The sequence below is a fragment of the Botryllus schlosseri genome, chromosome 12 (genome assembly GCF_051294905.1).
Source record: "Botryllus schlosseri isolate E-star chromosome 12, Bs_hap1, whole genome shotgun sequence".
Classification (NCBI taxonomy): Eukaryota; Metazoa; Chordata; class Ascidiacea; order Stolidobranchia; family Styelidae; genus Botryllus; species Botryllus schlosseri.
In genome coordinates, this window is record NC_137247.1 from 23007517 (window position 1) to 23068464 (window position 60948).

The 60948-nt window shown below is 40.5% G+C and overlaps 2 protein-coding genes and 1 long non-coding RNA gene across 6 annotated transcripts; 2 read left to right on the forward strand and 1 right to left on the reverse strand.

Moving 5' to 3' along the window:
* Nucleotides 1-11318: 11318 nt before the first annotated feature.
* LOC145452514 (uncharacterized) lies at nt 11319-15169 on the reverse strand. 2 transcript variants are annotated; one of them, XR_013919406.1, is made up of 3 exons: nt 15029-15169; nt 11708-11866; nt 11319-11355 (listed from the first exon to the last, which is right to left on the reverse strand). It is a non-coding gene; the product is annotated as an uncharacterized LOC145452514 (long non-coding RNA). The 2 variants fall into 2 exon arrangements; XR_013919407.1 differs by lacking the exon at nt 15029-15169 and adding an exon at nt 12079-12128.
* Nucleotides 15170-37867, forward strand: LOC145452513 (kelch-like protein 3). Of its 3 annotated transcripts, none has more exons than XR_013919404.1 (6): nt 15171-15503; nt 16016-16145; nt 17673-17872; nt 22608-22722; nt 23267-23505; nt 37728-37867. XR_013919404.1 is itself a non-coding variant. In XM_080330692.1 (4 exons), the coding sequence occupies exons 1-4, from the start codon at nt 15368-15370 to the stop codon at nt 22649-22651; spliced, it is 510 nt and encodes a 169-aa protein (XP_080186818.1). In that variant the 5' UTR covers nt 15170-15367; the 3' UTR covers nt 22652-22723. The 3 variants fall into 3 exon arrangements, 1 of the variants encoding a protein (XP_080186818.1); XR_013919403.1 differs by lacking the exon at nt 37728-37867 and adding an exon at nt 27240-27982; XM_080330692.1 differs by lacking the exons at nt 23267-23505; nt 37728-37867 and having other exon boundaries at nt 15170-15503; nt 22608-22723.
* Nucleotides 37868-53949: 16082 nt separating this feature from the next.
* Nucleotides 53950-58798, forward strand: LOC145452462 (uncharacterized). Its single transcript, XM_080330648.1, has 4 exons — nt 53950-54073; nt 54285-54444; nt 54794-54904; nt 58443-58798. The coding sequence occupies exons 1-4, from the start codon at nt 54015-54017 to the stop codon at nt 58590-58592; spliced, it is 480 nt and encodes a 159-aa protein (XP_080186774.1). The 5' UTR covers nt 53950-54014; the 3' UTR covers nt 58593-58798.
* Nucleotides 58799-60948: the final 2150 nt, after the last annotated feature.

Sequence of the window (60948 nt, forward strand, 5' to 3'; positions counted from 1 at the left end):
TGTAGGGAAATTCATGTGACCATCATAAAGTTACTTTTTTACGTTGGAAAACGCCATTGTGACGTCATCTTGATAAAAGTCGCTCGCAGCCCTTGCCCCACCACCCGATATTGTCACGAGCCGCCACTGCGTAGGCTACATAGCTACAAAGCTTTTCATCCGACCCTGATTAGACGTAGTGGCACGTATGAAGTCAGCATGTACAAATCGAAAACGTTAGGGAGAAACGGTGGCTTTTCCTACTGGCTATGACCACCTACGGCTAACAGCAACTAAAATAATTTCAAGCGTATAATAACTGGAAGATAATGCTGAAGTAACCAAGTATTCCGGCAGCGTAATATGCCGTATGCCGTTGAAAGGGGTATGCAATGAACTCGCAATAAAGTGAAATTGATGTGCAGATTTACTGTACTTCGGCAGGCCGTATTATTGTAAGCTAAAAATAGCCATAATTGCAAATATTAGCAACTTCTGGCGGAGGTATACTGCTCCACCTCGATGAATCTTAATGGATTGAGGATTTATCGGAGCGCATCAATCTTTGAAGTCGGTTTAAAGTGTCCGGCCTGGAAATCATTGTACATAATGAAAGAGCCACAGGAATGGATTGTATCATTGGATTGAATATTCTGACATCGCAACTTCAGTTGTTTTGGTACAAGACATACATAGTACATCATGCATATTGAAAAATCTTTCTTCACTTCTCTGTAATACCCCATCCACCAATGAATTGTTCGATGCTGGCCCAGAATGATTATAATATTCCCCACAATAGTATCACTGAAGTCCCAATCACACAGTGCAGGGATTTGATCATTGTGTTTCGCGACGCGAATGGAGCAGCGGACAAAAGAATATACTTACGAGTTTTAGCTTATGATCTACCAGGGCCGTAACTACCGCACTCACACTCCCAATTGGGGAACTCGAAGGGGCCCAAGATTATGTCGTTGGTCGTTTGTTAGAGGATATTTATTCAACTTTAATTTTTTTTCGCGCTTCGCGCGATTTCATATCCCGGGAGATCAAGATTTCAGTTAGAGAAAACGCACATATTTTAGAGAAATAGGCATATCGGCGCTGTCCATGACCGCACGCATTAAAGAGGATTATGACTCTAAGATATCAGGTGGGCCACAGCACATTTTTAAACCGGAAAATGGGCCACGGCCAAGAAAGGGCTGAGAACCCTTGGCCTAGGCTATGCATATGCATTATGCATGTATGCAATGTTAGGGTTGTTCAGAATTTACCGACTATCGAAAAGTCACGGTTTTCTGTCCGCTTCCCATGCATTATGCCTTAACAATATATTCTAGCTACTTTTGTTCTGTATTTCATTCCTTGCATCTGTTTGCATGTTGAGCTGGAAGGCTATCATCTGAAAGCGGGTGATTCCCCTATTTTGCTTGGCCTACTGAAATGGTATATATGTTAGGGTTTAAGCAGCTGTTGTGGCGTAGCGTGATGCAAAAGCTCACTGTAGAAGTTTTCCGAGTTCGGGACATCATTTTCGTATTGCATACTGCTTCGGAAATCCTCGAACTTACCTATAATTGAGCATTATTGGCGGTTGCCTGTACAAAATGTATTTATTGATATCAGTGAAAATTATATATAAATATAGAACAGTATCATTATGTTATTATTTCCAGAATTATCAGTCGCAGGAGAGAAGAGTTGTTCTGCTGATCATGGCGCATTTAAACTTCGCTGTTTTCGGCGCCGGATTAACATTGTCGGAGATGGATTACCAGAACTGCAGTCTGGTAATCGTCACTCAACTAATCTCTACTTTTCTGCGTTCACGGAATAAAAATGTGCGCCGCCTATGTCCACATTCACCGCATATTTTGGAAGCTCATTCCTAAAAATAGGTGCTGCACCTGAGGAATTTGTGCGGCACTTTCGTCCAGACTTACGGCATGATTAAAAGCTTACAAGCAAATCCGCTTTTCTCTGTCTAGATTACCTGAACGACGATATGATCCCCGAAGTGTCCACTCCTTGCTATCTGTTGCAGATATCCCTGTCTCTCTTGGACGAGTTGTGCGAACTAATTCTCGAAGGGATTCGAACCGATCGATTCGTTCTGCCGCAAATGTTCGACTCATTCCGACCGCACACTGATATGAGAGGTTGTGACATCACCAAGCTGTTTGGCAACTTGGCCCGAAAGAAACTGTCTCCGTCCACCTGCACTTCGCCTCGAAATAATTTAAAATTGTTCAGCCGAGAATCGAGATCCGATATCTCCAATTTTGGGATCGCGTGGCATGACATACTGCAATATATACGATATATTTTCGTCACTATATCGACCACTAACTAAGCATTTTCCACTGAGGTAATAGCTATTCTGCAAGCAGACCTTTCCAAGTTTATACAAATGGCCATTTAATCGACAATGACCTGATTGCAATCAAAGGATTATACTATCATAAAGGCGATTACCATAACCAGGGGAAGGATGTAGAACAGAACTATTGAAGGACTTGTAACGTAGGCCGTTTTCGGAGCTCTGGTACTCTTGGTCCCACAATGCCATGCAGTGACGACGTATTATGTGCCGGGTTTCTTGTTCGGAGAGCGCCGCTATATTTTTAAGTGATGTTTCGCTTGAGATATATTCGACCAATCAGACGTTCAGACTCGAACGTGGCCAATGTTGGTGCATACGGCCCAATAATAATGGGTACATTCTAAGTACTAAACCACATACACCAATTTGTAATTCAGTAGGGCAAGGTATTCCATAAAGCAGGGATCCTCAACCTGGGCAATAGGCCCGTGCAATAGGCCTTTGTGAAAAGTAGAATCGTCCGGAGTTCACCGGGAATGGATATGGACAGTTTACCATAGGTATTTTGCGTCCAGATCGTTCATTGCGGCTATGCCCTGTAATGCGGCCTTAGGCTACATAAGTAATCGAAATGCGGCCATGATTAGCAGGAAGGTTGCCCACCTCGATATTAGATGATGTGCTCTTTTTAACATGACGATAAATGTAAGGGGGGGTCAGGGGGCTCGATTTTTTTGACCATCGCCATGGGGGGCGCGTGTCAAAAAAGGTTGAGAACCGCTGCCATAAAGGAATTGTAACGTAGACCAGGGGTGGCCAACCTTTTCGGCGAACGGTCCACATGAGATTTACGTACCATTGCGAGGGCCATTTGAATGTTGGTGACCTTATTAGTCTTCCGATAGGAGCGAACCGGATTAGTTGTCGGTGAAAAGAAGACTAATATTAATACGCATAAAAAATGGATAGCAACTATGACATGAAGACGCAGTAAGTAGACACGACCTAGCCGCGCCCAGCACGAAAATTTTTCAAAGTTAAGGAATGAACTCGGTCGATAGTAATGTTACTTGCATATATTCCGGGTCGCAAATGTATACCGCTGGGTTCATTTTGCAAGGAAGGGATTATTTGATGCTTGGACACATAAATATCGAAGATTTCGGCGAGCATACGCCTATCAATTAATGCCAAGATTTCATTCCCGACCATCTTTCTGCGAGTTCACACGCGAAGTCGCATGTTGGACAACACGTTCACTAATAATTAATTGCGGTGCGAATATAGTTACACTCAATACTATAAATGGGGCGTATGTTTAATTTTTTGGGGTACCAATAATAAAAGCGAGAAATCGAGTGACAATAAATCTCGCTAAGTGCTAAGAAAAATGTCAAGTCATATAAATATGCCACGAAATATTCTACTTTATGGTCATATACGAAGATCTACGAGAAATGTCACTGGCCCCAGGCTAAACCAATGCGTCGGTACTGATATTTTAATCATCAACATTCTAAATTTCGCTGTCAGGCTAATCAGATTTTTGGTTGGCCTTGATGGTTCACAATAAATTACCAAGAGACACCCGTTCGGACTTCATGCTTCGCGTGAGGAATATTGATAAGGATTTTCGCGTCGTTATACTATGCTCTCGTATTCGGAATGGATATATATATGCATCGTTATAAAATGAATGCTATGTTTCGCCTTCAAATTTGTTCGGGGTTAAAACGACAGTCGCAGTTATACCGAATATAGCTTGTTTCGGGAGTCGTGTAGTTGGAGTTTTGAGTACAATCTAAGACGCAGCTCCTCTCACATTAAAGTCAAAAGAGTATGCACTATAATTTTGGCAGCGTTTAAAATAAAAACTGCTTTTAAACGAACATGCTTAAAAGATAAATATTGTTTACAACAGTGACATTGACAAGGAGCCAAGAATTTATTCGACACGTTATACACGAAGAATTCAGCTAGGACTGCGTGATTTACTGACATTGTAATATGGCTCCTTGGAAATAACAATAATTAAGTGTATAGAACAGGGAAGTCAAACTCAACTTGCGTCGCGGACCGGATTCCAACCATTTGATTGCTCGCGGGCCGGACCATTCAAATGATCCAAACTGGTATTTCATCCAAACCCGGGGCGGGCAACTTCTCCAGTCGACGGGCCGGATATACGAAAATGAAGTACTTGGCGGGCCAGATTCCTACATCGATACAGTATTGATGTATTATCCACATATCAGGGTTGCAATGGATCGAGTGATAACTCGATTAGAGTCACGATTTTTTGATGAATCGACTTGACTCGAGTCATTTTCTCAAAATACGGAAAGGACTCGATTCGACTGGAGTAAATCTATGTATTGACTCAACTTGGACTCGAATCATTGCGCATGACTCGAACCAAGTCATATGACTCGAGACTCAGACGGCCAAGACCGTCATTTCATTGTAATTTCGAAGAATAGTTAAGTAACCACCCTTTTGAGATTTTGTTTATTGGTACTGGTACTCGAAAATGCGACCAGAAACTGCTAAAAGTTAGGGAAATTAGTATATCATAAATGCGAACCATTGGATATCACCAAACAGAGCTATAAAAAGTGGGTTTAGCAAGACTTTTAACTCGGAACTGAACAGTCAGCATAATGACTTGGACTCGGACTCGAGTCATAGTACCATAACTCGGACTCGACATTCTTCTTGTTGACTTGGACTCGGACTTGACTCGATGGTGAATTGAAAATGACTTGAGTAATAACCATAAAAGTCAGATTGACATGAGACTCGGAGTCTTGTGACTTGGTTACAACCTTGTCACATATACAGGAAATAAATCGTATATAATGAGAATCTTGAGTTGAAAGCATAGCGGTCAAAACAGTATTTAAGGAACTTATTGCTTGTAGTATCCCAAATACATGTTCATTTCTAGATATAAAAATGCAGATAGGGTTTTAAAGAGAAACCCCAATAGTATCATGTTTAGCATTGTTCGAAATATATGACGGCAAAAAATATTATTTTTCTGGTAGTTTAACCGTCACTTATTTCTCATTCAACATAAACACCGAGCAGCATAAATTAACATTGCAATTTACTGCTTTCAATTTAGAAATAGAATTATTACGCTGTAGAAGACAGCTAAATTTTTTGATTCGGCCCCACGTCGTATTTTCTGCTTATCATTCGGCCAACGGAGAAAAATAACCGCCCACCCCTGAGTTTGATTGTTAATTTTCATGGTCGAACATGTTTGCTCGCAAATGTCTGTAGACCGTAACATAGCAAGTAGTTTCATGGCCACCTTTCTCTGGCCGCGGGCCGCATTATCATAAAAGACCGGAAACTCTCTGTGGGCCGCTCAATATCCCGAGCCGTATGTTGCCCGCCCCTGATCTAAACCTATGCCCTTGTTTTTCACTTGAATACTTTATTATCAAGCCTATATATAGGGCTGGGCAAAATCGAGTACCCGGGTGATTCGATTCTGAATCACGTATTCTGCTTCGAGTCGAGTCGAGTAATCGAGTATTACTTACTATGACGTCATAACCGAATATAGTATTTCAAAGTACAAATATGTACCTTTTATGCCACCACCAAGAATATAATGTCCGTTATCCATCATATTAAAGATAGCTAGGTTTTTTTTTGGACCACACTGATTTCATTTCACTGGGTGTTAATGTTGTGGAATGATCATAACTTCAGAAATGCGATATTTCCAGTAACGTTTGTAGCTTTGTACTATATGTATTGTTGCTACGGTACGACCAGGCAAGGTATCATGGCTTCGTCTGTGAAAATTAGTATCGAAACTATAATTCTTGTTGATAAATTAACTTTCAGCGACGAGGAGCGTATAATTTCAGTACTCGAAAAATCGTATTTTACTACTCGACTCGAATCATTAAAATTACTACTCGATTCAGATTCGAGTACTCGAATCATTATGCCCGGCCCTACCTATATACAAAATCTATATTAAGTGGATCATATAACAGGCGCTATTTTGGGAACGCATTTACTAGAAATCAATGGAATTTGCAAAAATATGATGATTGAATAATTCAAAACACGTACAACCCGCTAAACCAGTAATTCCAATGACGATAGAAGTTGTCATATTTCTATTCTCCTTTCTTTTAAACGTCATTTTCGCTGACGCTAGCCCTGCGTATCCGTTTTTTGAGAGACGTACACAGGACCGTAACCGCCGCACCCCAAACCCCCAAGCTCGAAAGGTGTCCATAATTATTTCGAGAATTAACATGAATTATAGAGATTTTTGTGAAAAGGTACCCAATTTTTTTTCGCCACGCGCGATTTCATGCCGCCAAATATCTTGAATATTAGGTACCCTTACCTCAGGAATAAATACGCATGATTTGTGGAAATGGGCATTTCGGCGTCGGCCATTACCACGCCGCGACGCACCAAGACATATGAAGTCTTAGGCCGTGTAACATGCGACTCCAAGAAGTGTGCCAGTACGATCGGCAGCGAGAAAACCGTGGCCGAAAAGTCTGCTCTTTGACCGAAGAGTTCGATGTTTAATCGTCCATAGGCGCCTAAATGGCTGACGCTCAAGGTTCCTGAACCAGCCATCTGAACGTCACAGGACAAACGCCATCCCGCAGGGAACAATTTGAAATCGTTTGCGTATTTTGATTTAGTACGTTCGGGCGATTTCAATATCTTTTGACGTAGCAGAAAGGAGGTCACGAAATAACATCATGTAACGAAGTCCTCATGCCAACGGGTGCGCCCGAACATGTATAATTATTATTTACGGGCCCTACATTTTTCAAGACACCTACTCAGCGCTACTGGTATATCTGATAACGTGAGCAGAGAGAGGATTGAAAATTGATCGCAATATATATGCAATTACCGATCATATTAACCGGTTTAATCATGCAGTATAGGCTACATAAGCTGACTTACTGAGCAGTACAACGAATCTCATACCGCAGTGCGAGCACGGAATTATCATATTCTCCTTGTAACTCGAATATATTGTTTTCGCATTGGCGTTTTTACTCCTGTGATTAACTACTATTTGGTCCGTATTGCCACAGAACCCTACATTCGATGTGCATTTTGAGCCTTTTCAGATTATGGTGTCAATGTCCCCGACTTGTTCCTAACGGTGACTAATGTTGAGCCGCAACAAGGATTTTTAATCTATATACCCAGAATGGCTTCGCGGGCCATACGTTTGACACCCTTGATATAGAGCCAATATAGTCCTTTCGGAGACGAACTTCCCGAACCCTATCTTGAAAAGACCGAAGAATATCATTGACCATGAACTTATTCATTTATACCACAAAATTTTCAAAACGGTGGTAACATTCTGAAAGTTAGGTATACAGTTGTTTGATAACTCGAGTGAAATTTCACGTAGCCTACGCTGTGAATACCATTTTACACATTTATCGCATTTGCCTCGATATCATTCTGGATCAGAATTCTTAGAAAATGGTAGGAAGAGGATCAATACTTTTAAATATCATATGAGAGATACCGCTTCACTTCGATTCCACTTGTCATAATACACAATTGTTACGACCAACACCCATATTCCCATTGTTTGATGATTCCAGAAAACCCCACATATATATAGACGGTGTTTCCGTTGACATGAATGTATTTTTATATCGGCAGCTGCAAATGAATATATAATAATAACAATAATTGAAATATGGACATAAAAGCGTATGGAAACAATGGTGTTGATGACGAAAAAACATAGAAATATCACTGGGATGGATTGGCAAGAGGTCCAATTGCGCCCGAACGTGCGGTCAGATTGCTTTGTTTTCGATACGAGTTAGAATCATCATGGGTTTGTTTCACATAGCGTAGCGAAGTTGCTGTTCGTATTGCACATCTTCGCGATCGAACTTCATGGAAAAGGCAATCGTATTTTTACGATTTGAGCACGGTACGATATCGAGATCTGTAAGAGGCATAGAGATCCGCGATTGTACGTTCAAAAGTTGGGATCATAAATAGGAACCGGAGCAGTTGGTTGTCTTCATCAAAGAGATCGTGTTAAAATTTAACCGTTAAATGGATGTGAAATATCAATTCGTCACACAGAACGTGAATGCGATAATCGTGCTGAGACTGTTTTGCGAATTCAAAATAATGATCACCGTTCGTGGATCCTGGCAATGAACCGAGACATAACTATTACAAAATTTTCACGATCGAAATGCAGTTCGCATTCTGCTTAAATCGATGGGAGTCAGGATCGCTAGTACAAATGAACGATCCAGTAGGTAACTCGGTAATTATCTGCATTAAATGTTACGAAAGGCTTCATATAAGATCCCCTTCACCGTGTTTGCATATCGTAATTGGATTTCGATCCAGAACCGCAGTTTGTCGGTCTAGTACAGCGGTTCTCAACCTTTTTTGACACGCGCCCCCCTTGGCGATGATCAAAAAACCGCGCCCCCCTGACCCCCCTTATATTTATCGTCATGTCAAGAAGAGCACATCATCTAATATCGAGGTGGGCAACCTTCCTGCTAATCATGGCCGCATTTCGATTACTTATGTAGCCTAAGGCCGCATTCCAGGGCATAGCCGCAATGAACGATCTGGATGCAAATTACCTATGGTAAGCTGTCCATATCCATTCCCGGTGAACTCCAGACTATTCTACTTTTCACAAAGGCCTATTGCACGCACCGAAATCGCGAGTGGCAATGTTATAAATAGTTGTTGGGAGTGCATATTGTCGCGCCAAGCGCAAAAATTTTTCAGAGCCGAGAATGAATTGTTATTTCTTGAGGATTCCCATTCCTACTCCAATAAAAAAGGGCGCTACCGCATTAAAATCGAAAATGAAGACTTGTTGAATTGCGCAGAGCGCGAAGGAAATGTCAAGATTAAATAAAATCCCTCGAAAATTCGGGAGTGAATTCGTAATTGCAATTTGCATGTCTACGGCTGCCAACACATACCAATTGAATTAGGCGTCGACGGTCGCATAAATTACCTTCTACAGCCGTATGCGGCCGTACGGGCTGCCCACCCCTGATCTAATAGTATACATAAGGTATATCTTACGCCAGTTTTGAATCCGCATTCCAGTTGTTTAGTCATTTACATTGCTGACAAACCTCCCTAAAATTGTTTGAAAATGACAAAAAAAAACATTGAAAAGGACATCAATTAATTTCAAGGTAGGTTGCACTGAGAATAATCCTGATGCTGATAGTGACTACAAAGAGCACGGCGTCGTTCTGTCCTGCCATGCTAAATTTGATCAGTTTTGGAAATGAATTAAATTGTGTTGATTTATAGCCAAATTGAGGGCGAAACCGGGCAACCTATATTGCATCTAAGTCTGTCTTAGGCAGTGCAGTTCACCAGCTATCAACAACAGCTACCTAGCGCACAGAGATTTAGGCTACTGCTAAAGCTATAAAGTAATGAATGACTTGCACGTAGGAATTACAGTAAATCTTCAAAGAATATCAAAAATTTGCTCAAATGAAGTTGAAGTCAGCCTATACTCCGTTGAGCGCGACTGCTGGAGTTTGAGTTTGGCAAGCTTTCTAGAATATATATACGAATTAAGTTTAATCTTCAATAATCGTATCTTCAGAATGGTTGTGAAACACATGTTTAGTCACAATTTATACAGACATTGAAAAAATTGACAAAAATTTCTCGCGCCCCCCCTGAGAGCCTTCCGCGCCCCCCAGGTTGAGAACCCCTGGTCTAGTAGGTCTAATAATACATGTATTACTAAGTTATATGGGTAAAAGGAATGGTAAATCGTCATGTAACCCGAGGCCATAGATGTTTTCTCTGGTAACCTCAGGAAGTATAAGTATTTCTAAAACTGCTAATAGCCTACCTATATAGACTACCATTTTGAGTGTTGCGATATCTCTCTTCTCATACGGAACGTGTGTGATGTGCCGACTCTTGATGTGACGTCTGCATGTTGCAGTGTTGGGATGACTCGAGTCATGACTTGACTCGAGTCAGACTCGGGTCAACTTTTTCGTATGACTTGACTTGACTCGACTCACTTTGCAAAAATGACTTGACTTGACTTGACTCGACGCTTCAAAAATGTGGATTGACTCGTGACTCGGAGCAAAATTTTCGGGTCAATTTCAAGTCATCAATAAGCAAACTGTGTCGACTAAATCCTTGTATCATGTCTACGTTCAGATTATTCGCGATACGGCGCTGACACTTGTGAGAGCAACTAGGCCATGGAAAACTGACTGGGTTCAGTTTTCCATGAACTAGGCATTCACCTATTGTACATTTCACTGGTCCTCCATTGTTACATCGCAAATAAATTGACCGCAAACGAAATGATCACGGTTTACGTTGTCGTAGTAGTAGTAGAGTAATAGAAACGTATCTCTGTTTCTTAGTCGACTCAGCGCTTACATTGGGCAGTGCTCACCTTTACCAAACCTCCTCTATGATTTAAATCGAATGAATATAGTTTATGCGCTTATACTCTCACGGATGTGTGTAGATGGGTAGTGTATTGTACCATATCAATTTGTTTAAACTTCTCGAAGCTTCGTATTCGATACTCTATTTTGGCTGATAATCACAGACTGTAGCATGTAACTAGTTAATCACGTTTTTTATTAGCAGTTCTACGTGTGCGTGTGCGATACATCGCCTTTTTGCTTTTATATTTAACTTTATATTCTATTCGTTATTTGATTCAAGCTAAATGGCCAATTAATCGGTCTTTCACGCAGCTGGCAAAATGTCATGACTTTGAATCACGACTCATACGTCGAAAATTCAATTTGACTTGAATTGTGACTTGACTCGTGACTTGACTTGACTTGACTCGAGTCACCTCCAAAAATCGAGTGACTTGACTTGACTCGAGTCACCTTCGAAAATCGATTGACTTGACTTGACTCGAGTCAAAATCTGCAATGACTCGAGATGACTCGTGACTCGAATTAATGACTTGATCCCAACACTGGCATGTTGACCAGTGATCGTTTAAGGTCGAGAATTGCCTGTAAATAATATTATTCTATAAGTTACAGAGCATGAAGATAAACTCCGCTGGCAGAGGTCCAAAATAATGCGTCCCCTGCTTGCCACCGATCAGGCTACACAAGCAGTTACTCACTGACAAGCCGGACCATGCTTACGCCTCTGCATGTATCTACTTAATTCAGCATTGTTATGAATGAGCTGAAAAATATGAGTATTGAGCAAAGTCAAACAAAATACGACAGTATTCGTTACCATATGTAAAATAATGGAGTACTTGGGGCTAGGGAAATCTACATAAGACCATTCTGACACAGAACACGCATTAGGTATAGTCAATGACGGCTTTATTCACTCGCTCCTACGACGCACCTTGTGGCGATTTTTAATATATTTCAACTTTTCCTTGCAAACCTCTTCCTCGTTTTTGTGTTCTGCCCGTCTCTTTTTCAATTGTTCGTGCATAGCTTCGATCTCTGCTAATTTTCGCGTTTTTTTTCAGTCCGTTTGTCTCACAATACTTCGAGATACCTGTGAAAAATAATATTGATGTTGGCTATATAAATATACTATCTCCTACCTATCCTATATCCATTTAACATAGCCCGACCACTCCAAGTATATTTCTATGCATAAAACATGGCCTATATAGCAAGCGATACGATGTATTTCGATGCATCAAATTTCTTCGCAACGGTATTCAGTTGGATTGTTTACTATTGGGATAGAATAGGCGTACTTACTTGCATCGCTCTTCATAAACATTCTGCATGGCAAATATCAATAGACAATTGACAATAGACAGCTATGAAATCCTTCACGCACAACGAGATCCGCTCGCTGCAATAGTTAACAAACACTGTGCACCGTTTATAATGTCTTGTGGTTATATCGCTCTCTCTCTCTCTCTCTCTCTCTCTCTCTCTCTCTCTCTCTCTCTCTCTCTCTCTCTCTCTCTCTCTCTCTCTCTCTCTCTCTCTCTCTCTCTCTCTCTCTCTCTCTCTCTCTCTCTCTCTCTCTCTCCCTTTTATAATAACAAGAAAGGCGGACTTTCTTTTTTTTATCACAAGAGCTTATCATTAGTGTTTTTACTGACCCAGACTGTTCGATTCAACAGTTTCAACACGCGATAACAGATCATCATTAGCATGTGTCCGCGCGTGTTTTCCTGTATTGAGGTATTTAACAATGTAACGAGATAAGAAGATTGCAGGATAATCTTGCGTAAGATAAAGCTAAATGAATTAGCTATTGTTGATTGTAGCGATTTCGGAAATCAATCAAGCCGCTGACGCTTACAATGGATTATGTAAATTACATTACGGATCATATTTACGAAGACGTTCCCGTCATCCATATATTTAAAACCACGCCCTTGATTCTCCAGTCTGCATTAAAGATCATTCGGCCAATAACCGAAATGAGTCAATTTATTACCATGGGAGCTGGATGAATGAAAGGCATTATTAACAAAGATGAAAGAGATGAACAATATCGACTACAAGGCAGCGAGCGGCCTATATTTTGATATATAGCCGGTCATTTTATATACTACCTCATCATACGTATACACTGCAAATCGTGCACAGTATATTCCTGTTACCTTGTTGTTTATCCAAATCAGCCTGACTGATCATCATACCCGATTGCCGTTTTGGCAGTATTGTTGAAGTGTAGGAGAACGCGGATTAATATGTTTGTCAAATTCATCATCTCACCAATCGCCGACTTCTAACTCTACTCATCTAGTTACCCCTTAGCCTTTATTAAACGAAATTTCTAACATACGGCAATAAGGTAGATTCTCCCCATTCTCTGCCCTATACTTACTTGAATTGACTGGGAATCGACATATGGAAATATGTATTTATCCACGACCGGGAGTTTGGTCTCAAGATAATTTTCAAGTAATCAAATTTACCAGAATACATGAACATGTCAGCCGCGTTGCCACCAGTGTTGGGATCAAGTCACTACCTTCGAGTCACGAGTCATTTCGAGTCAATGCACATTTTGACTCGAGTCAAGTCAAGTCAATCGATTTTTGAAGGTGACTCGAGTCAAGTCAAGTCACTCGATTTTTTGAGGTGACTCGAGTCAAGTCGAGTCAAGTCAAGTCAAGTCACGAGTCAAGTCACAATTCAAGTCAAGTTGCCGTTTGAAAGTATGAGGCATGCTTACGTTATTGCATTTTGCTAGCTGTCTGAAATATAGACTGAGTGGTCATTGATTCTGAACCGATGAACGAAAATAGAGGTAAATATACGCAAGAAGGCGCTGTATCGCTCACATATACGTAGAAATGCTAATCTACGTAAGTGATTACATAGCAACAGTTTATAGTTACCAGCTGAAATAGAGAATAGAGAAACGAATTGATAAGATGCAATACATTACCCATTTACAAATTGATATGATACAATTCGAGCCTGCACTAATGGTTAATGACTATATAAGCTATATTCGAATTTAATTTCACAAAAACAAGAGGTTTGGTTGAGGTATGAACAGAGAACAGAAATAGAAATTTTGCTGTTAAATTACATTACTATACTAGTTTAAGACAGCGTAGGCTGTAAGCTTCGATCACTTCGTTTGCGGTCAATTTATTTGTGAGAGAACAACGGAGGCTCAGTAAAACGCACGATCATTGAATTATTGGTCGCTATCACGGTTTACACCAGCGTTTCGCGAACAATTCGACCATAAGCAAGATACAGCGATTTTTATCGACAGCGATTGCTTGATGACTTGAAATTGACTCGAAAAATTTTGCTCCGAGTCACGAGTCAATCCACATTTCTGATACGCCGAGTCAAGTCAAGTCAAGTCATTTTAGCAGAGTGACTCGAGTCAAGTCAAGTCATAAGTAAAAGGTGACTCGAGTCTGACTCGAGTCAAGTCATGACTCGAGTCATCCCAACACTGGTTGCCACTAGTATCATTTATTTGGTGCATTCTATATCGATAATTTACTTAAAATCGTAATGTTGCAATATTATGGCAAGTAAACCATTCTTCAGTAAGCTAAACTTCACGCCACCTCATAACCCAGAAAGCAATGCGATTTTTGAAGATCTTCATGGATGTACAGAACTTCAATATATAATTGCATAGTATATTCATATTGAAATGAACCGAACATTTTCAGCTGACTCTCGTCCGGTGTAATCTTCAACAATTAGTAGAGAATTGGCAAGAGCATTGCATATCAACAATCGTCACCGGCAAACAAATTTCGAATAATCTGGGCCATTGGTTCCAAACATTATTGGATGTCGAAGCCGCATTTCAAACTTCTGAGTGCGTATGGAGCCACAGGAAAACACCCGAGTAGGCTACTTACAACGAAAATGTAAAGGTAGCTAGCCTACCTTTGGAACTCACCATTCACGACATTCAACTAATTCAAAAGCAGGCACATAGACTTCTTTACATTCTATATCGTTTACTTGAAATTGAAATGAACGAAAATGCATATCATTACTACAGCATGCTGTTATGTCGTTACGTGATAGCTTTTCAGTCTTCTTACATTCCAGCACTTGACGCATGAGTTGGCGGGGAATTATACGCTGAGTAATTGGATTTATTGCAATTAATACTCGACCATGAACCGCTATTTCGATGTTAGTCAAATCATGTTCAAATTTACTCATTAAAGACAAAAGGTCCGTGACCTGCTGAACTCACCATATCCCTTTGTCTGTCGGGTATTCATCCATGCGTTTGACGCTAATCTGCAAGAATTCTGTTTCAGAAGCGGCCTTTGACGGCTTTAGTTGTCGACTTTGATTGGCAATATGTTCCAGCCCTGTTTTGAAAGGGAATGTGTTTACGTGCGCACTGCGCACCCAAAGACCAGCAACAGCGCAATCAAGTCTAATTGCGACTGGTTGATGATAGCAATTTATTTGCCGTCTACGGTTTCAGTCAGAAGAAAGTCAGGCGGACTCGGTGACGCAGCCCGATTACCGTTTTAATCAAATTCGAATTCGTATATGTTGTTTGTACGGGTGGTACCCGTGGTATATGTTATCTATATTATTTGAAAATATGGCGTCGAACTTCTATCAGTCGCCTGCTGAAGTGGCATTAGGTCAAGACAATGACTGGTTATGGCGAGAGTATCAACGATCGGGATTGCCTTTCGAAGTAGTTGCTCATGGTAAGTAGTCATCCGCTCTTCCCGAATCTCTTATCAAAATGAGTGTCAGCGTTACTCTTTAGTACATTTTATTGCTACCAAGTATCATATATACATCACCTAATACACAGCTGAATACTATCGAATATGAAAGCTTGACTGGAAGCAAGTTCGAGACACACACTTTCAACATTGACGTTGTGAAATTAGACTTATTAGATAGTTCATTTTGAGTAGGACATTGTAAGGTCTCCACTCATTCCTTGAGATACTGATATTAAAGTCCCAGGCAGTTTTGATACGAATTGTGTGGGTGGACTGGAATACAATTAATTACAACTTTGTCAAATCCGATAACAGTGGCCATCTGTATTTTGCCTACGTATAGCGAATTTTGTATTTCAATCTACCCATGGTAAGTATCCCTATTTCACACAACCATATTGTCCACAACAGTCTATGATAAGCCCACGATATGTCAATTCACTGTTTCTACTGTCTCTTTTCATTTTATGAGATACTTTCGCATACAGGGGAAAATTTTATTCATGCGCAGCCAAGACAAATAAGGTGCTTTCTGGAAAGGGATGATCTCATGGCACCATCCGAAGATAGGGTGTATTATGCCTTGCGACGTTGGTACGACGAGGACCCACGGTTTAGGTGAAAGTCGAATGTTTTGTTACTTTTCAACTAGCGGTCTCTGGAGCATGCCAGACAATAACATGGCGTGTTCGTGCATGAGACAGTGAGTTGAAGTTTGAGTTTGGTTGGATTCAGGGTAAGGTTCGGCTAGAATCGCGGTAACGGTTAATTTCGGGTTGATTGTTAGCTTTAAGGTTGAAGCCGTATGCCAATGTCTCGCCACATATCCAAATGAGTGCTGCACATTGGCACATCTGTATCTTTCTTCTGTGTAAAGTGTAGTGATGTGTCACTATATTTGCTCATTGTGAGCCTGCGCAAATTTGATCTTCTTTTGATGACACGCGTGCATATAGGCGTTTCTTACAACATAACTAATCACAGCTATTTTCACTTGCATAACAATACGATTGTCAAGCTGCCTATAAAACACTAATCACCAAATCAGGCTCAATTGCATTGATTAGAAGCCGTGCAATTTGAAATCGAAGTTTCTACCATTTCTTGAAATTATAGTATTTACCGGCAAAACGTTATTTCACCATGCCCAAACATTGTGTTCCGGGCATGCCCGGAAGGAGAGTGATGATATTGTAATGATTCTACAGTGATCGGTTTCATGAAATCAACATTTTTGCTGCAAGACGTGCTAACAGATATCGGCTAGTGCTGTATTTTACCTGCGTGTAAGTTTAATTTCTGTTCATGATCCACGATTAATGTTTCTAAACTATTTTATTTGAACTATTATATCGTTGTTTTAACGAATCTTCTCCGATGTTAGTTTACTAATTGCTAGCTAATCAGTGTCTTTATTAATTTTTATAAATCAGTAGCGTCGTCATCCTAATTCTATCACACGCCTTTCTCAAAATGCAGACGCGTCAAAACAACATCAGGCTACCTTGAGGCATGCCTGCAACTCGATGGTTGGATGTGTGGAAGTGACGAAATTTGACATCTTATATATCCTACGATAATTATAAAAATCGTTCAAGTTTCAGCTTCAGGTTGAACGGCCACTACTGGTACGAATGGAATTAGATTTGGCGTCGAGTGTGTTCAGGTCAACCTCGCAATGAAATCGTTACGCACGTTAAATCAGGAAATACAAGTTATTTTTGACAGACATCTTGTAGAGTCCCTTGCTAAGTAACGCCTAACCACAAGGTTACCACCTGTGCTCATTGAGGAGGATTTGTCCTTTTTTTGAAAAGGGAAAATGTCTTACGAGGACGCCTAAATGTCCACATCTTTAACAAATCGTCCTCATTTACAGCTTTTATAGCTAAGCTAGGTCCAACGATGCAACGATGAAAATATTATTTAACTGATACTGATACTGGTAAATCCAGTGTATCTCCGCAAGAAAGATGTGTTGGGTCAAACTTTGTCTTCCGCCGGGCATAACTATAATAGAGTCGCAATCGGTAACTGCACCCATCATACAATTTCAATTACAAGTTGTGGCATGGAGTGATTGCATACGGCGAAAGGCATACATATGTGTTGGATTTTCATTTATATTATGTCCCTTGTATTCAGGTTGCAGTATTTCATTCAAGCATTGCCGGCCGTTCGTTTACAGCTGGTACCGTACTATGAATTCGAAAGGGTTAATGAAGACATAAAGTCAGTTAGCAATGTACCCACCAGAGACTTCCGCAGAGAAGCACGAGAGTATCGCCAAGGATTCGCGAGACACAGAGGTTTGATGGCAAAACCCAGTCATCGGATATCGCAAGGTAATGTTCGTACTTGTGTTTTGCGGTGATGTTCCATAGTCATATTCATCAAAGATACTTTTGTTTACATGCGATTGCATGCGAGAAACTATGGAATCACCATCCCATATTAATTAGATTTGTAATGCGTTCGTTTCAGCGAAACAAGTTTACAGATAATATTTAAAGCTCTGGATCTACCGATCCATTGGTTTCTAACATTCTATCTGTTTTTCCTCCATGTCAGGGGTGGCCAAGGCCTACCTTTGGGCCAGAGGACCACAGGAGATTTCCGAACCATTGCGCGGGCCACTTATTTATATTATGACGCATCAAAATCGATAACAATTATGACATGAAAACTCGGTGAGCATGAGCATTCATCTCCCAGTCGCGCCAAGTGCTATTTTTTCTGAAGTTAATGAATTAATTCCGTCACAAACAGTGGCACTGGCATATTCTCGGGTCGCCTCTGTACACCGCTGTTCCCATTTGTCAAGAACAGGATCCTTCGGCGCTTGGACACACTGGTCAACGCATATTTTAAGGCAGACCAAGTAGGAGTTAATTTGGGGGTTCTAGATGGCACTGATTCCGAATATGACCTTACATTTTTCAAATTGGCTTTTGTTTTGGAGATAACCCATGAGTAATTTTGATAAAAATCTCCCATTTTCGCCTTAATGGCTAGATAAAAAACGGCTCATTCATACCACAAAGTTCGGAAATTATATAATATTACTCATTCATTTCAAGGCACAATTATTTTGTATACGATTTTCGCTTGTAAGCAGTGTAGTGCAGCTTCTCGAAAGATTCCAGCAATGGTCATCCATAATATGTTCATCTCATCTGCCCTAATATATTTCTGTTGTTATGTTGATGTCTTGGTGGAACCTCTCCCCTTGCTAATCAACAAGATCATGAGGAAATATATTAAGATGACTGAACAGGAACTGAACTTTTAGGATCATGTTTGTTCCAAGTTTTCCATATGCAGATACGAATTTTCGGAATAACTGTTTGTAGTTGGTGCTTTGTGATCATATAAATTGTTTTATTTACTACATCTTTCGATAAATTTCATGCAGTGAACTGTTTCCTAATATGAAATTGGAATCTTTCATCCGTGTTCGAATCTAAAATCGATCAAAGATACCAGATTTAAGCTTCTCGTTTGATAGGGATAGTATAGCTATACCCACTTTGTTGACTCGGCGGAAAATTATCTATTTACAAGTCAAAAGAAATGAGACGCATATGATTATTGTAGTTGAGTTTTTCAAGGACAAATTTTATAGCATTATACTCATTTTTAATCTTGGTAGGATGACCAATTGATACAGGAGAAAGTCGTGAAAAAGTATATTTTTAGGCTTGACAGACTGCTTTTTTGTCAAACAAATATTTCGCGCAGGGTCATGTTAATATTGAAAGATAGAATGACATGATGGTTCTTCATAGTCAATTATTTATTTATGCGCAGTCTAAAATTAGAAGAAACTACGATTTTCTTCCTATCAAGTGAATTATTCAAGGGTAAATATAGAGCCAATAAGGCAAAACTGATGTGATATTCGTAATTGGAAACTTCGAAAACCCCAGAAACGGTTCTCAGATGTTCTGCCAAAAACACTTTTTCATTTTGTTGACCAGTGCAATCTTTCTGCGAGTGAAGCCGCCAATTCGCATGTTGGATGACACGTTCTCTCATAATTGCGAATATAGTTGGACCTAATTCTATAAATTGGGTGTATTTTTATCTTCTTATTTTCAGGAGTAGGCACCAATACCAAAAGGAAGAAAATGAGTGACAATGAATCGCGCGAAGGGTTAGGAGAAATATCCAGTCAATTAAATTTGGCACGAAAATGTTACTTTATGGTCATATAAGGTTATCTGCAAAAATGTGCCTGGATACTGGCTACGTCAATGCGTTGGAATTGATATTTTAGTCATCAATGTCCACAATTTCTAGGTCAGGCTAAAAAACTTTTGGTTGGCCTTGCTGCAAGTTCACAATAAATTACCAGGGTGATTTACCGTATTTTTGATAGTATAAATGATTTCAAGAAATACGTCCCGGGCCATTCGAAGCCTTCTCGCGGGCCTCGGGCTAGCCTCCCCTGCTCCATGTAAACAACTGCCATTTTTGTACAACTACCGGAATTCAGTGGTTGCGATGTCATAATTAACACCATCATCGAACATATCATATTAGGGGTTTTCAAAGGGAGGGCCATCGCCCGCTGATGGGCTACAGGAGCATTTGAGGTGGACCACGAACCTATTTAGACAATTTCAGAATTAATGTAAGTTAAGGTATATTTGGTATGTTAATCGCTACAAAATATATTATCTAATGATATGTAGCCTAGGCATAAAACTTTTCATCCGACTCTTATTAGATGTAGTGGCACGTATGTAGCAGTGTTGGGATCAAGTCACTACCTTCGAGTCACGAGTCATTTCGAGTCACTGCACATTTTGACTCGAGTGAAGTCAAGTCAATCGATTTTCGAAGGTGACTCGAGTCAAGTCAAGTCACTCGATTTTTGGAGATGACTCGAGTCAAGTCGAGTCAAGTCAAGTCAAGTCACGAGTCAAGTCACAATTCAAGTCAAGTGGCCTTTTCAACGCATGAGGCATGATCACGTCATTGCATTTTGCTAGCTGTCTGAAATACAGATTGAGTGGTCATTGATTCTGAACCAATATACGAATATAGAGTTAAATATACACGCTGGAAGACGCTGTATCGCTCACATATACGTAGAACTGCTAAACTACGTAAGTAATTGCATAGCCTCAGTTTATAATTACCAGCCAAAATAGACAATAGAGAAACGAATTGATAAGATGCAATACATTACCCTTTTACAAATTAATATGATATGAATTCGAGCCTACGCCAATGGTTTATGACTATATAAACTATGTTCGAATTCAATTTCAATAAAACAAGGGGTTTTTGTTCAAGGTAAGAACAGAAATAGACACTTTGCTATTAAATTACTTTACTAGTTACGACAGCTTCGATCACTTCGTTTGCAGTCAATTTATTTGTGACAGACCAATGGAGGAGGCTCAGTCAAACGCACGATCATTGATAATTTGTCGCTCTCACGGGTTACTCCAGCTTTTCGCGAGCAATCCGACCATATGCAAGATACAGTGATTTCTATCGACACCGAATACCTGATGACTTGAAATTGACTCGTGAATTTTGCTCCGAGTCACGAGTCAATCCACATTTCTGATACGCCGAGTCAAGTCAAGTCAAGTCATTTTAGCAAACTGACTCGAGTCAGGTCAAGTCACACGAAAAAGATGACTCAAGTCTGACTCGAGTCATCCCAACACTGGTATGTAGTCAGCAAGTACAAGTCGAAAACGTTAAAGAGAAACGGTGACTTTTTCCACTGGTTATGGCAACCAACGGCTAACAGCAACTAAAATAAATTTGAGTATATATTAACTGGAAGGTAATGCTGAAGTAAACACGTATTAGGTCAGGTTCATACGTCGTATGCCGTTGAAAGCGGTAAGCAATGAACTCGCAATGAAGTGTAATTGGTGTATAGATTTACTGTACTTCGGCAGGTCGTATTATTGTAAGATAAAAATAGCCATAATTGCACAATTCTGGTCGAGGTATACTGCACCACCGCAACGAATCGTAATGGATTGAGGATTTAACGAAGCGCATTATTCTTCGGAGTCGGTTTAAAATGTCCTGCTTCCTACATAATAAAGAGTCAGATGAATTGATTGTATTATTGGATTGAATTTTGACGTCGCAACTTCAGTTGTTTTCGTACAAGACATATATTGTACATTGTACAGCATGCATATTGAAAAATGTTTTCTCCACTTCTCTGTAGGACCCATTCACTAATGAAATATTTGAAGCTGGCCCAGAATGATTATATTATTCCTACAATAGTGGAATTAAAATCCCAGACACACAGCGGATGCAGGGATTTGATCATTGTGTTTTGCGACACGAATGCTGCAGCGGACGATCATAATATGCTCGGGAGTTTTAGCCTATGATGTACCAGGCTGTAACTGCTGCTCCGATACACCCAATTAGGGGAGCTAGAAGGGGCCCCGTCGGTCGTTTGTTGACCATATTTATTCAACACGAAAAAAATTCGTCGCGCTTCGCGCGATATCGTGTCCTGGGATGTTTAGACTTTAGTATCATCAGTGAATTAAGTGAAATATGCACATGTTTTAGAGAAATGGGCATATCGCCGCTGTTGATTACCATGCATTGAGCAGGAATATGACTACAAGATAAGAGGTGGGCCACATAACATTTTCATATCGGAAAATGGGCCATGGCCAAGAAAGAGTTGAGAACCCCTTTACTAGTTAAACTTCGTATCTTGGTAAATGTGCGAGTTAGATGGGTTCGGGGGTTTGAGTGATAAATGAAGTAGAACACGTCATGCCTCGCCCAACCTGATATATCGCTTGCATCCAGCCAGTATATAAGCAATGAATTAACCACATTAAGTCAAGAGCCTTACTAATAAGAATCGGAATTAAAATTTATTTTCCATGTCTTACCTTAGTTGTGTTAAATAGCTATATAGCTCCACTTTTTCCCACATTCTAAAAATTGCGGTCGTTTTACGATATTTAACGCTGGACATTGTTTTCGGCATTTCTCAATTTTTACCGGAACAGAGATCTTGATGAGACGGATATTATCGTTCGTTCACAACCATTACGATTGCTTCCAAAGGTGTACGAAAATTTCTTTACGTGTTGGGCACGCCGAGTGGCTGAATGCAGTCGCTGCAGCGTTATAATTTCGCGAACGAGCAATGGAGGGCCGAGGAGGAACTAACTGATGCAAGGTTAGTTCTCATTCTGGATGGCATTGATTCTTCGATTGTGCAAATTTACCCAGAATGTATATAACATACCAAAGAAATTTCCATACCAACTATACGTGAGGTGGCCTCCGATAACTGGATACATTTACTAAAAAGAACTTGTTATTGCCTATAGTGTCATTTGTCACGACGGATCAGTCCCAGAAACAGACTCTGTAGTTTCGAAGGTAATCAACTCTGACAAAATGAAAGTGTGTGACTCTAATTAACATTTCAGATATTAATTTTTTACTTCCGTTCAAAGTAGTTTAGCAAGTCTTGAAAGTCGTTACTTCTTCGGATATTTTGGTATATATTTACCCAACACTAAATACATTAACCACCCTACAACCACTTTTCAGTGGATACATATTTAGTACAAAATATGTTCGTCAAATTAAATCATCGAAAGAAAGCATGATTCCCTCGCACTTAAGAGCGTCTTCTGGGACGCAATGCATCAAGCTTGCCGTTCATTATATCAGTCACTAGCCCGCCAAATACTGTTCTCAAATGATACTTTTAGGAAACAAGCCGCAGTGGCTGTATTCAATGGATGCATATGGGGAGCCGGTGGTCTGACAGCTGGCAACCAACCACTCTATTCGGTTTGTGCTTATGATCCGGTCAGTCAAGGGTGGTCAACGGAAATGAATATGAATGAGAAACGTTATGGCTTCGGTCTTGCTGCTCTTGATGGAAAACTTTATGCGGTGGGAGGAAGAAATGCCTACAAATATGAACCTGTAAACGGCATATATTCAGGTGATGCTTGAAATGAATGTAATAGCGGATTATAGCTTCAAATCGCTTAACAAGCCTATAGCAGGGGTCTCAAACTCAAATGAGCTCGCCGGCCAATTTCCCAGTTTTTGATCACCAAGCAGGAAATTTCCAATCGCCGACCAACCCATCAGTGTTACAGTGGTGGAGCGTACCACTCCGTGGCTCGCCGCCATTATGTGGCGGTACAAACATACCTAAAGGGGCTGAAGATGTAAATATATCGACATTAAGCGAGCTACAGAATGCCAATGCTTTTCATAAGCAAGTCGAAGCTGCGAATTTATGAACTTATATTCCCTATGTCACACGAATAGTTTGTTGCGTCCGTTGTTCGATACCAGGTCACTCGGAGTCATCTCGAATCATCTTCATTTTGTCACCAAGTCACTACGAGTTCGAGTAATACTACGAAAAGTCAAGTCCAAGTCCAAATCACAATGATCAGTCACGAGTCACCTGCTGGTCATGTTTTATCATCATAAATTGGCAATGTGACGTATCTGATTTTCCAGCACAATTGTAGAGTGAATTATAACTTTTCAAATCAGAAAAAAGCTACATCGCGGGGACTTAAATATTGACAAGTAATTGAAAATCCAAAATATCGACGCGGTCGTACAAAATGGTCTCGCGGGTCGCGCGTTCGAGACCACTGATCTAATGCTGTTGCTACAATCCGTCGTGCCAATCGCAAGCTCAAGGCTGCCACGTGTTATTTTTAACAGTACATTTCACTATTGTAATTACCAATGATCTGTTACCCACTTAATCGAGCGATTTCGGAAATTGTGATTGGTCAGGAATCAGCCCGTTACAACGTAATATGCGTTATAGGATTAGAGCCTCCAAAAACGTGTAGACCACTGGTTCTCGGCAGGTTAAGAATGAATCCTCTCACCATTCTGACGCACGGTCCTTTAAAAAATAATCACAAAACAATACGTAATTTTTGACGGTATCAATGTGCGTTTCTTGAAATACACTGTCGTGTCTTGAAAGTCCGCGCCATGGATTTGACATGAACGACCGCCGAAAACCCAGTGATTTCCACATGAGAGATGGTAGTGAATGTAATAATAACGCATAACGCTTCCAACAGCACATTTGTGTATGATCGCAACATGTATGGAATCAATATAAACGTCCAGTCTAGTCATTTCTATCTTGCAGCTAATCTTGAAGTTATTCCTGCAGGGTTGTAACCAAGTCACGAGGATCCGAGTCACAAGTCAATCTCACTTTTATAGTTTTGACTCGAGTCAAGTCGAGTCATTTTCAATTCACCAACGTGTGGAGTCCGAGTCCGATTCAGCGAACAGAGTCTTGAGTCCGAGTCCTGGTATTATGACTCGAGTCCGAGTCCAAGTCATTGTGTTGACTGCGCAGTTTCCAGTTGTCTTGTTAAGCCAACCTTTTATAACTCTACTTGGTGATATCGGATGGTTCGCATTTATCATATAATAATTTCCTTCACTTTTAGCAGTTTCTGGTCGCATTTTAGAGTACCAGTACCAATAGTCGAAGTCCCAACAGTATGGTTTACTATTCTTCGAAATTACAATGAAATGTTGGTCTTTGCCGTCTGACTATCGAGCCTTATGACTTGGTTCGAGTCATGCGCAATGACTCGTGTCCTAGTCGAGTCGATGCGCAATTTGACTCGAGTCGAGTCAAGTCATTTCCGTATTTTGACAAAATGACTAAAGTCAAGTCCAGTCGTCAAAATATCGTGACTCGAGTCGAACTCGAGTCGAGTCATGAGTGGAGTCACATTACAACCCTGTATTCCCAGAATAGTGTTTATGTATATCACAGGAGAAAATGATTTTTTTGGGCGAAAGAAGTCCTTTAAAAACCCGAACGAAACATCTGTTAACAGCAATGTTTGTATCGTTGGGATACTGGCAATTTGGCGATTAAAATGAGTGTGTACAGTAAAATATTTGATCTCAGACGGCCATTCTCCTTATGTGAGACTTGAAGTTTTAGCAGTTATGAAGGGAAACTGCTTGGGGATTTCTCTACATTAAAAAATACAAGTTAGGTTATCAAACATTTATCAAATTTGGAGGTTATGTCGGACCCCTGAAATTGCTTCACGGGTCCTAGGCCTTCGCGGATCCGCGGATCCACGCTTGATAACCACTGGCTTAAGCGATACTTCCATAATTGCGAATATAGATAGACTCTTTTATGTAGAATTAGTCGAGAGTGCCTATATGACCGAAATAAAATGAAGGAATGGAATGACCCTAAATCGCCTGAAGGTTGACCAATGTTTTCAAGTTGAATAACTCTGCCCCCCCCCAATACTTTACTCTATGGGGATGCACAAAATCATTTTGGACCGCATTAGACAATCGACTTGGTCTGGTGATAAGATGCCTAAACGTTTTCTGTATTCGATGTCGTCCATACTGCAAATCAGGAGTGTCAAACCCGACTTATTCAAGTTTCAAGTTCGACGGATTCAAGCTTTCAAATCGCTCGCGGGCCGGACCAGTCAAATGATTCCAAAATATTGTCTCGTGCTCTTGCTTTTCACTTGAATACTTTAGAAGCATATAGAGCTAATACACGGATCATAGCGTTCTTTAACAAGCAAGTCGCAACACATTTGTTCGCGAAAAATGGAATTGGCAAAAATACGATGATTGTCGCTGCAAACAGCTAAGAAACGATTAAATAGTATATTCATATTGAAATGAACCCGAATATTTTCGGCTGACACTCGTCAGGGGTAATCGTCAGCAACTAGTAGAGAATTGGAAAGAACATCGTATATCAACAATCGTATCACAAAATATGACGTCACCAGCATGAACTTTCGAATGAGAGAGCTAAAGAAACGCTAAGAAACGCTAAAACAGTGGCGCCAACGACGATAAGTGCATATTATATGCTCCCTTCGTTTAAGTCGTAATCAGGCGTTAGCCCTGCGTTGCGTTGTGAGGATTGAACGATCTTAACTGGAAACGCGAACGTTTGAGGTTGGTTCATTAATATTAAATCGCGAGCCGGGTTTTTCTTCCTATTGGTTCGGAAGTGACACAGCAGTGCGATCATGTGTAGGCTATTTCAATTATATATTTGCGCTACTAATATATTCTCCATGTAAACTGCATTTAATGGTTTCGCATTGGCGTTTTCGCTTCCGTGAATAGCTACTTTTTGGTACGTGTTTCCATAAAACTCATTGTCCACTTCGGCCTTCTCGAAATTGGGTGTCAAAGTCACCTATTTGTTCGGTAAGTAGAGTAAAACCACAACGACGTAGTCTGGTGGTTATAATGTGGCTTATGAACATGCTGGAAATTTGCGTATATTCAAATGAAGTATTTCCCGCGAAACTTTGCAACATTTGTTGCAAACGTGCTTGGAAATATAATAATTTTTCAGTCTACTCGGAATTGCTTCGCGGGTCGAATGAAATCATCTGGCGCAGCCGGACGCGGCCCGGGGGTTGTATGTTTGACACCCCTGCTGTAAATATGCTGTAAATACACGGGAGGAAAATAGGCATGCAGTAGGCGTGACAGTGAAATTTTCGATTATGATTACATGAAAGTGTTTTAACTGATTACGATTACAGTTTGTGGAGACCATGAGTCAGGTTTGGTATATCGGTGCATCCCGAGATTTTCTACATTCTGGTGGCTATAAGTGGTGCCAAGCAGTCCATAAAGTCAATACCTATATTGTTTCGGAATCAGGTCCAGAAAACCTGAATACGGTGGGAGTTTACGACGGTTCGGCGTGGACAACTGGCGTAGCAATGAATAAAGCGAGATATGCTTTAGAGATAGTAGTGGCGTGTGGTCGTGTTTATGCTGTGGGTGGCTGGGGGACGTCGGAAAATACAAGTCTGAAATCGTTGGAGCATTATCACCCAGAAACATCCTGCTGGACTCTTTATCACAACCGTCATGAGACATGTGCGGAAAAAATTCAGAATTGCAGCAATGGACGATATAATTTACGTCGTTGGAGGAGATCGAGACCATAGAATTGACGAGTTCAATGCTTTATATCAACGGTGGATTCCCCGTACTTTTTACTTGTTAGCCTTACCTTCAAGACGCGAGGGGTTTGCCGCGGCAGCATCGGGCGGGCTGGTATATGTGCTTGCAGGTTTACAACAAAATCGTGAGACGAAGACCTTTGAATATGTTAATCCAGCCACGGGAGCAAGCGGTAATCTGCGAGAGTCTCCGGTAGCACCTGGGAGCGCTGCAAGGGCTGTAATAGTCACTTTCCCTATGCATATATCCATTCCATCATGAGCTTAGGAAGAAGTCGGTACATTTCCATAAATAACGTCTGAAATGTGAACTAACGACTGGAAAGTGAATTAATGTGTTTTGTAATACCATATCTATTTGAATTAATGTGTTGCTTCTTCGTGTTGCTTCTTAATGTTGCATTGATTAAAGGAGGCAGTAGCAATATCACCATATATTATATGGCTTTTTCTCTTGAGATTTTTTTCGGTAGACCGTGACGGTTTTTATGGTGCTCCACACACTGCTAGTACTGCACTCGCTGCATGGTTAGCACGACGTCCAATCAGCCTTTCCTGAATGCTCATTGCTCATGTAGGCCTACGTATAATATGTCGTTACGCATGGTGATATCGACCATCAAAATCTACCCTACTTAATGGAAGTATTCGCAGGCGCATATATTCAACAACGAAACAGCAATTAGTCAGTAGGGTATTAAATGGAACTCCCATCACGTCGTTTGTTTGTGCCGCTACTTTTCAGCGAAAGTTGTCGTACTGTTTATTTAGTCAGCTTATTTCCCCTACAAGCGTAGACCGTGAACACTTCCAATATTTAATGATTGAATCGGTCAATATGATCGAGAATTGCATAGGTATTGCTATCGACTTTTTATCCTCTCTGTTCACTTAATCAGATTTACGGGTAGAGATGAGCGACGTGTCTCAAACTGTAGGGCCCTAAGATAATAGTGAAACTTCATCGTTCGGGGGATATGTAGGGTGTAGGCATATAACCTCGTTACATGATGATATTTATTGACCTCCAGTCTGCTATGTGAAAAGGTATTGAAATCGTACAAACGTACTAAACTAAAAGACGCACACGATTTCGAATTGGTATTTTTCCACTGGCAAATAAAGTTTTCCTGCGGGATGGCGCTTGTCATGTAGCGCTCAGATTGCCAGAGCAGGAACATTCGGCACCAGACATTCATAGGTCATTTACAGAGGTGGTCAGTAACGAAGTACTTCTACTTTTTGGGAGTACTCGAGTAGTTTTCCATTACTTCTGGTACTTACTCAAGTAGATCTGATTTTCTCTACTTCTACTTCGTAATATTTTGTGATCTACTTTCTTACTTTTCGCTATTTTCAGTTTGTAAAATAGAAGTAGTTTAACCCTTCAATACGAAAGATAGCCTGAGGAATTTTGGGGCTGTTTTCACGGATTACCAACATTTAATATTCATTAAAGTCAAGTAAAGCCGAGAAATTTTGTTGCGCTTTGCGCACAGTAGTTATGGAGTGACAAATATGTTTTCACGAAAGTATCAGTGAATATAATTTAGGTGTTGTCGCCCAGATCAAATATTACATCACAGTAAATATGGCCCACCATAATGTTTGAAACTACCGTTTCGCAATCTAGCAATTACCTATCATTTCGTAATCTAGTGCCCCATGACGTCTCCTGCTAATCTGGAAAATCCGGCTTTTTTAACGTTACACCTGTTTTAGCAGATCACCATTGAGGTTTTATGGACAAAAGATATGAAATATATATTCCGCTTTTTAGAAGTGGAATTTGCATTTCACTTTAAATTCCGAGTATCATACTTTGAGTTCTAATTACTTTCAGTTCTTTTGTCTGCAGAACATACACGTTGAAGCATAAAAACAAATGTAGTAATGCTTCTATTTTCCGAAAATAAAGCTACATTAGAAATAACTTTTCCGATCCACAATATTTGGTATTAACGTATACCAATCCCGCAAAGTGTTGAAACCGTATCCGATACAACTCCTCCATATTGCTCTTCGCCTTAACTTGGAGCCTTATAATGTGGTAGGGTGCCATGCCATGATATTATCTAAAACAGGGTATTCGAGTAAACAGAGGGTTAGTATTGCATTTTCATATCAATACTATAATTTGCATCCCATGATGCGAAAGAATGCTTATTCTGTCGAAAATTGGTGGTCAGTAACGAAGTACTTCTACTTTTTCGAAGTACTCAAGTACTTTTCCTCTACTTCTGGTACTTACTGAAGTAGATCTGATTTTCGTTACTTCTACTTCTACTTCGTAATATTTTGTGATCTACTTACTTACTTTTCGCTATTTTCAGTTTGTCAAGTAGAAGTAGTTCAATCGTCCAATCAGGAAGATTGCACGAGGAATTTCGGGGCTGTTTTCACGGAGTATCACCATTTAATTTTCCTAAAAGTTTAATAAAACCCAGAATATTCGTCGCGCTTCGCGCTTAGTGCTGGGTACGGAGTGGTCAGTATGATTTCACGAAAGTATCGGTGAATATAATTTAGGTAGGAGGTTGGCGTGGTTCCGTTCACACCCCATTGTCGCCCTTTGTCCATATCAAATAATTCATTACAGTATATATGGCTCATCATAACGTTTGAAATTGATGTTTCGCAATCTAGCATTTACTTGTCATATCGTAATACAGCATGTCCATGTCGTGTACAAATCTGGAAAAGTGGACTCTGATTTTTTTTAGTTTTGGAGTTGTTTTAGCATACCACCTTTAAAACTTTCTGGACTAAAATCATGAAATACATGTTCTGCTTTTAGAAGTAGTATTTATTTTTCACTTTCAATTCCCAGTATCATATACTTTGAGTTATGATTATTATCAGTTTTTTGTCTGGATAACATACATGTTGAAGTATAAAAGCAAGTGTAGTAATAATGCCTTCGATTTCTGGAAATGAAGCTACACAATACGGCATTTTTACGGTCCACCATATTTTTTATTAACGTTTACAAATCGCTCAAAGTGTTTACACCGTATCCTATAAAACTTCTCCGTATTGCTCTTCGACTAAACTACGGGCCTTATAATATGGGGAATGGCGCCATACCATGCTATTTTCTAAAACGTGCTGTTAGAGAAAACAGAGGATTAGCATCGCATTTCCATATCAATACTATCATTTTCATCCCATGATGTGGACGAATACTTATGCAATCGAAAATTGGATACCTGCTGGTATGCATCAATATGAATCAAGCTTGTCACCTATCGCATAACTCAATTTGCACCTTTTTACAATCCATGTGAACGAATTAGGATCGCTTTCATAACTACTTACTTACTTGAGTACTTTTAAAGTCAGTCAATTCTACTTCTACTTCAAGTAGTTTTGGGTTGCCTATGGAAGAAGTACTTCTACTCGTACTTGAGTAGATTTTTTCGTCGCAACTTCTACTTCTACTTGAGTAGATTTCTTGACTACTTTGACCACCTCTGCTCCTGGGATGCATAATACGAATCAAGCTCTCTGCACCTTTCGCATAGCTCAATTTGCAGCTTTTGACAGTCCTTGCGAACGAATTAGGACTGTTTTTAAAACTACTTACTTACTTGAGTAGATTTGAAGTCAGTCAATTCTACTTTTACTTCAAGTAGTTTTAGATGATTTGTGGAAGAAGTACTTCTACTCGTACATGAGTAGATTTTTTTCGTCGCTACTTCTACTTCTACTCGAGTAGCTTTCTTGACTACTTTGACCACCTCTGGTTATTTATTAGATGCCTATGGACAAATAAACATTGTATATATATATATCGAAGTTTTCGGTCAGCATAAGGGCAGTCCTTTTCGCCCAAGATTTTCCCACTGTCGTTAGTTCTGGCATATTTATTGGAGTCTCATGGCCTAAAACTTGATATGTGCTGGTGCTTCGTGGCACGGTTATGGCAAACGCCGAAATGCCAGATCTATATATCATGCGAATATCCCATATCAAGGTATTTGATGACATTGACACTAGAACTACCGGAACTTCGAAATACCTAGAACGACAAAGTGGCTTTTTGACGCATGTTGAATTTTTTCTGATTAAATGCAGTCATGGGAGCTGAAATCAGCACAAATATCAACAGACGTCATGAGAAACCATTGTTTATTGCGCTCACAGATATATTTACAATATTCTAGACGCACTTTAGTGCAACAATTATAATGAATCGCGTTTTTTTGGTGTAACATATCAGTGTTGTTCTGGTGCGCATTTGGTATTTGAGCACGTTCTTTAAAAGTTGAAGTATAGGTTCAAGATCCGCTCTAGCCACATCTCTATTCTTGGTTCTTGCTGACATATCACAAAGCTCATCAGCTAAGATTTGCAAAATGCAATCTCACGACTAATCCTCGATATGCATATCTTTATAGTGTCGGGCTTTTGGCAAGTAGTAGATCAGTCACATTCCAAGAAAACATGCATGGACCATCGTCGACTTGCTGGTACCCTTATAGAATACTGCCTTACAACCTGGTCAATAATATCCCCCTGGTTTTGTTGCGTTATAACATTTAACCTTCACTGGTTTCTTGTTGGTGTTGTTTCTGAAGGAAACAGTTGCGTGCGGTAGAAGTAGGCTCAATATGTATGTGTACAATTTCGATCTGTACACTGGCATCTCGCCGTTACTCTTATCGAAGAGATGATAGTTTTGAAAAGTATGGCTAAAGCTGCTTTTTTTCTCATGGGCCTGGATAGCTTCAAGCAACTTTTGAAAATAGTGTCAACTGGGACTTCTTTGTCTTCACCAACGCACACAGCAGGGGCGGGCAACATACGGCCCGCAGGCCGGATCCGGCCCGCGAAGGGATTTTGTCCGGCCCGCGGACAGTTTTCCGTCTTCTATGATAATGTGGCCCGCGGTCTAGTCTGCCGAGATTCCCCGCTACTTGCTTACTACGTCAAAATTCAGTGACTGCATGTTATTTTATGCATGTAAGCGCAGCGTGCGAGTAGAGCTTGCTCTTCTTTACTTTCATTCAGTGTGCATGCCTCCTCTTTACATCGCCTAGGCCAAGGGTCGGCAACCTACGGCCCGCGGGCCGGATCCGGCCCGCCAAGCGAAATCGTCCGGCCCACGACATAATAATCAGTTATCACAAGAATACGGCCCGCCGTTTCATAATGAGTTTCAATCTTCAGTGCAGCACTGCATGGAAATGATGCGGCATTGCCACGATATAATAGTAGCCTACATTGTATTAGTCTATTGTTACGCCTTAAAACGAAGGTGGTTGAAGTAGAAGATGGCGATAGACTAGACTGGATCAGTGCTTATCAATCGAGTGTATCTATCAACCGAAGGTGTTCCATACTTGTTTAAAGGGTTTACCACTCTAATGGGGTGTGACAATAAAGGTGTCCTTCCTTTGCTTCAAAAACGCTTGGAACATCTCAGACGCAATTACAGATTCTCGAACTGTTCAATTATAGATAACTAGCCTCCGTATGTTAGTTGGCCTGTCTATAGTTCAATTCTCCAGACGGCATTGTGTGCCAGGACAACAAACCTGAATAGTGTTTTGGCCACAATGGGGAAAACTGTTGATATGATTTTTGTCTCATTAACTGAATCAGTTACGCCAGATATTACTAAAAGGTGGAAGCAGAGAATCAATATGACGATGTCCTGTAGGCCTATATCTGTCATGTTCGCGCATTAAGTCAAGCAGCTATGATTACACGAGTGTATGAACTGAGAAATGAAGTAGCAACTTTCCTCGAAAACACAAATATCGCCGACTCATAATCTTGTAATCGAAAATCGGTATCTCATCTTGTATTCCTAGTACATTTAACGTCACATCTGAACAAATTGAATTCGCAACTTCAGGGGGAAAACAACTAAATACATGAGATGTTGAGGCGCATTCAAAACGAATCTGTGACTCTGGAAATGTCAACAGTAGCCTGCAAAGAAAATTAGCTCACTTTCCTATACTGGAGGGGAGAAAACCTAGTATCAACACTACATTTGCATGGACTTACCATACGTCCTCTTTTAAGAGGATTTGTCCTCTTTTTTGACTTTTTTGAAAGTGTCCTCGGAGGACGCCCTTTTGTCCTCTTTTTTGAGATTTTGTCCTCTTTTTTGAAAATTTAGGTCAGATTTAGAGGAAATCGCGAGTGATATGCCGTAAATTAGCGCAGAAGTGAAGCTCCGGCGGGTATTTCGGAGGGAAAAGTGGTGATTTAAGCTCTGAGCGAAAAGAAGATCTTTTTTTTTTTTTTAGGTAAGCGATCACGAAGTGGGAAAAATTTACCGGTTTTTGAGAATTCTTCTCCAGTTTTCCATGATACGAAATTTAACTACTGAATATTCACGCAATTTTTCGACATTCCTTCTCTACAAAATGAATTCTGACTATTCAGTACTCCGTTTAATATGGACGCCAATACCATTGCCTGAAAATTTCAAATGGGCCTTTCTGAAATGCGATGCAGTTGAATTGAATGACAAATTTCATACAAAGCTACATGACTTTGACATAGAGTACGTTCTTGAAATTTGTCTTTATCCCAGCTCGACCAACAATGCAAAAGAAATCGCATCGATTTTTGGAAGCACGTACGCATGTGAACAATAGCTTTGAACAATAAAATTCACGAAGAGCAAGCTAAGATCACGTATTTCGGACGTCCATTTTGAATAGGGTCTGATTCTTGTTTCATCCGACTTGTTACCAGAAGTTGAAAACCTTTCACAAAGCAAGCTGCGTCAATTGTCACATTTATTCTGTGTTGTTGAAGTGTAAATACATGTGTCTTCTGATTGGTATGATTGAGATGTAATGTAGGATACTATACCGAAGTGAGCGTAAAATATAGTACTAAGAAAAATTCCGGCCCGCCAAAAACTTGTACACCCGAAATTTGGCCCGCGACTAGCAAAAAGTTGCCGACCCCTGGCCTAGGCCAAGGTGAGAGTCCGATTCCATAGACAACTCCTAGTCGCTTCGACATCTTCCTTTCTTTTCATTGTATCGCATTTTTTGTGGTGTATTGAACTGATAAAATTGCTAATAAACCAAAGATGATGATGAAGTTCGTCGAAGCGAGAAGACTTGCATTATCGGCATTTACGATGTACTCAACCCTGATATCGTTTGTAGTAATCATGGTGTTTGTAGACTACAATGGTCACTTACACCAGACTGGTAATTTTAATTTTCGATTCCGTAACCGCCGACTTGTACCACGGCAAAGTTGTGCGCTTTTGTAAGACACCGCTTATGCCAGGAGTCGCCAACTCAAAACGGGTCGCGGGCCACTGTTCAAATTTCGTAGATGCCGCGGTCCGCATGAATTCATTATCGAGATAAAATAGGCCACACAGATGAACAACGACGCTATATCTCATCACCTATCAGCCCTAATGAATTGATATCTTGGTAAATTTGGGGTACCAGGCTTATCGAACGCATTGAAATATTAATTAGGGATTGCACTGTGTGTTGATTGATCAGAGCATAGTGTCCTATATGGTGTGTACACAAGCAAATCTCACGGCTTAGTGAAATTGGTCTACGTCACACTTTTATTTGGTCAAAGGGAATTTGACGGTAATTTTTGACCGGCTTACCGAGCATCAAATTTAATAAAACGGGTATCAATCGAAAGCTACCGCGGTACTGATTGCGAAAATATAAATTCTATTCTGCTCGTGGTCGTGGAACCCCCCCCAAAAAAACAGCTTCGAATGTTTCACTGTAATAGAGTTTGCTATTGTGACGCAACGATGCCGTCTGGGAGCAAGTGAAGAGCAGAGTAAACCGCAAGCGTATTGGACCTTGAATGAACATTGAGCATTCACGCTCTTACTCTCGTGCGCGCTTGCTCATGTGCTGCTCAGACGGCATGGCTGCGTCATCATTACAAACTCCGTTACGATGCAACATTCGAGGCTGATCTATTTTTTAGGGGAGGGAGGGTTCCGGGACCACGAGCAGAATAAAATTCATATTTTCGCAACCAGCACCGCGGTAGCTTTCGATTGATAACCGTTTTATCAAATGTAATGTTCGGCAAGACGGTCAAAAACTACCGTCAAATTGCCTTTGATCAAATGGAAAGTGTGACGTAGAGCAATTTCACTGAGCCGCGAGATTTGCTTGTGTCCACACCATATAGGTCGCTATGATCAGAGAGAAGCAGACATGGCGGTGCCTGTATGAAAATGCTGTTCTCAAATCCACATTATAGCTCGTAATTATCGGCGAGAAATGGCTTTGAAGTGACATTGCTGTCGTTAAAATACATTCATTAAATACGATTTATTCCTTGTATATGTGGATAAATGGGTGAATATTGTATCGATTTAGCGATCCGGCCCGCCAAGTACTTAGTTTTCCTATATCCGGCCCGCCGACTGGAGAAGTTGCCCGCCCCTGGTTTACAGCAACATTCCCGTAACATTGTTTCAAGATTGATTACATCAGACTCTTTACATCACTGCGATTGGCAAATGTATATATTACAGAAGAAGTGTGCTATCTTATCGCCGCCTAAAAATGATACGTCCTTGTCCAAATACTTGGTGGCAGCAGCATCCACCATCTGACATTTTACCCAATTATTGTCTGGCATTTCGACCATGTAATAAATGAAAACAAAATAATCTTTATCGAGTCTACACCTGTTTATTACTCATCATGTCAATAGAAAGTTCATGACTTCCATAAACCTAGAACAGGTCAGTCAGTCAGTCAGTCATTCAGTCCTCATATGCATTCAATTTACTAGCCCCTCGTCCCCCGAAGATCAATCTCGTAGACTAGAGCAAAGGACCTTCGCCCTTGTACAACCCTAGCATATTAGTATGACCAATACAGATGTCGGTTTGTCTAGTGGTACATTTCAATTGTCATGTCCTGTAACGCGCTGAGCTTCAGAAATATAATATTACAGAGACTTGATTATTCGGACAGAGGAAGATACACTGCCTTCTATAACAATGGGTGTTGTTCATATTGACATAGTTCTGTTGTTACAAACGACTTTTCTGCGTTTAGCAGATACATAACCGCCGTCAAGAATATGGAACTGCGTTGCCTTGCGGTAGAAAACTGTGATGCGTCAAAAAAGCCACTGGGTAGTACCATGTAGTACTGTGTATAACTTTTTTATTTGTACTAAACGAGTAATGAAAATTATAGGAAAGGTGGCCTACATAAAATAAATAAAAGTCAAGAAGTTTCAGCCTAACAGTGCAGAATATGACTGAATGCCAGCTCTTCAAAATGAAATTTTAGTGTTAAATCACGCACAGCTCGAGAGATTTTTGGAGAGTTGCATCAATTTTAAAAAAGTACTCTATTATGTATGTTGATTCACGAGATAATTTTGGCCCCCCTTCGAGCTCGCCCGCCCCCTAAAAAATGGGGGGTTGAGGTGCGCCAGTTATGGTCCTGCGTATATTGTACATACATCGGTAAGATTACGTCGGAACATATGTGAATGCAAAGTTAGAATACAAATGCCATGCTTCCCATTGTTGCCAAAGCAAATATGAACTGTAACAAATGATAGGTCAGTGGTTCCCTACCGTGGGGAATTTTGTGAAGGTTCCTGTTCACATCAACCAGAACCTTTCAGTGGATCGCGCCATCCCTGATATCAAGTCAACACAGAAATCTGGGTCGATTCGCTAGAGCTAAAGTATTGATGCAACCTCAAATAAATTAGTTGCCATGCTATTTATGCACTACTAAACAGGTGGAAATGATGCTAACACAGTGGCGGCCAATCCTTGGCTAGAAGGTTCTGAGTGCATCCCGAGGTAATTCCCAAAATTATTTATATTACCAAAAAAATTAACTGTCTATGTAATTTATTGTGAAATTGCAGGGCCAACCAAAAGTTTTATTGACCTAATACCCAAAATTATTTATATTACCCAAAAAATTAATTGTCTAGTAATTTATTGTGAAATTGCAGGGCCAACCGAAAGTTTTATTGGCCTGACCGTGAAATACGGGATATCGATAACTGAAATATGAGTTTTGACGCATTTGCGTTGCTAGGGGCCAGTCACATTTTTCGTAGATCTTCGTATACGACCATAAAGTATATTATTTCGTGGCAGATATTATCCTTGATATTTTCCTTAGGACTTCGCGCGATTAATTGTCATTCGATTTCTTGCTTTTAGCATCGGCACCCTCTCCTGAAAATCTGAAACTCGCCCAATCTACGCAACTGAGTCCAGCTATATTCCCAATTATGAGAGAACGTGTCGTCAAAAATGTGACTTCGCGTCTGTACTCGCAGAAAGAACGTCGGCGATGAAACCTTTGCACACAATGATTGACGCCGAAATCTTCGCCGAATAACCAGTCCTTGCTAAATGAGCCCATCCGTATACAAAGGCAACCCGCAATATATGCAAGTATTATCATTATTGACCGAATTTTCGCGCTTGACGCAGCTAAGGCGTGACTGCACAGTCCAGACTGAGTTTTAATGACATAATTGTTATCGTAGTAATAAAACGTCTTGCTTTGATCGCTAACTAATCCGGTTCGCTCCTATATGGGCTAACAACAAAAAGGTCATCAACATTCAAGTGATCTGCGAAAAGGTTCGTAAATCTCATGTGACCCTTTTGGTAACCCCTCTGGCTGAGGGGTCACCAACACACGACCCGCGATTGAATTTGAGATTTCAGAGGAAGGTCTAGAGAAGCATTTTTAAATTCTGAAATTTATTTCAGTTCCAAAATAACATTGTGGATGTGGATATCGTTGTTGTTGTAGTTCAAAGTTTGCTATGACCCTGTTCCCAACATAACTATATTACTCATTAGGAGGGCCATTTTTATATGACCTTAAAAATGAATTATATGACTTTATTTTTGGGAAAATATTACTTTATATGACTTTATGCGAAAATCGTGTATTTTTACATGTAACCAACGTCACTCGTGGAACTGACGAGTAAAACATGAACAACATAACAGTAATAGGCCTACACAACATCCATTTTTTATTTTAAACCACTTTTGTAGTACAGTCTCATGTAGAGTGTGGAATGTTGGAGTCTTTAAAGTTACTATTTCGACGCAAAAATGACTTTAGTAAGGAAAATGAGCGCTCCACAGACGCAGATGTTTGTTGACACTTCTGCAGTTTTGCATACAGCGCTGGTGAAATGTCTTGTCTTTGTAGCTCCATAATTTGTTTCACATCGCTTTTGTCCAATCGCTTCTTTATGTAATTTTTGAGCTCAAGCTTATCTTTTCCGAAATCAAGGGCATTTAGATCGGCATGAGCCTCTTTGATAGTGTACGTACAACTCCATTTTCAGTATCAAGTTTGAAATATTGTTGTAGTGGAGGCATATTTCTGCTAACTGACTCGTCCACTTTGGATCGTTCACTGAATCTTTGACGCTCTTTACAATAACTCCTTCAGCTTCATATGCGTTGACTATTTCTTTCACTTGTGGAAGTCTCCGAACTTCAAATTACGTCCCACTTAAGTGCACAGAAGTAAAACAGATTGTGTAGCAACACAATGCAATGTGTGACCTCATAGGTTTGCGACTGTAATGTTTTGTAGGCTAAGCTTACAGTTTGCCTTCGTTCAATCAGAAATTGCCTTACTTTCTTAGTGCGTAATTGCTTCAATTGACACATTTTATTTAAAGTATACAACAATATGACTTTATAACTCAAATATGACCTAACCAGAAAATATGACTTTATATGACTTTATAAATTTCTTAATATTCCCCATATGGATGCGATTTTTGCGTTAAAATTGATTTCACGACTTACTGATGCATAGAAAAAAATATGACTTTAAATGGCCCTACTCATTATATTACTCGGCGATAGAACCAGCATTCCGTCGAAGGAGAATAGACTGATGAATGGGCATGTTGTCATGACTGCGTAGTCCAGTTGTTCTCAACCTTTTTCGACTCTTCGCCACGTTATCAAGCTCGACACACATCAACAGAATGACCATCAGAGATGAAATATCCTGCTGTACAGACGCATTTTAATTGCTAAATTGTAGATAGCCTACTGATACCAATGTTTTGCTGTTTGGAGATGTTTCGTTGGGATTGTGGAAAAATAAAGCTGGATGAGTAAGGTCAATCACGGTGACTTCATAATGTTCACAAAAATCCACTTTCTCCTATGGTGTAAATAATTATTTTTTCAATAATAACTTCATTATGCTGCTAGATAGAAATGAGCAGGCTTAACGTTATGATGCTCATTAGATAAATTCGTTTGTCAATTTTAGCGCCGTATTTGTTGCGATCATACCCAAATGTGTCGTCGGAAGCGTTACGCGGTATTGTTACGTTCGCCACCACCTATATTTGTTGACATAAATTTTCAGCACTTGTTCATACCAAATCGAAGGAGCGGATTTTCAAGACACGGCCACTTATTTCCAGAAATGCAGTTGCAGAATTCGCTTTGAAATAACAGAAGTCAACCCAATTTATACATGAATAAGATGATCTTATCTTGAAGAAAGGACAAGTTGTTGCTGTTTATCACAGTACAGTTATTGCACGATAATTGAGCTAAATCTGAACTAAAACTTCGTGGGGGTCCGCGGGGGTACGAACGATGTCTCAGCATTTGTCTCAGTATTGCATTACTGCGGCCCGTTGCAGACCGAACAGTACGATACTCTTTCTAGGGCGAGGTGTCGTATTTCTGAACTGGTACCGGAGTAAAGATTTTAAAGATTCCTGTTGACTATAGTAAAAGCGGAGTGCGACAATTATACGAGAAGTATCGTTCCAAGTAACCTGTACACCCCGATACGAGGCAGCATATCATTCGAAACATCTATCACGTTCCTGGAACAACAGACCGGTGTAGGCTATAGTAGCCTGGTAATGAATTTGCGCGTTTTTTCAGAGCGATATGACATGCGTGTCAACAATTTTTAAATTTCGAACTGCTTCGCTGTGGAATGAAAGCTGCGTGTTTGAATACTTCGAGTCTGCCTTACTGTTATCACGTCGTATTAATGGTACTTGCAAACTCGGCCAGTCTCGAAGATTACTACACTACACATTCAACCACTTGTATTTTTTTGGATTCGGCAGCGCCTCTGACTCGTGAATGCTATTAAATGCGATAGGTTGATTTATCGGTACTATCAGGGAATGTCGTCATCATTGACTAGCGGGTATTCAATATGCCGATGTTTAAGTTCTACTTTCGTAAATACTGACTACACGAGTTCTATCATCAGTTTGATCATAAACTGGTAATATGGTTAACGTATAGGTTTAGGTAAGGCCTGGGAACACGTGACACATAGCATCCCTTCCAGAAAACATTTCTTTGGGGTCTAGCCTGGTACCCTGAACAATATAATAGCACCATACTGAACCTAACATCGCAATTAAAACGATGAAGTCGTTTCCAACACGTATATAGGCTATAGCTCATATGTACGCATAAATTCATATATATTATCGCTGTTAGTCCAATTGAGCGAGGCTCATCCGATAATTCCCCTGGATGTGCACATGCCGGATGTCGTGGAAACTCAATGCAGAACAAAATAGTGTTAGAAACTGACTATTGAAATCCGGCATTGGCTATAGGCCTACGTAACCCTGCTCAGTGCTCACCTTTACTTCATGACACGGTTGAATAATGCAGTCTCAAATGAAAATAGAGATGTTGCTACAAAAAGCCTGTGCTAACTCAACATACTGAAAATACATATTCAGAGTCCTTCGTAGTTCATATTGCGCTGCTCGGAAACGTATATGGCTACAGCATACGGACGTTATTTATTGGTTATTTTTGGGTAGGCCTACTCACAATGGAATAGATCGTGTAACCTAGCGAAATGTATATGAAAACAAACTTGAATATTACAACGTGTATTACAATTTATTTTAACGCGATCACAAAACTTGTTTTGTAATGTGAATTTTCAGGAATCGGATATTCATGTTTGATTTACAATACTGGCTCAAGCACGCAGAAACGGTATACCTCATGATCCGTGGCATATAGTCACCAGGCATTCTATATATTCTCGTCACCAAGGTTATCTATATATTGGAATATAATTTAATCAAAAATAAACTTACAGTACAATACGTTGAAATTTACTATTTTTTTAAATTTCCATATCACGTCTTTGTACACAATAATCCATGCAATCATGTAAAAGTTTTATGAATATTATTAGGACTTTCTATTAAAGGATATTCTTGATCATAAGTAGGCCTATTTGACTTTTTCCATCACTTAGGATGGAGCCCAATTCCTCTGCTGAGGAGCGATTATCTTCTTAGCAACGATTTCGTTACTCAACTAACGCCAAAAAGTATACTGACACTGAAATGCGTTGGAATCGGCACTCAAATTAAAGTCAGCGCCTCACAAGACTCAAGTGTCAATTTGTATGGTTTAGAAGCGAACTATACGCATTTTATGCAATACTCGCTGCTGGGTTTGCAAAATACGGGAGTACCGGCACGATGGTAGGTATTCGATAACGAAATACTGTTATTGCGTTTTGCTAAGCGAAGGATTTCAGTGGCGCCTTCGACTTCTCGTACGGTATCTCGGTTTGCCGGAATGGTAACTTCTGCTGTGTGAATGCGGTAGCGTCACGTTCGGTTGAGTGAATGAGTGAGATGTCACTCGGGTGGATTTTGCTCCGTATAATTTTATTATACAAAAGTCATGTCAACAACCATTTGAAATTCGTAGATACAGAAATGGCGGCAAAGGGCGATCGTCAAGCAAAACGGACAACTTTTGTGCCACTACTAGCTATTGACTTTATCGCTGCCGGTACCATACGAATGTTCCTCCCACAATTAAGTAGATGCAGCATCTTGAACCTGAGCTGACAGAGTTCTTGTTGATATCAGTGTTGGGATGGAGTCAATATACCTTCAGGTCTTTCAATATTCAGACGAGACTCTCGTCAGCATAGCAGCAATAAGCTTTTTGAAACAAGAAATGCTGAATATATCGGAGAGAAATAATAGGGTGGATACGGCAAAGTTGAATGGTAGAGAAGCTAAGTGAATCGTGCATAGAGAAGCTTCAATTGGAAAGAAATCCCGAACAAATGTCAACTTGCAATTTATCCACACCAGTGGTTCTTAACCTTGCCTCCAGCGCCCTCCAAGGGGCGCTGGCGATTTTGAAGGGGGCGGAAACGCTCAGGGGGCGCTGGGCTCAGGTGGGCGATACGGGGGGCGCTGGAGAAAAATGGCTTCGCAGTAGATGATGTGGTAGTAGGACATATCCTTAATGAGTATTCAGAGCGAATTACCGCCGAAAACTTCGTTATATATAGCCTACAAAAGACATATAGGTTTAATTGTCCATAGGCGCCTGAATGACTGGCACCGAATGTTCCTGTCTTGGCTATCTGAACCCTAGAAGACGAATGCCATCTGGCTGGGAAAAATTATACGTCAGTGAAGAAATACAGTGAAATCGTGTGCGTCTTGTGCGTCTTTTAGTTTAGTCCTATTGGGCGACAGGGATATATAGAACCCTGTTGGGCGATTCTATATAGATATATAGACCCCTGTTAGGCGATTCTATATTTTTTGATATAGCAGACAGGTGACGAAATAACATCATGCAACGGAGTCATACCAACGGGTCCGCCCGCCCGAATATGTTTAATTATTCGTTACGGGTCCTACAGTTTCCAAGACACCTCACAATGTTCCCCCTTACGTTTTGACGAGTCTGCGCACACTCACCAACTCACTGCGCAGACCCTTGGACAACAGTGCGTAACGACTAAAACAATGTCATAACTTCGGATTAGTTGCGCGCAACGTAGATTTTCTGTGCGCAGAGACCGTGTCAGCACTACGCACGTGCGCATCTTAGAGGGAACATTGCACCTCATTCAGCTCTACCGGTAAATCTGGTAACGTGAGCAGAGAGGACAAGAAATTGATAGCAATATATATGCAATTCCCGATCTTATTGACCGATATTATCATGAATTATCGAACATTTTCACGCTTCGCACTGGCTCGCTAAACAGTACAGCTGATTTCGTGGCAAAAGCGAACAACGTGATGGGGGCGGTCGGTTTATCACACTATAGGAGCCCAAGACCCAAGTTTTTTCGTGGAGCCTGAAGAAGTGTCGTTTCGTTCCTGCCAACGGGTATACTCCCGAATATGCATAATTATTATTGAGGGGTCCTACCTTTTCAAGCACACATCACTCTGCTATATCGGTAAATCTGTTTACGTGAGCAGAGAGAGGATAAAAATTGATATCACTATATATGCAATTTCCAATCATATTGACCAATTCAATCAATAATTAGTGAAATTTTTCGCGCTTCGAGCGCGTAGGCGAGAATAACTGACTTAGCCCAATGTAGATAACCAGTATCAGCAAGTAACGGATAGCCGAAGGGGGATCTAGGGGCGAAGCCACACAGTTTGGTTTATCACTCTGTGGGGGCCCACGACCAACGTTTTTTGGGGGGCTGACAGAGTGCTGTTACGGCCCTGGTAACGAATTATTTGTACCTACGGGCACGCCCGAATATGTTTAATTATCAATTACGTGCCTTCTATTTTCCAATACAACAGCTCACTCAGCGCCACTGGTAAATCGGATTACATGGGCTGAAAGGATAAAAAGTTTTTAGCGACATATATATGTAATTACCACCTATTCATTCATGCATTATAGAAAATTTGGGCACCTAGGGCGACCAGGCCACACAAACTTTGCTGGCCATAGAAATCACGCTACGGGGTTCTTGGGGGCGAAGCCCTCAGAAGTTTGGTTTATCACTCTATAGGTGCGCAAGGCAATCGTTTTTAGGGGGTTGACGACGTGCTGTTACGGCCCTCCCTCTTACTCATTGTCTTTATTACATTCCTTACAATATGAGGTTGGGGGGCGCTGGAGCACGATAATCTTTGAAAGGGGGCGCTGGAGGAAAAAAGGTTAAGAACCACTGATCTTCACGATATCGATGCATTCTTTTGTTCCTTGAGGTCTTCACTTACGTTGTCGTCTGCTGTAAAACTTATCTTTACAAATTTCGAATGACTTTGTAGCGCCTTCCAAATATACTTCTGTGCGGCAAACGCAAACTGTGGGATCTTCAAGGATTACTAATATTTCTATTGGTGCATCTTCAAAGGGTCTGAATGAGGTAAATCAGTGGAAGCGAGGTCTACGTAGTAGGTTTTGTGACGAAGTACCGGGGAAAGCTCCTCGTTGTCATGACAAAATCGTCCACGCGTGTCTGGTTCAAGGCTAAAAAAAATTCTGGCTACGAACTTCGAAAAATAACGCCTGGAAATAGATACTCACTTGGGCAGCGAGATACGCATTCGAGCATTACTTAGTTGAGGAGAAGAAGTGGGCTCCACCATTAGTACAATTTACTTCTTCGATGTATGGATGTATTCGCAACGACGATCGCCTGACTGTAACATGGATGGGTAACCTAAAGCACCGAAAATTATTTGCAGTTATTGGGCATAAAAACTTTACAACTAAAATCTGCAAATTTCGTAGGTTTTTGTTACTAACAAAATCATTGCGTTAGGGTTAGGGCCAATTTCCTAGTTTAGATTACGCCATGACAAGATATGGTAGTGGTTAAGCGTCCAGCTTCTTGATCGGTAGGTCGTGGGTTCGATCCCCGGCCCGGTCAGACCAAAGACCTGATTAGTAACACTGGAATCCATGACTTCCATGCTTGGCGCTCATGCATTATTGGGATAGCATGGAGGGGTGGTGCAAGACTTAGAAAGCCTTACAAGGCTATATCTGCACCTTCCTAGTCCAGCGGCACGTGCACATCATGCACTCATTGTATGCATATGCACAGATCGTGCGTATGTCTATAATGAGTCGGTGTATATGCCGCAAAATCATCAAGGACAAAAATAAACTACGTCCTTTCCTTTCCATGGGCCGCAGCATCAAATAAGAATATTATATTTATTTTTATGTAGCCTCTATATGGCGGGATTTTGTAGACTGACATTCCATACACATCGTGAAAATGTGATTTACCATTGAAATCTTAACGATTGCCACTAAAAATTCACATTTTTGAATATTTGAATAAAACTGTTGTTGTACTTGGCATACTTTGTCAAAATAATGAGTCATATAGACACCATAGGAGATGACAAAAGCATCATGACCCGGTGAGAGCTCTCGCGTTTTTTTTTTTGCAGCGAGCGGACATTTGACGTGCCGTAACTATGGGTAGAGAATTAAGAATGCAACAAAGATTGATGTGATTTCAGAGCATTTGACCGTTGTAACCTACTCCGGGTTTCGGGCATACTTGTTGTAAGTAGGCTATTAATCATGTCATTGCCAAAGTCAGATTAAATCAGCGTTAGTTTAATTGCAATCATCAACCGGTCGTAATCAGACTTGGTTGCGCTGTTGCTGGTCTATGGATGCGCAGTGCGCGCGCAAACACATTCCTTTTCAAAACAGGCCAAGAACATACCGCCAATCAAAGTCGACATCTGCACATTTCTCTATCACAAAATGGGATGCCGCCGTGTTCAGATAAAGAGTCTTTTGCTACGAGTTACGTAAGTATCGTTTTACTCTGCAGAAAAACTTGAAACATTGAAAGCCGAAGAAACCTTTCCTGTTTTACTCAATATCGAGATATAACTGGAAAAGCAGGACAGTTCATTAATTATGACAACTATGTTTATTCCGCCTTTGACCCTCCTCCCTGACGGCTCATACGTGCGTCCGAGTCAGCTTTTCACGAACGCGCATTCATCAATCAAATATATTTTGCGTTCTTGTGGTGATCGACGGATACAGTTATTTTGTACAAATAAATACGATCAATCTCCACAAATCGATATACATATATATGAATTAGAAAATATGGTTGGCGGCACTGAACTTGAGTATTGCTTTCACAACTACATTCATTGCAGTAAAGAATTTATTAACTCGAAGACTTTTTGTGTGCCCCTTATCGAGAGTTAACGGCACAATAACAAGCATACAGAAATAGATTCAAACGAAAACCATATTGGCAAAGTATGACGTATTAATACAATAATAAAAAATTACCGCTAGGCAAAGTCAGCTGTACGGTAGTCATAACAAGAGACGAGAGAAAATAAAATTATACAATAATACACGGAAGACGACACACATGCCTCGATTCCTACGAGATAGAATTGACAAATATGGTGCTCGACACAGTTCTAAAATTGAAAGAGCGTTTCTATTTGATGAAATTGAGAAACTGCGTCTTTCAATTGTACGACTGAAGAAGAAAAGCAGTGTTCTCGATCGAGAGGTTTGTAGAATTTTATGACTCATCGACCTCATTCGCTTTTGCCGTTATATGGCAATAATTGATGCTAAGAAAGATAAAGAAAACCAGGCGAAGTATGATTGCAATCAAAAGTTTTTATTTCGACATCGATTCGGCAAATCGGACGTACGGAAGAAAATTATTTTCAATCTATCCAACTATAAATTGTCTAGCACCGAGGAATTCGTCTTGTCTCATGGCTTGGATTTTTGTTTGCCACCTAAAAATATTAAAAGGGTAGATATTTTTGCGGAGTTTGAAGTCCTTATTGGCCAACTGCGCCATCATATTGCGCAGGATGCCGACAAGTACTCAGCGTTGCGAGCTAATAAATTGAGTGACCTAGCTCATGCATATTGTAAAACACCAGTGGAGACTTTTTCATGTCCAATGAATGTTGGCGTGCAATTAAATCTCTACGCTCTAACTCAGGGGTCACCAACACGCGGCCCGCGAGGTCATATTTTGCGGCCCGCGACCTGATTTGGAGAAATTTTGGAAGAACGCTCAGCAAACCATTTCGAAATGCCGAAATTGATTTCAGTTTGAACATATTGTTGTTGTTGTTCAAAGTAAGCCCTTATACTGTGCCCAATATCACTATTCCCTCGGTTCGGCATGGTAATATCATTCTACGGAGGAATAATTTGCTGATATGAATGGGCATATTGCCTTGGCGTGCAATGGCCCACCAGTGCCGAAACCGGGGGGCTTGATAAACGACTTTGGGCTCTACAAGAGACCATGCTTTAGGAGCAGATAGTTTTCCAGCAAATAGGCTACCTTGTCTATAATTAACCACAATATCGATTCTTTAATCATGGGGCGGCCAATATGCGGCAGTAGAAGAAAAAAAATTATGCGGCCGTCGACATTCAATTAGGATGTGTTGGCGGCTGTCAATATTATGCAAATTGAATTTACGAATTGACTCCCTAATTAATGACAGGTCAATGCGAGTTGATTTTTGATTTTAATACAGCAGTGTCCATTGTAATCTGAGTCCCAAAGTACAGATGCGAACAGCAGAGAAAAATGTTGCGCCCCATTAAGAAATACCAATTTTTAATCGTGTTCTCTTCATCCCGAATTAATTTTTTCTGGTAGGCCTGCGTTTGGGCGAATTCAATATATTTCCACTATAACGACAATTCTAATGGGAGGTCAAGAAATAACTGCATGCAACATAAGAGACTAATGAGAATTGGCCCACCCAAAGATGCACCACAGCATTATTAACTTATCTAAGTTTTTGAAGACACCCTCTGCATAAACTCTACCGGTGAATCTGATCACAGGAGCCGAGAAAGGATGAATTTTTGATAGTAATATGTGAAACAATACTAATAGTTAATGAATAAATCCGCTCATGAACATGAAAATATTTTCGCGCTTCGCGCGACTACAGTACGAGTCCGTGTCGCTCTTTACAACATGACTATATTCACAATCTCGGTGCCCATAGTAAGCCGATATCAGTAAATAGATTTGTCCGGACTGTTCCAGCAATGGACATGGTGAGTTTAACGTAGATATTTGGCACCGGCTTGTTTATTACCACTATGCACCGAAATGTGGCCTCGAGCTACATGAGTAATCTAAATGCGGCCGTGAATAGCAAAAAGGTTGGCCACCCCTGTTTTGGTTGCTACAGAGTGTTGTCTGGCATCGTGCGCAGCTCATAGTTCAAAATAGAATGAAATTGATGATCATGATATTTTTTGTTGTGTGTTCGTTCAATAAAATATTATTCATTTTGTAGTGACTATGCCCATCGGCCATGTAAGAGAGCACAGCATTCTACTTACGTAGAGTTATTACACGTGGTTGATAAGCTGCGTTGGCTATGTTAATCTCGATATTGAAGTCATGCGGCCCGCGGCCTCTAGGAATTTTGAAAAGTGGCCTGCGACCCATTTTGTGTTGGCGACCCCTGCTCTAACTCAAGTATCCTCATCACGAAACCTGACAAAGGATCGGGAGTCGTTATTTTGAATAAGTGTGACTACATTTTAAAAATGAACCACTTGCTACAAGATGAGGTCAAATTTAAATTTCTTGACTCCGCCGAATCACATGACAAAACCGGCAAATTGGAGAAAAAGTTACAGAGAGGATTATACTCGATTTAAAGAAAGAAGGTACGTTACCGAAAGAAGTGTACGAGATGGTGAGGCCATTTGCTCACAAAGACCTCGCATGTACGGACTGCCGAAAGTTCATAAGAGCAACGTACCGCTTCGCCCGATATTATCGATGGTTGGCTCTGCGTAACATTGTTCGGCAAAATGGCTTAATACGGTAATCGAACCTGTGCGTAAACTCTACTCTTCAAATTGCGTTATTAATTCATTCACTTTCGTTGATAACATCAGAAACTTTGATGTAAATACCTCGAACTCATTCATTAGCTCCTTTGACATCACCAGTCTATTTACCTATATCCCTTTGAATGAAACATTCAATATCTGTGCCGATGCGCTATATAATAATAGCTCAGTGCATCCACCTCCTTTTCGGCGTAATGTCTTCATTGAGCTACTTGAACCTGCCACCCGTTCCGTTGAATTTAGCTTCAACAACAACATGTATCGCCAAATAGATGGTTTGACCTTGGGGTCAGCCCTTGAGCATAACTTGGCAAATATATTCGTTGGTTTCCAAGAGTATGTAAGTCGCACATCTTTGCGGTTGGCTGAACGAGTGAACCAACATGTCCCTAAATCGATTAGGTCAGTAAACAAACCTATCGATCGTTTTGCACTTGTTCGTCGGTGTAAGGAAGCGGTTGACTCTACTTCCTATAACCAGGTCTCAGCTTTTAACTCTGTAATTGGTCAACATTTAATGAACTACCCGGTGTATGTCAGTCATTACAATGACAGCATGTTCACTGTGATTGCTTAATGCAGATCTGCCTTCCATCTGTCTGTCTTGGAATCAGCTATAATGAAATTGAACAATCCGGATTTATGTCTGCAGAAAGAGTTTCTATATAATCCCAAAATATCCAATTAATAAATACCGCTATTTGTCTGTGTGTTGTCTTCCGTGTATTATTGTTGAATACTTTGTTGCGCCGATAGCAGACTTTCGCTTTAACACCTGATGAAGGAGCAGAGCTCCGAAAGTTCGTGTAACTAATAAAGTTATATTCATACAAGTGGACGTTAAATAGGGTGTGGAAGCTATCAAGGTCTTACGTGTATTATTGTATGATTAGATTTTCTCTCGTCTTTTGTTATGACTACCGTACAGCTGACTTTGCCTAGCGCTAATTTTTTATTATTGTATTACTACGTCATACTTTGCCAATTTGGTTTTCGTTTTAATCTCTTTCTGTATGCTTGTTATTGTGCCGTTAACTCTTGACAAGGGGCACACGAAAAGTATTCAAGTTAATAAATTCTTTACTGCAATGAATGTAGTTGTGTAAGTAATGCTCATATATGAACTAAACTATATATTCGTTTACCATGTTAAAAATTCAGATTGCATAGGCCTACACGTATAGTTTCCAGCTAAAAAAAAAAACAATTTTCCGTGACGTTCGCCTGAATGAACGCACATCTCGTAGACCAGTGGTTCCCAACGTGGGCGATATCGCCCTCCATGGGGCGATTTGGCGGTCTGGGGTGCGAAAATGACGAAAGGGTGATAGGGGGCGAAAATGGAGAAAGGGGGCGACCGGGGGCGAAAATAGCGCAGGGGCGATATGGGAGCGATGACACGTCAAAACGGCCGACCTTTCGTTTAGTCAACCCACAGAAATTTAGTTACAACAGCGTCAAATTCTACATCGAGCCGAAAAGTTGACTTTTTTTAGTCAACCCGCTGGTGATTACAGTTTGTATGCCCAGTTTTCGGTACACAAAATTTGGGGGGGGGGCGATGATCGGTGTTGAGCTTGAAAAGGGGGCGATGGGTCGAAAAAGGTTGGGAACCACTGACATAAACAATAGTATCTTCCGTTCTACACGTCATTATCAATTACATCAATTTTCGAAAAGTTTTTGATAATAAGAGTCCAGCGAAGCAATTGTGTTGGAAATTAATCGCGTAGAAGATGTCTCGTTGTTTTGATACACATTTCCCTTAGTAAATATATTTATTCTCAGATTTTCCAAATGAGCTACTTTGAAAGATTTGTCATTTATATTCGCTGGTATATTCACAAGGGTGGTTAGTGGAAATCGGTTCATACATGTTAAGTCTAAAGTAAGGGTTCTTAATGCTTTTAGCGGCTACCCCTCAATTATGTATCGAGTCTTCGCAGACGCTTGAATAAATATTCATCAGTTCAAGCATGATAACATTATGGATATTATTACGACCGTTGATTTCAAGTATAAAGAATTATTGAAGAACAGGGGTCGCCAAATCAAAACGGGTCGCGGGACACTTTTCAAATTTCGTAAGAGGCCGTGGGTTTCGCTTGTATTCAACATCGAGATAAAATGGGCCACGCAGTTTTACAACCACTTTTTAGAAATCTACGTAGGTACAACGATGTGGAGTCGACTTTAACAAAATACGCCTATGTCTGTTCTTACAGAAGCAGTTTGTGCACCCTCTAAAATAGTGCATTGTGCTTGAGTGCCCAGATCAGTGATACTCAACTGCGGCTCTAAGGTAGCCTGAATGATGACCTCCAAATGTGCCACGAAAATATTACAGACCACACTTGATGTTAGTTTCTATGAATAGTTATAGGAAGCCAAGTTTATTTGTCAGTTCCAATGCGGTCATTACCCCGAATATTTCAATGACTTCTTCACCTAGGAATCAAAATCGCACACGCGCGTCCAAATATCATATGATCAACCGGAAAGATCATCGCTCCATCAAATATGCTCGAACTGACATGTGGCCATCCGACAGAGCACTTCCACATTCAAGTCAAAATAGAAACAACTTCTACTAATGAATACTAGTCCGTCCTCGATCTCGCCTTTCGTGACATGACACTCTATTTTTGTCGTTTCTTTTTCCATGCTATCTTCTTTTACTTTTCATTCGGTGTGCATGTCCCCTCTTTACGCCGGCTAGGTTAAGGTGGGTGTCTGATTCCTAAGACTACTTCACGTAGTTTAAACACCGTCCTATCTTTTCATTGTATCGCAATTTTTGTGGTGTATTGAATTGAACTGATAAAAATTGCTAATAAACCGAACTGATATAAAATGAAGGATATTAAATATGTCTAAAGCCGTCCACGGCTGCTTCTGAAAGCCGAAAACAGAATTCTGGCTGACTAGCGTCAAACGCATGGATGAATACCCGTCAGACAAGGAAATATATTGTGTTCTGCTGGTCATGGACCTTTCGTCTTTAATGAGTAAATTTCAACACGATTTTACAAACATCAAAATAGCAGCTCATGGTCGAGTATCAATTGCAATAAGTTTAATTACTCAGCGTATAATTCGCCGCCAACTTAAGCATCAAGTGCTAGAATGTATGAAGACTGAAGAAGAGCTGTCACGTAACGACATAATAGGTTGTTGTAATAAGTATATGCATTTTCTTTTATTTCAATTTCAAGTAACCGATATAGAATCTACAAAAGTCTAGGTGCTAGCTGTTGAATTAGTTGCATGCCGTGAATGGTGAGTTCCAGAGGTAGGCTAGCTACCTTTAAATCTTCGTTGTTAGTAGTCTAATCGGGCGTTTTCCAGCGGCTCCATACGTACTCTGATGTTTGAAATGCGGCTACGACATTAGAAAATGTTGCGAACCACTGGCCCAGATTATTCGAAATTTTTATGCTTGTGACAATTATTGATATACAACGCTCCTGCCAATTCTCTACTAGTTGTTGAAGATTACCCCTGACGAGAATCAGCTGAAAATGTTCGGGTTCATTTCAATATGAATATATTATGCAATTATATATTGAATTTCTGTACCTCCAAGAAGCTCTTCAAAAATCTCATTGCTTTCTGGGTTACGAAGTGTCGTGAAGCGTAGTCATCTCATGAATGGTTTAATTGCCATAATTTTGCAACATTACGATTTACAGTAAATTACCGAGATGAAATACACCAAATAAATGATACCAGAGGCAACCCGGCTGCCATGTTCAGAATGCTATGTAAGCTGGTAAATTTGATTACTTGAAATTTATCTTGAGACCAGACTCCCGGCCGTGCATAAATACATATTTCCATAAGTCGATTCCTACCAAGTCACGTAAGTTCGGGGCAGAGACTGGGGAGAATATACCTTATTTCTATTCATTAGAAATTTCGTTTAATATATGAAGTAACTAGATGGGTAGAGTAAGAAATCGGCGATTGATCTGATGATAAATTTGACCAACATATTAATACGCGTTCTACTCCACTTCAACAATACCGCCAAAACGTCAATCGGGTCTGATGATCATCAGGCTGATATGGATCAACAACAAGGCTATAGGAATATACTGTGCAAGATTTGCAGTGTATACCTATGATGTGGTCGCATATATAATAACATCAAAATATAGACCGTTAGCTGCCTTGTAGTCGATCTTGTTTATTTCTTTCATCTTTGTTAATAATGCTTTTCATTCATCCAGCGCCCAGGGTAATAAATTGACTCATTTTGCTTAGTGGCCGAATGATCTTTAAGGCAGACTGGAGAATCAAGGGCGCGGTTTTAAATATATGGATGACGTGAACGTCTTCGGAAACATAATCCGTAATGTAATTTACATAATCCATTGTAAGCGTCAGCGACTTGATTGATTTCCAAAATCGCTACAATCAACAATAGCTAATTCATTCAGCTTTATCTTACGCAAGATTATTCCGCAATCTTCTTATCTCTTTACATTGTTAAATTACTCAATATAGGAAAACACGCGTGGCACATGCTAATGATGATGATCTGTTATCTCGTATTGAAAGTGCTGAATCGATCAGTCTGGGTCAGTAAAAACATCAATGATAATCTCTGATGATAAAAATGAAAGCGCGCCTTTCTTGTTCGAATTGAAGGGAGAGAGAGAGAGAAAAAAAGCGATATACCCACAAGATATAAACGGTGCATAGTGTTTGTTAACTATTGCAGCGAGCGGATCTGGTTGTGTGTGAAGGATTTCATAGCTGAGAGTTGGTGGCATTATAAGCAAAATGGCGAAAAATAGTATGTTGATATTAGCCATGCAGAATGTTTATAAAGAGCGATGCAAGTAAGTACGCCTGTCGTATCCCCATGTTAAACAATCCAACTGAATACCGTTGCCAAGAAATTTGATATATCGAAATACATCGTATCCCTTGCTATATAGGTCCTGTTTATGTCTAGAAATATACTTGGACTGGTCGGGCTATATTAAATGGATATAGGATAGGTATGAGATGGTATATTTATATAGCCAACATCAATATTATTTTTCACAGGTGTCTCGAAGAATTGTGTGACAAACGGACTGAAAAAAGACGCGGAAAATTAGCGGAGATCGAAGCTCTTCACGAACAATTGAAAAGGAGACGGACAGAACACAAAAACGAGGAAGAGGTTTACAAGGAAAAGTTGAAAGATATTGAAAATCGTCACAAGGTGCGTCATAGAAGCGAGTGAATAAAGCCGTCATTGACTATATCTAAGACATGTTCTGTGTCAGGATGGTCTTATGTAGCTTTCCCTAGGCCAAAGTACGCCTATATTTTGCAAATAGTATCGAGCATTGTCGTAGTTTGTTTGACTTTGCTCAATAATCATATTTTCCAGCCCATTCATAACAATGTCGAATTAATTAGATAATGTAGAGGCGCAGGCATGGTCCGGCTTGCCAGTGAGTCATTGCTTGCCTAGCCTGATCGGTGTCAAGCGGGACGCAATATTTCGGACCTCTGTCAACGGAATTTATCTGCATGCTCCATAACTTATAGATTAATATTATTGACAGGCAATTCTCGACCTTAAACAATCATTGGTCAACATGCAGACGTCACATCAGGAGTCGGATGGAGCATTACACGTTCCATATGAGAAGAGAGATATCGCAACACCTAAAAAGGTAGTCTATATAGGTATTAGCAGTTTCAGAAATACTTATAATCCCGAGGTTACCATAGAAAACATCTATGGTCTCGGGTTACTTGTCGATTTACCATTCCTTTTACCCATATAATTTACGAATACATGTATTATGAGACCTACCAGACCGACAAACTGCGGTTCCGGATGGTGATCGAATTACGATATGCAAACACAGCGAAGGGGACCTTATATAAAGTCCTTAGTAATATATAGTGCAGATATATCCGAGTTACCGATTGGATCGTTCTTATTAGGGATGGTGTGAACCTCTGCAAGGTTCAGGTTCGTGTGAACGCGAAAATTTTTGAAAGGTTCTGTGTGAATGCGAACGTGAACTTCGTGACGTCACGTGACGTCATATTGCTAATTCCAACCCTATCTTTCAATGAAGTGATAGCCTATATTAATGTACACCAGTGGTTCTTAACCTTGCCTCCAGCGCCCCAAAGGGGCGCTGGCGAATTTGAAGGGGGCGGAAACGCTCAGGAGGCGAAATGGGGGGCGCTGGGCTCAGGGGGGCGGTATGGGGGCGCTGGAGAAAAATGGCTTCGCAGTAGATGATGCGGTGGTAGGACATATCCTTAATGAGTATTCAGAGCAAATTAACACCGAAAACTTCGTTATATATAGCCTACAAAAGACATATAGGTTTAATTGTCCATGGGCGCCTAAATGACTGGCACCGAATGTTCCTGTCTTGGCAATCTGAACCCCAGAAGAGGAATTCCATCTGGCGGGGAACAATTATATGCCAGTGAAGAAATACCAATTTGAAATCGTGTGCGTCTTTTAGTTTAGTACGATTAGGCGACAGGGATATCTAAAACTAGATATTCCTGTTGGGCGATTCTATAATATCTAAAACTAGATATTCCTGTTGAGCGATGTCCCTGTTGGGCGATTCTATATTTTTTGATATAGCAGACAGGAGGTCACGAAATAACATCATGCAACGAAGTCATACCAGCGGGTTCGCCCGCCCGAATATGTTTAATTATCAGTTTTGGGCCCTACAGTTTCCAAGACACCTCAAAATGTTCGCTCTACGTTTTGATGAGTCTGCGCACACTCAACAACTCACTGCGCAGACCCTTGGACAATAGTGCGTAGCGATTAAAAAAGGTCATAACTTCGGATTTGTTGTGCGCAACGTAGATTTTCTGTGCGCAGAGACCGTATCAGCACTGCGCACGTTCGCAGCTTAGAGGGAACATTGCACCTCACTCAGCTCTACCGGTAAATCTGGTAACGTGAACAGAGAGGACAAGGAATTGATAGCAATATATATGCAATTCCCGATCTTACTGACCGATTTCATAATGAATTATCGAAAGTTTTCGTGCCTTCACACTGGCTCGCTAAACAGTATAGCTGATTTCGTGGCAGAAGCGAACAACGTGATGGGGGGCGGTCGGTTTATCACTCTATGGGAGCCTAAGACCCAAGTTTTTTTGGTGGGCCTGACGAAGTGCCTTTTCGTTCCTGCCAACGGGTATACGCCCGAAGATGTATAATTATTATAGAGGGGTCCTACCTTTTCAATCACACATCACTCAGCTCTACGGGTAAATCCGTTTACGTGAGAAGAGAGAGCATAAAAATTGATATCAATATACATGCAATTCCCGATCATATTGACCAATCCAATCATTAATTATTGAAACTTTTCGCGCTTGGCGCGTCTAGATGAGAATAGCTGGCTCAGTAAATGGACAGTGAATACCCAATGTAGATGACTAGTATCAGCAAATAGCGGATAGCCGAAGGGGTCTGGGGGCGAAGCCCCCCGGAAGTTTGGTTTATCACCCGATAGGGGCCCAAGACCACCGTTTTTTTGTGGGGGGGCTGACGAAGTGCTGTTACGTCCCTGGTAACGAATTAATTGTACCTACGGCCACGCCCGAATATGTTTAATTATTAATTACGTGCCCTTTATTTTCCCATACAACATCTTACTCAGCGCTACTGGTAAATCTGATTTCGTGGGCTGAGAGGATAAAAAGTTTATAGCGGCTTCTATATGTAACTACCACCTATTCATTCATGCATTATAGAAAATTTTGGTACCTAGGGCGACCAGGCCGCACAAACTTTGCTGACCATCAAAATCACGCCACGGGGTTCTTGGGGGTTTATCACGCTATGGGTGCGCAAGGCAATCGTTTTTATGGGGTTGACGAAGTGCTGTTACGGCCCTCCCTCTTACTCATTGTCTTTATTACATTCCTTACAATATGAGGTTGGGGGGGGGGCGCTGGAGTACGATAATTTTTGAAAGGGGGCGCTGGAGGAAAAAAGGTTAAGAACCACTGATGTACACGATAGCTCGCGACGACTAGTGCCACATAATGCCCCAATGCTGGAGTACATATTGGCGTTTTAAACGTCGCTAAATGTATGAACCGCAGTTATCAAAGGATATAATAATCTCATAAAATCATAAAATTCCGTCGCTTTGCCAACAATTTCGACGAGGACTTACCAGGGAATATAAGCTTACGCCTTAAAGGTCTAGCCAGACCGGACAATGTGTTCGGAGTCTGAGTATTGCTACATTGATATTGAGCAGAGTGTAAAACGGGTTTCCATACTCGCTACCGATACCACAAACAACAGCAAATTATACAGCAGTAGCCAACACTTTAAACGCACGGATTTGGTTTTAATTATAAAGTAAAGATATGAAGTCAAGATTGACCCCGTACGCGTGCTATAGTTTTTTTACATCAACTATATCAATGTGATTGATTGGTTGAGTAAGCATCATTCGCTGACTGCGTATATCGCTCGTGACGTTGCGTGATTGCGGGTCAAGCTCACAGCAGAGAGACACTAAATATTCACAAACGGAAAGCTGGATATTTCGAGAAAATTTTTGTAACAAAGCAAGTGAAACTTTCAAGATTGTCAAGGCGCATGCTCGTTTAGTGTTGATTTTTATGCTGCCAGCGCCATGCATTGAGCGGCCCGCAGTTAAAATGCAATAAATTTGAACCACAGATCTTGTAATGAAGTGAAAATTACAATTTACCAAAATGGTTCACAGTGCAGAACCTACCAAGGTTCTGTTGTGAACGCGAACCTCTAAATTTCCGAGGTTCACACACAGAACGCGAACGTGAATCTCACGTTCACACCGTCCCTAGTTCTTATGTACTAGTGATCCTGGCTCCCATTGATTTAAAGCAGAATGCAAACTGCATTTCGATCGTGAAAATTTTGTAATAGTTCAGTCTCGGCTCATTGCCAGGATCCACGAACAGTGATCATTATTTTGAATTCGCAAATAACAGTCTCAGCACGATTATCGCAATCACGTTATGTTTGACGAATTGATATTTCACATCCATTCAACGGTTAAATTTTAACCCGATCTCCTTGATGAGGACAACCAACTGCTTCGCTTTCTATTTATGATCCAACCTTTTCAACGTACAATCGCGGATCTCTATGCCTCTTACTGATCTCGATATCGTACCGTGCTCAAATCGTGAAAATACGATTGCTTTTTCCAGGAAGTTCGATCGCGAAGACGGGCAATACGAACAGCAACTTCGCTACGCTATGTGAAGCAAACCCAAGATGATTTTAAATCGTATCGAAAACAAAGCAATCTGACTGCACGCCCGAGCGCAATTGGTCCTCTTGCCAAACCATCCCAGTGATATTTCAGATATTTCGTCATCAACATCATTGTTTCTATACGCTCTTACGTTTATATTTCAATTATTGTTATTGTTATATATTCATTTGCAAATACCGAAATAAAAATCATTCATACTAACGGAAATACCGTCTATATGTGGGGTTTGCTGGAATCATCAGACAATGAAGATATAGGTTTTGGTCGTAACAATTGTGTATTATGATAAAGTGGCGGCATCTTTTATAGACTTTTTGAAGATATCAAATAGGCCTACCTCCCTGCCTTTTTCTGTGGATTCTGATCCAGCATCACGCCAAGGCAAATGCGATAAATTTGTAAAATCTGTTCTTGGATGTCGGAGCCGCATTTCGAACATCAGAGTATGCATAGGGCCGCATGACAACACGTGTCGAAATTTACTCTTCACATAGCCGATATATAAAGGTCTATAACTAACAGAACTCGAGATATATCCTTTTCTGACAGGTATTCATCCATGTGTTTGACGATAGTCAGAAGTAATTCTTTTTTCTGGTTTTCAGAAGCGGTCATGGACGGCTTTCAACATAACTAATATCCCTCATTTTAGCATTCATATACAGTAATTGACTGTACCTGTTTAGAGAAACAAACTACAACTGTCGTCTATTTTATATTGTGCATATTTAGAGGTCGATCAGGGTCGCAAGAAGGCTACCTTGGAGAGAGCCGCGGTTGGGAATCACTGGTATTGACAATATGGCGGTATAAATGAATCACCGCTGAATCCCTGGCACGAGAACAGGAAAAAAGTTTGATTCTGTTGGAGGAATTCGTAATTAATAAATGAAATGTTTATGTATATTTTATATGTGTGTATGTATGTAATATATGCAACTTGTAGTTATCTATCACTTTACCCAACTGGATGTTCGGATGATGACGAAAGATGACCGTAAACTGCTGTATGATCGTGTAGTCCCGGTCAATGATATTCTTTGGTCTCTTTAAGATTGGGGCCAGGAAGTTTGTCGCCGAAAGAGCTATATCGGCTCCATATCTTTAATTAATGTTACTTCCAAGGAGCCATATTACAACTTCAGTCAATCACGAAGTCCCAGCTGAATTCGTCGTTTGTCACGTGCTAAATAAATTCGGTGATCCTTTGCAATGTAACCGTTTTATAAAATGGTCATATGTTCTGCATGTTTGTTTGAAAGTAATTTTGATGTTAAACGTATCCATAATTTAGAGTGTCTACACTATGACTCTTACATGAACGGAGTTGCGACTCAGATATCACTCAAAACTCCGACGATGACTCCACGTCCACATACAGTCTATATTCGGTATAACAATGTATAGCAACGTATTCATTTCGAAACAACGCATATATATTAGGGTTGTCCAAAATTTGGAAAATCTTACAAATCCTCCGTTGTAATGTCTTATTCTATAGATTATTGATAAAAAACGACAATGGGCCTAAAAGAAACTCACAGGAAGGCCGTTAAGATTTCGTGCAAAGCGTTTGAAAGTAGCTCCCTAAGAATGGGCGTGCCACCGACCATAGAACGGCGTGAAGACTAGTAATCACGAAATCACGGCTCTTGATTTGCTAATCGGCTATGCTTCAATGGCCACGAGAGCAGCAGCTTGTTGATTAGGTGATCAAGAAGTCTGCTACCGGCGGCGATTGTGAAAGCGCATTGCATGTAGGTTGGCAGATAATGGTTTAGGATTGATTCAGGGTATGTTGAGGTACGAAATACATGAAGAACAAACAACAGCTGCTTCACAAAAACGTTCAAAGCATGACCGCTTTATTGTGAAGGAAACCGCCGCAGCCTATATGCCTTGTTTTCAACGAGGGAAAGCATAGGCGCTTATGCAAGTGGCGATGGATTCCTAGTTTTAGAAAGGATATATCATTATTGAATACAAATATAAAGCTTAACAACGACACTATTAGTTGTGTGATCTTATTGGGCTCAGGTGGAAGTACATAGTTGAAGTTTTGAATGCTCTAAGAATCGGCGGGTTATGCTTGGCACTTATCAGATGCTTACATCAAATTGTATTCACTTGCAAGTGTTGTCAAAGTCCTTAATGATGACGCAGGAAAGCGGTGTAATAGTAAGCACATACTATGCTGGATATGATATGTCAATGATATGGCAAAGTCCTTAATAAACGCGCAGAAAAGGAATGTAAAGGTATAAGCACAGAAAATACTGCATAGTGCATAGTATCCAGCATAGTTTGTATATCATATCAAGCACAGTATGTGTGTGCTTACATTTACACCTCGTTTCTGCGGCATCATTTGGAACTTTGAAAACACTTACAAGTGAATTCAATTTGCTGTAAACATCTGATAAGTGCCAGGCCTAACC

Coding starts and splice junctions, on each gene's coding strand:
- LOC145452513 (XM_080330692.1), top strand. CDS start 15,368: ATGTTATCTATATTATTTGAAAATATGGCGTCGAACTTCTATCAGTCG. Junction 15,504..16,015: donor TTTCGAAGTAGTTGCTCATG/GTAAGTAGTCAT, acceptor TTTCGCATACAG/GGGAAAATTTTATTCATGCG. Junction 17,873..22,607: donor CAGTCATCGGATATCGCAAG/GTAATGTTCGTA, acceptor TTGCTTCCAAAG/GTGTACGAAAATTTCTTTAC.
- LOC145452462 (XM_080330648.1), top strand. CDS start 54,015: ATGGCGAAAAATAGTATGTTGATATTAGCCATGCAGAATGTTTATAAA. Junction 54,445..54,793: donor ATATTGAAAATCGTCACAAG/GTGCGTCATAGA, acceptor TATTATTGACAG/GCAATTCTCGACCTTAAACA. Junction 54,905..58,442: donor ATATCGCAACACCTAAAAAG/GTAGTCTATATA, acceptor TGCTTTTTCCAG/GAAGTTCGATCGCGAAGACG.